Below are 72,089 nucleotides of genomic sequence, written 5' to 3' on the forward strand. Positions count from 1 at the left end.
CATCTTGGGACTGCTGCCACATCTGCTCCCCACAGTAGCTCACCCTGACTTCAAACTTACTACGTAGCTGAGGACAACCTGCACCCTTACCTTCCTGCCTCCCCTGTCTAGCAGTCATAGGTGTGAGCCAGAAAGCCTGGCTCTTTTGCAGGTTTTTTTGTTTTGTTTTTTTTGTTGTTGTTGTTTTGTTTTTTGAGACAGGGTTTCTCTGTATAGCCCTGGCTCTCCTGAAACTCACTTTGTAGACCAGACTAGTCTCAAACTCAGAAATCAACCTGACTCTGCCTCCCTAGTGCTGTGATTAAACGTCATTTGCAGTTTTAAGATGTCAAAATGTGTACATGTGTTCTTTTCCTTTTTTCTCTTTCAAAGCTTTAAGAATATTTATTTATGTAGTATGTTACAAATGTTTTTCTTGTTATATAATACATTCTGAGGTTGCCTGTCTGCTAGCAGAGGCCTGAGTAGTATGCCGGATCCCTGGAACTGGAGTACAGAAATTTTAAGCCACCATGTGGGTGTAGGGAACTGGACTGAACTGGGGTCCTGTACAAGAACAGCAAGAGCCCTCTCTCCAGGATCTCAGTCCCCTTAGATTTCATTTTCTACTCAAAGAAGAAGAATTCCCAAATCATAGTCGCCCAGCCTCTTACTCTTGACTGGTGGCATGTCTAAGAACTTCTGAGTTGATAGAACACTATAAGCTAAGGCCTGTCTGGGAGGGGCTTCAGGAACAAGAAATAGAGACAGAGACTTGGCGCTGGTACACAGCTCTAATCCCAGCAATAAGAAAGCAGAGGCAGCCAGATAACTTTGAGCTCCATGCCAGCCTGGATTACAGAGAGAGGACCCTGTCTCGAAAACAAAAAACAACTGAAACGCAGAACTAGGGTCCTGGAGGACCTGCATAAAGGGCTGCAGGCTCTTTTGAGTCCCCTGGTGATGGCATACTACCAGATACTCTCTTTTCTTGCTACATGCACTTCCCATCTCACAGCCTTGCTTCTACCACGAGTCAGCCAACCTCTCCCTTGCTCACTGGACATTGAGCATGACAGGGTGGCCAGTGCTAGCTGGAAGTAACCCCAGAAGCTAACTACATTCAGCTCTGAACAGGAGCACACAATATCAACTTCTCCAGCCACAGAGACTCTGCCCTAAGAGGACAAATGTGACTGCTGGTGGCTGAGAGGTCACCACAGGCCTAGGATGAGCATACAGATGAGCTGCTCTCTATGGAGTCCACTACCCAGGGCTCTAATCCACACCCCAAAATAGAGTAACACCATATCATGACTCTTTGGGAAGTGATAGAAATGCCCTAGTTTTATTGTAGGTGATTCATTTTGGAAACTCAATTAACAAAACACATATAAAGTTGAAGCCACCCTGGGAACATGGAGGTGTAGGTAAGAATAGGGCAGCCAACAGTGGGAGGGTTGCATACCTAGTGATGTTTGGTCCAAAGAATCCCTTAGTGAGCAGGACAAGAGGTGCAAAAAGAGATGTCTGGGGAAATCCAGGAATATGGATGGAGAAGGAAGGGAGGAAGGACAGGAGGAGGAAGGAAGGAAAGAAGGAGGGAAGGAAGGAATAAATGAGGGAGAGCGAAAAGGAGGGCATGGGAGGGAGAAGGGAACTGGAGTACCTAGAGGAAGGGACAATGAGCTGAGCTCAGGAGGTGGCTACTAGGATGTTACTGTCAGAGGCAGGCCCTCAGGAGGCCCTCAGGCAGGAGACAAAACTGTGAACAAGATGAGCAGGAAACCCCAGGAAAGAGGGCAGAGTTTGGTGTGGTAGCAGGTAAAAGGTAGAGAAGCCAGGTTGGACGAAGATGGGAGGTGTGGGGTCCCCTGCTCAAATACTAGTATTGGAGAGAAAAGACCTAGACCCGGTGAATCCATGTAGCTCCAAGTTCCTCACCACTGAACCATTCACACAGGGAAACTTACACTGTGTCACTGGCCTGGAGTTCACTTAGAAATGTCACCATCAGATACATCTTGCTATCCAGAGAACTGATCATCAGAGAGCTGCAGAACCTCTCCTAAGTGAGCCAGGACCTGACTCCAGGATAACCGGGTATGGGATTGTGTTAGTATGATAGTCCCAGAGAGGGCAATGTGGAAACAGCTGCATTGCCCCCCATACCTAGCCCTGTACTTGTGGCTCCTCTTCATGATCAACAGCCCTGCACCCCACAGCCTTGCCATAGACCCTTGGTTTCCAGCTCATGCATGCAGCATCCACTCACCATATTGAACACACATCACTGCTGTGTCTGTGATTTATCATCTAACAGATGCTGCTAGAATGCCAAACTCCTGGTACCTGCTGTGCAGATATCTGCCGGGAGGAGGCTGCAGTGCACACAGCCTTGGAGGTGTTGGAGGAGAGGTTTAATTTCCCTTATTTCTCATTCCCTTCCCAATGGCTTGAAGATCTGCTCCTTACCAAATATTTCAGAGGTGGGAGCTCCAGAACACAGGGCTGTGCCTCTGCCCAGCCTTTGCCTCCTCCATGGTATCAGGCTGCTAATTAGAATTCATGCTTTGCATTGGTTTTGGACATTCTTGTTGTTGTGGTTATAGTATACACACACACACACACACACACACACACACACACACACACACACACACACACACACAGATGGTCTTGTTCCCACGATGTACTAATACTAATTTGGAGGCAGCAAGAACTTTGACATAACTCACATTCAAGCAGATCCCAAGTGACCCATTTTGGATGCAAAGAACAAGGCATAAGCATCAGGAGGATGGAGACCACCCGGGAGCCTTCAATCCATGTTTCAGGGCTACCTCTGAGCTGTTGAGGGTCCATGGGATGTAGAAAAGGGAAAAGGAAGAGTTTGATCCTCAGGACCTTGTTCTGAGGAGCAATGGCTTGAAGACATGCTCCTGCATGCAATGTCATTCAAATAAAGGGTTGTGACAATGGGAATGTGTCTGGTGATCTTAAGCACCTGAGACCAATGGCATAAGCAGTATGAGATAAGGAGGAAGAGAGGGTAAGATTGACCCTTTTACAAAACTCTAGTAAAGAAGGGCTCTATGTAAAGAAGCCTCAGTCCTGGAGGGACTCCGTGGAGCATAGTCCTCCCGCCCAGCAATGATCCAATACACCCAGATGGGAAAACACACCTTTACAATGCTAAGAGCTGCTTAGACTCTTCAATATCCAGCAGCTAGCCCTGAGCCACAGGAACTCTCAGCCACTGCAGTCAGTGACAGTGACCCCTATTCCCATCCAAAGGGGACAAGGATTCAGTACAGATGCTTCAGACAGAGGACCAACAGTCATAGAGCAAGCTAGCCAAATAACTCTCCAAAAAGGACAAGAAAACAGGCTCCCAGCAGCAGAAAGCCCCCCACCCCCACCTTAGCCTCTTTCTTGACAGATACACCCCATCACCTGGGAGAGTGCATCACCAGAGAAACCCATACTTGAGCAGGCAGTCAGGACCTTTTTCCAGTGTTTTCCAGTCTCTTGGGTTCTTGAAGTATAGATGCTTGAGTCATGCTGGATTGTGGTCCCTACTTTCAAGTGCCCAGTGCTACAAATGCACATTCCTAGGCAGGAGAACTAGGTGCTCTAGCCAAAAAGATGGAATTTAGAGTCAAAACTGAAGGCCCAGAGGGGATTTTGGAAGATGACAAAGCCTCCAGTGAGTGGTAAGCTGTCTCACATGGCTCAGCTAGTGAAGGAAAATGAGATTTTGTAACTTGTGATTCATGTAAAAGAGTTGTCTAGGAGCCCAGATGCCAGGGTAGGGCTCTCCTGTAAAGATGAAAAAGAATGCAAGGACGCAGGCAAGGATATCTTGTCTGAGTCAATACTATCTGGCCAGAACCTCCCCTCTGTCTACTGCCCCTTGGTGCCAGAGTAAAGTCATACATCAACTGGTTGCTATGTGAACAAAGATAAGCCCCCAGCCCACAGGAACAAGGTCCTGATGCCCTTTGGCTGACATGTAATCTTACTGTTAATGTTTGAATGAGCCAATCCCATACCTTTGTTGAAATTCCTCACACCCCTATCCCTTTTTCTTTCATAAAAACCCCTAGTTCTGGAGACTCGGAGTCGACTTCCCTGCCTCCTGTTTGAGTTATGTGTCGGCCCAGAGCTCTGCCAATAAAGCCTCGTATGTATTGCAACAAGAAGGATTCTTGCGTGTTCGTGGGTGCACACTATCCCTGGATTAGAGTGGAGGTCCCCATATGGGGGGGTTCCTACATCTGGGGGCTCGTCTGGGATTTGGGAGCACAAAGAACCCCAAGAATACCCCTTGGAGGTGCGTCTGTGTGAGTTTGGTGTGTCTGAGTGCGGTGCCGCTGAATCTGTGTCTCGGTTTTCAAGTTTTAGTATTCTGGCAGCTGCCACGGAGGTCCGTGTGGGTCCAGTGGCTGTGGAAGGAGATGTCTTGAGTCCACAAGCTGCAACCCTGGGAAGACGTTCCAAGGGTGACCCTGGAGGAAGTGCTCAGGGTCAGAGACAGCCGGGACGACCCAGCTGTCCTCTGGCAGAGCCAGGGAGATCAGGTGCTCTTTCTGCCAGAGCAGGAGTGGACGCTGAATCCCAGCCCGTCAGAGGTAGCGTTTCGCTTGTTGTATGGGTCCAGGCAGGGATGAGTATGCTTGGACGTTCTGGTATCCCTTGTCTCTGTCTACATTTTGTCTCTGTTTCTGGTTTTTGTCATGGGACAGACTGTCTCAACCCCAATGTGGTCCTTGACTAAGGACCATTGGACGGACGTTAGGGCAAGAGGACAAAATCTATCAGTAATAGTTAAGAAGAAACCTTGGCACGCTTACTGTACCTCGGAATGGCACACTTTTGGGGTGGGTTGGCCTCTCGAAGGAACGTTTGATCTCCCCACCATTAGGGCCGTAAAGGCCGTTGTTTTTCAGGAAGGACCAGGATCGCACCCAGTCCAGCAACCATACATCACAGTGTGGGAAGATTTAGCGTGATTTCCCCCAGCGTGGGTTTGTCCATTTCTCCCACCCCTACGTCCAGGTCCCAAGGTTTTGATAGTCCGAGAAAATGCTGAGAAGGGGAAATCGAAACTACTCCCTGGAGAAGCCAGCAAAAAATCTACTCTGCTGCAGCCAGCAGCCATTACTAAAATCTACCCAGAAATAGAGTGGCCCCCTGAATGGCCCGACTCTCTACCACCACCTTATCTCCCGGTTCTCCAACCTGTACCCCAACCCTCAGCTCCATGGCTCCAACTTTGGTTCTAGGGATCGGGGAGGGAGGTCCCTCAGCAGGAACAAGAAGCCAGCGGGGAGCCCCCAGTGACAGGCCAGTCGTTTCTAAGATGGCACTTCCCCTTAGGGCTGTTGGAGCTCCCCCTGCCAGCCAGAACGATCTACAGCTTCTGCAATACTGGCCTTTTTCTTCCTCTGATTTCTATGAGTGGAAAGTAAACCACCCCCCTTTCTCAGAAAATCCTACAGGGCTTAAAGGGTTGATAGAGTCTCTGATGTACTCACACCAGCCCACCTGGGATGGTTGCCAACAGCTCCTACAAACCCTGTTCACCACCTAGGAGAGAGAAAGAATTCTCCTCGAGGCATGGAAGAACATCCGAGATGGGGCCGGTCGGCCAGTCCAGACACCAGTCGAGATAGACGAAGGATTTCCTTTGACTCGTCCTCAGTGGGATTATAACACAGCACAAGGTAGGGAACGGCTGTCCAATTACGATGGGCACTAGTTGCGGGTCTCAGAGGGGCCGCTCGTAGACCCACTAATTTGCCTAAGGTAAAAGAAGTTATCCAGGGGCCAACTGAGCCCCCTTCAGTTTTTTTAGAGAGACTCATGGAGGCTTATAGGAGGTATACCCCATTTGATACTATGTCAGAGGGACAGTGGGCTTCAGTGATTATGGCCTACATAGGGCAATCAGCTCCTGATATTAGAAGGAACCTGCAGCGAATTGAAAGATTGCAAGATTATACTATAAGGGATGTGGTTAGAGAGGCTGAAAAGGTGTATTACAAGAGAGAAACAGAGGAGGAAAAGTTAGAAAGAGAAAAGAAAGAGCGGAGAAAAGACGAAGATAATAGAGAAAGGAGGCAGGAGAAGGCTCTGACTTGAATTCTGGCCACAGTGGTAGATAAAGGGGTAGGACTATACAGACAGGGGATCTGAGAGATGAAAAACAGCAGGGGCCATGGAGACCCAGAAGAGACCGACCACGCCTAGAAAAAGATCAGTGTGCATACTGCAAGGAGAAAGGCCACTGGGCCAGCAAGTGTCCTAAAAAGAAGCAAGAGACACAAGTATTGTCTCTTGGAGAAGGTGAAGACTAGGTGAAGACGAGCCTAGGGTAACCCTAGAAGTGGAGGGGAACCCTATAAATTTTCTGGTTGATACAGATGCAGAATTTTCAATTCTTCAGACCCTGTTAGGCAAATTAAGAAAAAATGAGAGAACCTTTGTAATTGGGGCCACAGGGCAAAAGTCATACCCATGGACTATGACCAGGACGGAATTAGGTGACTCACTCATTCCTGTTCATTCCAGAGTGCCCTATGCCTCTGCTAGGAAGAGACTTATTAACAAAATTAAAGGCACAAATAACCTTTGCCCTTCCTGGGCCGATAGTATCGTGGAGAATAGAACAGCCTCAGACTTTAGCACTGTCTCTGCAATTGGGAGAAGAATACTGGATTTATCAAAATGAGTCAAACCCCCCTGAGGGGCTACAGGACTGGATTGATCAATTTCCTCAGGCATGGGCCCAGACTGGAGGAATGGGTGTGGCAAGACAAGTTACCCCGGTTGTGATCGAGCTCAAGTCGGGAGCCACTCCCATTGGTGTTCGGCAGTACCCTATGAGCAAAGAAGCACGAGAGGGTATACGTCCTCCTATCACCAGATTACTTCAGCAGGGAATCCTAGTTCCCTGCAAATCCCCTTGGAATACCCCTCTGCTCCCAGTAAAGAAGCCAGGAACAAACGACTACCGCCCAGTCCAAGACCTTAGAGAAGTAAACAAATGAGTACAAGACATCCACCCCACGGTGCCCAACCCTTATAGCCTGCTTAGCACATTGTCGCCTGAGCGAAAGTGGTACACTGTTTTAGATCTTAAAGATGCTTTCTTCTGTCTAAGATTGCATTCCAATAGCCAACCACTATTCACCTTTGAGTGGAGAGATCCAGAGAGTGGAAGGACAGGACAGCTCACCTGGACGAGGCTGCCTCAAGGGTTCAAAAATTCGCCCACCCTGTTTGATGAAGCCTTACACCAGGACTTGGCCTCTTTTTGAGTTAATAATCCACAAGTGACTCTGGTGCAATATATTGAAGACCTTTTGCTAGCTGTAGGGACACACAAAGAGTGCGAACTGGGAACTCGGAATCTCCTGGTTGAGTTAGGTGAGTTGGGATATCGAGCCTCAGCTAAGAAGGCGCAGTTATGCAGGACCCAGGTGACCTATCTGGGATACATCCTGAAAGATGGACAACGATGGCTGACTGATGCCAGAAAACAAACAGTGATGCAGATTCCAACTCCAACCACTCCCTGTCAGGTAAGAGAGTTCCTGGGAACAGCAGGATTCTGCAGACTGTTGGTACCAGGATTTGCCACCCTAGCAGCCCCTTTGTACCCCCTAACTAAAGAAAAAGGGGAATTTACTTGGACCCAAGACCATCAATCGGCTTTTGAAACTCTGAAAAAGGCTTTGCTTCAGGCCCAGGCCCTAACAATGCCAGATTTAAATAAGCCGTTCACCCTATACATCGAGGAGGGGAACGGAATAGCCCGAGGGGTCCTCACTCAGACTCTGGGACCGTGGAAGCGTCCTGTCGCTTATCTATCAAAGAAACTGGACCCTGTGGCTAGCGGATGGACTTCTTGCCTGCATGCGATAGCAGCTACAGTGGTGATGGTAAAGGATGCTGATAAATTAACCATGGGCCAAAATATCACTGTGGTGGCTCCGCACTCCCTTGAGAGCATGATCAGGAAGCCGCCGGACTGCTGGATTCATGTAAAAGAGTTGTCTAGGAGCCCAGATGCCAGGGCAGGGCTCTTCTAAAGATGAAAAAGAATGCAAGGATGCAGGCAAGGCTATCTTGTCTGAGTAGACACCATCTGGCCAGAACCTCCCCTCTGTCTACTGCCCCTTGGTGCCAGAGTAAAGTCATACATCAACTGGTTGCTATGTGAACAAAGATAAGCCCCCAGCCCACAGGAACAAGGTCCTGATGCCCTTTGGCTGACATGTAATCTTACTGTTAATGTTTGAATGAGCCAATCCCATACCTTTGTTGAAATTCCTCACACCCCTATCCCTTTTTCTTTCATAAAAACCCCTAGCTCTGGAGACTCGGAGTCAACTCCCCTGCCTTCTGTGTGAGGTATTTGTCGGCCCAGAGCTCTGCCAATAAAGCCTCATGTGTATTGCAACAAGATTCTTGCATGTTCGTGGGTGCACCCTATCCCTGGATTAGAGTGGGGGGTCCCTATATCGGGGGTCCTACACTAGGAGTTAGCAGAAAGAGTCCCATTGAGAAAGAAAAGACCTAGGTTAGAAGCTGGGCTCTGTCCTTTGGGTTTGGATCTATCCTGGCCCCCTTCCCAGCTACCATCCTGAGAGGCAATGAGTTTCCAAGATGCATTTAGGTGGTACCCAAAGAAGATCCTGGCCAATAAAGTGGCTGTCAAAGCCATGATCTCTTAATGCTCACATTCATGAACCTGCTAAGTGGAGCCCACAAATGTTGGCGCCCTCACAGATGCTTCCTGGGGCTCGCCCGTAGATGCCTAACAGAGACCTGGATAAAACATTTAATATGAGAGAACTCATTTTACCTCTCCTGGAGGCACTGAGACAGCAGCAAAGATGTGTGACGGGCTCAGTGGTACACACCCCGTTACCCCTCTGTCATTCATTAAGCAACCGAGCCAGCCTTAGTGATGTTTAGCTGTCTGGGAAAACACCTGGCAAAAAAAGAATGCTTATGCAGGGACAGAAAAATCACTGTGCCTACTCAACTGAAGAAAAATACCTACCTAGCTCCAGCCATCAGACAAACCCAGGCTTCATTGATCAGACAACCCTACTTTCATCCTTTTAGGAGGGAGGAATGAGGGTCTCTTGGTTTCACATGGCCACCTCTCACTTCAGATTCTAGCAGGGCTTAGATCTGACAGACAACAGCCTTGGAGCATCAAGGACATGTGACTTCACTGTAATGGGAATTGGGGGAGGGAGCTAACAGCCCCTACCCATTCTCCCAGGGTCTGTTATGATCTTATTGTCCTTAACACACTGAATTGTAAATTAAAGAAAGACAAAACAAGTAGCTGGTGAGCTCTGTGAAAATATTTAACGGAGCTTGGTACTGCGAGTAAAAAGCTTTGCTAACAGCACAGTTGTGCTGTCGCTGGGAAAGGCCCTTGGGAGCTCCAATGTCCCATTAACCACAGCTCAGTGCTGGCTAGGAACACGCATGGTACAGTTCATCCCACCACGCAGCAATCTCATCAGTCAGACTGCCAAACCTCAAGGACTGCTAGACATAGACCCTGGAGGGAAGGTGGTGGGAGACGTGGGTACCAAATCCCTATGAAGTCCTGGACTCAGGAGAGACTGGGTGCATCCTCTGTGAATTTGAACTTCAACAGACCATCTGGGCTTGGCTGATGGAGAGCCTGTTCCATGTCAGGTGGAACAGAAGGTGGCAGGGGGAAATCAGCCTCAACTGTGCTCTTCCTTAGGGTGACCGGCAGAATATTGTTCCTCGTCCTCTTCCTCGTCCTCCCCCTTGTCCTGCTCCATCCTGCTGTAGTTGACACTCAAACAACCTTAGCCTCCACTTCAGTGTAGCCACTTCAGAATGGCCATCAGCTACAGGAGATGCACCTGGAGCCACACAAGCTGCACTGAGGCTGAACGGACAAATGAGGGCCCAGGCTGGCAGATTCCCTAGCTTTCTGCAGACACCCCTTTCAATTTCTAAACTAGGCAAGAAAGCATAGTAGGTCTAAACGAGTGCTTCTCAATGGGTGGGTCCCAATCCCTTGGGGATTGCAGGACTCTTCATAGGTGTTGCCTAAAACTCTCAGAAAGCACATATCTATATTATGATTTGTAACGATAACAAAAATTACAGTTATGAAGTAGCAATAAAAACAATTTCTTGGTTGGGGTGACCATGACATGAGGAACTGTATTAAAGGGTCACAGCATTAGAAGTTTGAGAACCACTATTCCAAACTAAGTAAGTCCTTAGTGTAAAATACACAGTTATTGGGCCCGCTTGATATAAAAAGCGTTAAATCCAACAGACTGTGGACATTGTTCACCCCGTTTTTCTTTTCTCTTTCAATGTGGTTGTAGAAAACTCTCATATTATATATGAATGTCATCCTATTTCTTGTACAGTGCTGTGCAGTACCAAGGACTCTGGAGCTGATGCCACTACACTGGGATCCTATTCACAGCAATTAGCATCCTATGGCATCCAGTGATCGATCACTTTACTCAGGGATATCATGAGTGAGAGATAATGTGTTCCCATCCCACAGTCCTCCTCAGGTCCACAGACATAGGTTGGAGGGCTACTCTGGACCTCTCTGGAGAAGCCAGCCTGACCCCAGCCAGGGAGGTCGAAGGCTACAGTGAGAGATGTACCCACCTCCTCTGAGTGGGACAACACACAGCTAACCAGTGAGATCTATGGGAGGGAGGATATGGTATTTCTGGGTACCAGCATGCAACCTCAGCCTGACATCTGAGCCACAGTCCCATGTCAAGGCACTAGTCACTGCAAAACCTTCCTGACTCCCAAGCCATATGACAAGAGCTCAAACTCCCAACTCCCCAGAGCATCAATGACTTTTTTTGGAGGGGGGGGTCTGTTTTTTTTGTTTGTTTTTTAAAATAATAATAAAAAAAAGGCATCAGAGCCATCTAAATAACTCCCTGGGAAAAGGCACCAGGCACCAAGCCTGATGACTTGAGTTTAAGCCTGAGAACTCACGTGGTAGGAGGAGAGAACTGAATCCCAGAGGCTGTGTCCTCTGACCTACATGAGCTGTATCACTTGCCCACCACACACAAATTAATCCATATGCATAAAACTTGAGCAACTAGGTAAAAGTGCAATGTAAAAGGAGAAAGAAGGGCAGCTGGCATGGCTGCACGGAAAGCCCCACCCTGCACTGCCAGACCTCTCTCCCTCTGCTCTTTCCCAAGCCCAAGAGGCCCCACAAGAGTTGGGGATCCAGAGGAGGTGGAGAAAAGAACAGGAAATCCCCAAGAACTTTTTCATAACAGAAACTGCTACTGTAACAGGAAGGGAGCCATGTGGGTGACTCTCCTCACTAAGCTAGGCTCATCTGGGTCAACCCACTCCAGTCACCCAGGAAGCTCCTACTCACACCCTGCAGCCTGTTCAGACACAAACATCCCACCACTCCTTGGGGGCAGATTTCCCAGACTCCATGGTCACTCTCCCCAACATCCCGAATGGCATTTCTGACCTTCTGTTAAGACTTACACTTTGGGGACATCACTACTGTGTTTTTCGCCCCTTTGGACCCTGGTAAGTCTGTTTCAGGCCCAGTGTTTCTGCACCTGCAGATCCTCCACCCCTCTGCCCTTCTTGCTGTCTGTTTCAGACAGGGTCAGTCCTTGGGTGTATGTGCTTTCTCTTGGAAAAGGCCTCTAGGATTAGCATCAATTCTCATCTAACTTCAGACTCTGGTCCTGCTTTGTTCAGAGCACTTCCTCAAATCAGACACTGAACTCCCTTTTCCTGTCTGTGTGTGTGTGTGTGTGTGTGTGTGTGTGTGTGTGTGTGTGTATGTGTGCTACACATTATATTAGTTAGAGTTTTGCTGCTGTGAACAGATACCATGACCAGCCATGGCAACTCTTACAAAGGACAGCATTTCATTGGGGCTGGCTTACAAGTTCAAAGGTTCAGTCCATTATCACCAAGGAGGGAACATGGCATCATCCAGGCAGGCATGGCGCAGGAGGAACTGAGAGTTCTACATCTTCATCTGAAAGCTGCTAGCAGAATACTGACTTCCAGGCAGCTAGGATGAGGGTTTCAAAGCCCACACCCACAGTGACATGCCTACTCGTACAAGGCCACACTTACTCCAAAAGTACCACACCTTTTAATAGTGCCAATCCCTGGGCCGAGCATATACAAAAAAACCATCATACACACACTCATGCACACACACATGCACCCTTATACACATACACACAGGCATGCTTTCCCATGCAGGATACAGAGGTCGACATGAGAATGTTTTTTCCTTCTTTTTGCTTTTCTTTATTCTGCACTTCTCCCAAGACAGGGTCTCTCTGTGTAGCCCTGGCTATCCTGGAACACACTCTGTAGACCAGGCTGGCCTCAAACTCACAGAGACCCAACTGCCTCTGCTTCATGAATGGTGTGATTGAAGTTCTGTGCTGCCACTGCCATATTCCATTGTGTTTATTTTCGATTGAGGGGACCCAAAGACCCTCTTTCCAAAGACAAGGGCCTCTTTCTGGGTATCTCCTTCAGACTCACTGACAACCTGGACAGAGTGTCTATGGAATGTGGGGGAGTGAAGAAAAAGGCAGCAGGAGATATCCTCTCCCTCCAGAAGATGAAGGCCAGAAAAGAACTCCACCCACAGGAAGTCCTGAGGACACCTGTGCCATGAAATTCCCTCTATGAATGCTATAGGAGCTTGGATGTCTGGGGCTGGGGGTAGGGGTGAGGGAGACCCAGCCACTCCCAGGTCTGCTGGGAACTGCTGGTCTAAGTCTCTAGGGAACTAGCTGCCTTTACTAGAGCCAGGGCCAGACGTACCACTTGACATTTGCCTCTGCATCTTGCAGACCTCTTGAGGTAGCAGCCATTGGGATTAGAAAGAACCATGAAACATGGACAAACTCTGAAACAATGGTGGTGATGCTGGCCTCATGGTTAAGTATGCCTGGCTCATCCTTGTACTTACAGGGTTCTTCTTACCTCTCAGCCTCAATTTCCTGACCTGTCCTCTGAGATCACTGAAGAGACTGTCCCCACAGTCTCTGCAAATGGCACCCCTTTCATCCATAGCTCTAATGCTCTGCAGGCCTGTTGGCCTCGGGGTGACTTATCTAGGGCCAAGTGGAGGCCAAGGCAGAGCAGGGATCAGAACCACTGGGGGATGATGCACAGGCTCGACAAGCTGCTAGACATGCCCGTGGAAAAGAAGACCACAGGTCACATAGTGCACTGGCACCTGGGTGAGCTCACAACATCCCTTCACTTACCCCAAGTACCCAAGTAAAGCTGATTGTGTGTGTGTTTACATGAGTATGCACGTGTGTACTATGTGTGCATTTGTGTATAAATATTCTCTCTCTCTCTCTCTCTCTCTCTCTCTCTCTCTCTCTCTCTCTCTCTCTCTCTGTGTGTGTGTGTGTGTGTGTGTTTAATTCCTATGATCCCCCATTAACAGAAGCCTGGTGAGATACTGGTGACCCTCAGCTGGAATAACATTGTCACAAAGCCAATGTGGGTGATGGTCATGGCCATTGCTCTATGGATTCAGGTAACTGGGCTATCCAGATGCAGCTGTGTGTGGCTCCTAGACCTTTTTCTTTTCTGGTCATTAGGATGCTTGATAGAGTATCCTGGCTGGTCTTGGGAAGGCTCAAAGAGCACCCAAGGTCCTGCTCTGGATTTTATTGGGAGTGACCTGAACCAGGCCTTTTCCTCAAAGCCCATACTGCCCAGACGTGCTTCGCTGGCTCAGAAAATGGCACAAAGAAAATGTACACATGGAGTAAAAATATATCCCAACTCAGACAGCACACTACCATCACCAATCTGGTCAAAGATACACACAGTCAGCATGATGAATATAACTTAGCCACCCTTGTAGAGCCAGCTCAGAAGGCCATCTCTTTCCTACTTCTGTTCCCAACATGGGGACTGGAGGCCTCTTCTCAGTGAACAGTATTATGGGACTGTTCCTAAATAGTCTTGTACCTCACTGAAAGCTGTCATTGTCCCCTGAGATCCTCAGGACAGACCAAGGAGGGAGGCCCAGTGTTACCTCCATTTCCTCGAGATGGAAGATGGGGCTCACAGGGAGGCTAGTAATTGACTCAAGAGCTAAGTGGCAGTCAGAATGGGACAGGAAAGTCCTGTCACCCGAGCACAACTTCTCTTCCTAGGCTACAGCACTGTCTCTGTTTCCCCTTATGGTGCAGTCTCTCCATTCACAGCAATGATCATACTTGCAATGTTCTTACTGAACAAAGCACTGGTTTGCCCCAGAGTCTGTTCTAAAGAGCAGGAGGACCTAGGACTTCCCTTGCTCTGCAGACTAGGGATAGTGGTGGAGACTGGGTGTCTGCCCTCTTCCCACCCAGCCAGGTTGACTGGACACCATGAAGTCAAGAGGGCATCACTTCATTCATTACCTTGCATCAGTGCCTAACCAGTAGCTATAAACAAAGCAGGCACTCAATACTCAGTGCTTTACAAAGGACTACCCCTGAATTTAGACTCAGACCAAAAATCCAAGATCTGGACTAGAAAAGCCATGTACTTCCCTAACAGATATGGGCACGTTAGGTTGGGAATATGCACGCTAGTGCAGGTGCCCATGGAGGCCAGAAGAGGGCATCCGATCCCCCAGAGCTGGAATTATCAGTGATTGTGAGCCTCTCAAAAAGGGAGGAAATGAACTAGAGTCTGCTCAAAGAACAGTAAGAACTCTTAAGCATGGAGCCACACCACCAGTCCACATATGTATATTTTATTAGATATTTTCATTATTTTACATTTCAAACATCCCCTTTCCTGTTTCTCCTTTGAAAATCACCTATAACTCGCCCCCCTTCCTATGCTCCCCAACCCACACACTCCTGATTCCTGGCCCAGGCATTCCCCTATACTAGGGCATAGCACCATCACAAGACCAACGGCCTTTCTTCCCATTGATGACTGACTAGGCCATCGTCTGCTACATATGCAGCTGGAGCCATGGGATTCTTTTTTGTTGGTGGTTTAGTCCCAGGGAGCTCTGGGGGTACTTGTTGGTTCATATTGTTTCTCCTATGGGGTGGCAAACCCCTTTAGCTCCTTGGGTCCCATATGTATTTTTAACTGACTTTATTTTAGGGCAGTTTTAGACTCATAGAAACATTGAGAGACAGGCACAGAGACATTCCCTGGGCCATCTGGTCAACACCCTCCACCAGAATGGGGCATCTGTAGCATGGACATCATTGCCCTCACTCAGGCTACAGCCTACACAGCATTCATGCTTTGAGCTGCATGTTCTGGGTTCACAGATGCATGTCTTCTACAATGTATACAGACCAGCTTCACTGACCTCGGATACCCCGTGCTCCACCTTGTCCATATTTTCTCAAAGTGTTTCAAAGTCCCCAGATTCAATAGCTTCCAGGAGTTCTGATTTGACAGCCATGGGGTCAAAGTGCAGGCAGATGGTGGAACCTGTGGAAGGTCATCAGACACACAACCTGGTGGTTGCAGCAGAAATCACCAGGCAAGTAGGTATACAAACAATGTCAGCTACTGATTTCCTCATCCTGCCTTCCCCACAACCTTGGTCAAGAGCCATGCTCCAAGGGGCTCACTGAGGGAGAAGAGACTCTGGGACATGCCTTGTCACTCTTGGCTATGTGGAACACCAATGCAAATTCCTCAGCCCAGGCCTGCTTTATGCATTCATTCTTGTTAACCAAATTGATCACAGGGTGTACACATGACATGATTTCATGCAGTCGGGAAGAAAAGTGAAATCATGATACTTGCACAGAAACAGAAGGAACTGGAAATCATTATTAAGCAAAATGAACCAGAATCAAAAAGGGAGGTGTGTTTGTGGTGTGTTTGTATGTATGCGTGTGAATATCTGTATATGTTATGTGTGTGCATGTGCTGTGGTGTATGTGTGTGTGCATGTGTGTGAATGTCTGGTGTATGTGTATATGTGTGAATGAATGTATGTGGTATGTATGTGACTGTTTGTGTGGGGGTATGTGTGGTGTGTTTATGTGTGTGGCTGTACGTTGTGTGTGTACATGTGTATGTGTGGTATATGTGTGTGAATATAAGTATGTGGTGTGTGTGCATGTGTATGTGTGAATGTATGTAAGTGGCATATATGTGTATGGGTGTTTTTGTGGGAGCATATTTATGTGTGTGTTTGGTGTATGTGTGGTGCATGTATGTTTATGTGTGGTGTGTGTGTGTATATGTGTGAATGTATGTATGTAGTATGTGTGTGTGTGCATGTTTGTGTGTATGTATGTGTGTGTGTGTGTGTGTGTATGTGTGTGTGTGTGTGAGACCTTATTAGCAGAGATCCCAGAGAACTTTCTTCCTCTGAAGAAAATAACTGTTTCTTATCGCAAGAAAGTAACTGTTGGCCATGTTTCTGTTTTGTCTGTTGGGTTCTGAGGTTACAAGTGTGCAAAATCACACCTTACTTTCAATTGCATTTCAGTCATTGGGCACAAGCTGTTTTTACAGCCAAGTTGTTGTGGTAAATATTACTTGTGGATTTCTTACCACCACATAAATTATAGAGGCATTAAATAATAATAATAATAATAATGATAATCGAAGAAGAGAGTAATAAACTAATAATAAGAATTAGTAATAATAAATAATATGAAATAATAAATAATATGAAATAATAAAATAAGAAATAATATTAATATGATGTAATAATATATTAAACAATAATAATGTGAAATAATATCAAATAATAAAATAAGAAATAATAATTATGACTAATAATAATTATAAGCATTAAAGCACCATCATGGGGCATATAACATTCCTCTATGCTAATTTCTCTACTTCTTTAGTAAGAACCTTGAGATATCACTCGCCATATTCTTTTTTTTTTTTTTTTTTTTTGAGACAGGGTTTCTCTGTATAGCCCTGGCTGTCCTGGAACTCACATTGTAGACAAAGCTGGCCTAGAACTCAGAAATCCGCCTGCCTCTGCTTCTCAAGTGTTGGGATTAAAGGCGAGTGCCACCACGCCCGGCTCACTTGCCATATTCTGCCCAGGCTGCTCATACTCTCAGGCTAGCCCTCCTGGCCATGCTCTCCCAATCCATCCACCCATGGGACCCTTTTCCTGCTTCTTCTTCCCTCTCCTTCATGGTCTCTTCCAAAGACACCAAGCCTGGGAACTGAAATGCCATCAACCTTTCTTCTTGCCAGCTGCAGGCATTAGATGTGTTTACTGATTGATCACAGGAGGTAGGAATGATGTAATCATAATCCCCAAAATTATCGTAAAATATGGGTCCAGAGTCGAGGATCTGGTATTAGATTAACTGTTACTCATACTGTTTCCTCTCAGGCTGAACATCTAAGACCTAGAACATAACAGTCCTTTTAGACAAGGCTACATCAAGTGAAACATATATGTTGTGTCTGGCCAGCAGATCACAGCCTGGGTTCTAACCTGGAAAGGCATTTTGGAAACCTGGAAGAGAAGAGGGGCTAGGCGGAGAGAGAAAGAAATGCAGCTAAGACAGGCATTCTGATCAAAGCGCAGTTATGAAGCAGGGGAAGGGGCTCGATTCCCACCAATTAATCTTTGGGTCTAATAGCAGGGTGATCACGTGCACAGCTCTGAACAGCAAAGCGGCAGGTTCCAGCAGTGGGCGTGGCAGAACGATTGAGTGGGAAGCTCCACCCCTGAGCAAGCAGGTTTCAGGAAGGGGAGACTACATCTCCTCCCTGCTGTTAATAAAAATAAAAAAGGAAAAGGCTGGCCTGAGGCAAAAAAAAATTATCTATGCTTAATAGTTCTGCCTGAATTCTTAGGGCTAAAGAAAAAACCTGTCTCCATGGGATTCCCTAACTTTTCTTATGGTAAACCGTATCTGGATAGGACTGTCCTTTCTATCCTAGTAAACAACTAACAGAAAAGCCCTAAGCAGTAGGCTCTGACTTTATAATGCTAATTAGTGCTGAATAGGTAACTTCCTAGTTGAATTTTAAGTAGGGTGTTGGAACCCTGGCTAAGTTTGACTGAACAAATTAAAAATACACTTTATTAAGAATAACTCTGAGTTGATATTCCTCCACATTTTTGGATGACAGGCGGGAAACAGGGAGAAGGGGGTGACGACTGGCTCCATAGTACAAGGCCAATTGGCTTTTTTAGGGTGGGAGGCTGTGAAGGGCTTGCCCTTCCAACAGTACGGTCTCCAAACTCTCTCCCCCCTATTAATTAAGTTTAAAAAGGCAACGCTTAACTGAGGTGATCAAATGAATTTTTTCATCCGTAGATGAGTGGGCTATTAACCTTGGCTTGGGTAGACATTGACCCGATTCCTCTCGTGGGTGTTGACACGACCCATACCTGTGGCTCTTGGTATCTTTTGGGGAGGGGAGGCAGAGCCTTAGATATTTTTGTATTTTAGCTGGAATTAGATACCAACCTCCTTTAAACCGGGTATAACGCACAGGGGACTCAGAACTGGTCAAGCTGGACCTCCTCCTGCAGTAATTTTCTGTACCAAGCGGTAGCAATACTGTATTCGTATGATCACAAACCAGTATGCACAGTTCTGAGTACTGTGCAGCTCCTAAAGGAGAATTGTCAACCTCAGATTTAGCAAGGCCTAGGCAAGAATTATGTCATTAGTAACACCATGATTTGTGGCTGAAATAGGAGCTGGAAGTCATCCTCCTCAGTCCTGTTATTCCCACAGCCTGAGGAACTAAGGGGACCTTGCAGTAACAGCAAGGGTGGAAAACCAGAGGCCAGCTAAGGGACTAAGCTTGTTTATCAAAATAAAAACCAATCTCTTTTAATATTTGAAATTTCTACTTTTCTAGCCCTCTTGGTAAACCTAAATTTCAATTCAGACTGAAAGCAACGTGCTGGAATGTCCTTGGAATGAAGATAGCAGTTGCCACCTGTGTGTTCTTGGGGGCGGGGATGCATGCCCGCTGGTCTGGCTGGAGAATGTTGATTAACCTGCTTGAAAAACACAAGATCTAGACAATGAGAAAATAGGAAAGTAGATCTTCTTTTGGGGAAGTCTAGGTACTTTATTCAGTTGCAAATTGTAAAGCTAAGGCTAGTCTCCAGCCTCCAGTGGGGGAGCTGGCTCAGAGAGTAGCAGGAAAACAGCTTCCTTTGAGAAGCATTAGTTAATAAAATACTTTCCACTTAGGAAACAATATACACTGAAAGATTAAAACTCTTGGCTTCTTGTATAGAAGCAGAAACAATAAAAAATTTTCTTATATAATGTAAAGTTATATTAGCCATACCTAGAGGCAAAATTTTCTAGTGATTACAGTTCACTAGAAGCAAAACTCTTTGAATTTAAGCATTATTAAACATCTGAATAGATCTGTAACACTGTTAAAAAGAAATTTTCTTGAACACAGGGAAAAACTTTCTCAGGCACTGTTTGCAAAACAAAGAAAGGCCACAAGCTGCTCTGGGGCTGCCCAGAACCCTGCATTGACTCAAACATAAAATATTTTTTAATCTGAGCATCTTGGCCCTCCTGTAATAGGACTGATTCTGGAGGAACAATATAACTGTCTATGCCTCTAACTTTTGATATTCTATCTTAAGACGACTTACAGTTAAAACGTTCTTTACAACTTCAGTGTTGTGAAAAAATTGCCCGTACCTCAGTTTCCTGCCAGGCAGCGACTATAGCCAAACTGATTGTTTGAGGGTCTAATCTATTCACAAAGACAAACATAACTAGATAACTTTGTCACAGTTTTGTATGAAGTGAGCTGTATTAGCGCTTTCAAAAGATGATTACTCTTATAATTATCTTAATTAACAATATATGGGTGAGTAGAAAATCTTAAATTTGCAATCAAACTGCAAGCTGCAGTCAATGGAACAATGGCAGTTTTAACCATAATTTTTAAGTTTCTTGTGCAAGGTTAGGATAATACCTAAAACCTTGGGAAAGCAAAACCCAAGTTTAAAACAATTTATCATCTTTAAAATTAATATTAGAAGCATTACTATCATATTATGAAGTTTGGATGCCAATTAATACCTATGAATACCTATTAAAGCAAGTTTTAACGCTTTAATAAAGAGGCATTGCTTTAAATCTTATCTTAAATTTTACTATTTAGGATAGGAACCACATTAATTATTATCTAAACTAGAAATATCTTTAGAGACCCAGCCTCTTGGCCTGCCTTATGCCACGTGTTGGAAGGACTCTAAACTTGAGTTATTAAATTTAACACTAAACATCTGTAGCAATGTAACAATTATTAATCTTTACCAACAACTTATGAGCTGAATGTGAAAACATACAGAGCACATTATCAATAAAAAAAGAACCAAATGAAGCAGTTACATTTAGACCAATCAGAGAATATTAATTTTTGTAGCTACAATCATAGAATAAAAGGAACTTTACCATTTGTCAAACACATTAGTCACAAACCATTTATCAGCTTTTTTACTCCGAAACTAAGAGACTATACACTCGCCCTTTTCTCCTAAAACGGAACAGTTTTTCCAGCAGGGGCCCTCCTGCCATGTGTCTGATTCCTGGCTGAAGCACTTGGCAGCTCTCGGCTTTGTAGATAAAGTTTTTTATACCATCTTTATTATCCAACATAAAACATAGAACATTCATTCATACAGACTGGACACAAACATACATGAATTGAACACGAGAACAGATTGGTGCACCAGACATTAGACAAGACACAAAAGGGAACTGAGTACTGCTTTTGCTATAAGGCCCAGAGAGAACAAAGCATGGCACTCCTGAAATTACTCTCTGCTTTTTGGGACAATTTCCTCCCTCATGATGCAATCCACCTGATTATTAATTTCCTTTTAATAAACCCTTTCTTTTCTCACGCCTAAAAATGTAGCTTCGGAGAGCCACAGCGCACCGCCTGTTATAGTTCCCAGCTCCTCTTAAGCTTCACTGCTGAACCTAAGTGAACCAGCGTTCGGGTTTAACGCTGTTTCAGCTTAGCCCATACCTTCTCCTGTATGAATTTCCTTTATCCTTTAATTATTCCATGGAGCTCCAAACCAGCAGTGCCTCTTCCAAAATTCCTTTGCCATTTCTCAGTCCCCCACTGGTTCGCCAAATGTTGTGTCTGGCCAGCAGATCACAGCCTGGGTTCTAACCTAGAAAGGCATTTTGGAAACCTGGAAGAGAAGAGGGGCTAGGCGGAGAGAGAAGGAAATGCAGCTAAGACAGGCATTCTGATCAAAGCTCAATTTTACTGTTCCTTACGCAGTTATGAAGCAGGGGAAGGGGCCCGATTCCCGCCAATTAATCTTTGGTTCCAATAGCAGGGTGACCACGTGCACGGCTCTGAACAGCAAAGCGGCAGGTTCCAGCAGTGGGCGTGGCAGAACGATTGAGTGGGAAGCTTCACCCCTGAGCAAGCAGGTTTCAGGCTGGGGGAGGGGAGACTACACATATAGACAGACTTATAGATGGATAGATAGATTAATATATATATAAATTTAAAGATAGACTTTTATATATAGATTTATATCTATATGAATATATAGATGATATATGTATAGATTTAGTGATATATGTATATATATATGTATAGTGTATAGTGTATACATAGGTGTATAGATAGATATATACATATAGATGTATAGATATGTAGATATATAGATTTATAGGTGATATATAGATATGGAGATGAATAGATATAGAAATATATAGATCCATATATATCTATATATTGATATATTGTTGTAGGGGGAAATGTCACATAAGGACAGGTCAGTGTACTGACTTCAGGGGGTGAAGAGGATGGCAACCAGATAGGAAGAACAAAACTGTGAGCTAACCTGGACACGTCAGAACTCCCAGCCAAAAACCAAGGAGCATCCAGGGGTGGCTCATTACCCCAGGCACATGTGTAGCAGAGGACTGCCTTGTCTCTCTGTCCACAATGGGACAGGAACAGGATGTACTTAAATAAATAAGAAAATTAATTAAAAAAGGAAAAATTGAAACATAATTGAATATATATATATATATATATATATATATATACATATATATATATATACATATACATACATATACATATATATGTGTGTGTGTGTGTGTGTGTTATCCGGCAGAAAAAAATGGCATTAATTCAATACTCTTTGACCTGGCTCCTGTGTGCAATATCAGTTACTGTGATCTGTCACATGACACACAACTACAGCCAATGGCCTGTGTCATAATTATCTGAGCTGACTAAACCCTGAAGGTACATTGGACATATCTCCAAAATCAGAAATTCAATGTTGCTTGGGTCAAGCTAAAGTCCCCAGTTTGCATATCTATCAATCTGGTCTGTCTTCATTCACCTGATATGAATAAATACACGCTGGAAAATTAAACATAAAAAACATAAAGTTGCTCAACCTGTCACCATCAGCTCTTTCTTTTTAATGATGACTCCAAGGATACTGATAAAAACAGGTGTCTCACAAAAAGTAACTCTTTCAAAAAGTGCCTCACTTGGCTACCTGTCCAGTATAAGGAGAAAGAAAAAACTCGGAATTAATCACACATCTGATTAAATCTAAGCTGAATACTTAGCTTAGATAGCGCCATTCCATTCCATGACATTGGTACTTGATAATGTAATAAGGACCAGCATTTATCACTCTCTGACTAATGACTCTGAGCTCATTTATATTGTCAAAGAAGGTCTTAAATATTGCAACAAAGCTAAATTACAAGAAAAACACTATAACCCCAAGTGTATGGAGATGACATAGTTCCTTAAAGAGGAAATGACCAAATCACTTAGAGAAATCCAGGAAAACAGAAAAAAATTGGAGGAAATTGATAAATTCCACAAAGAAGGCCAGGAAAACACAAACCAAAAAGTAGAGGAAGCCAAAATTCCTATAAATAAAGCCAAGAAAGAACACACCAAAGGGTGAAGTAAACAAAACTATTCAATACATAAAAGTGGAAATATAAACAAAAAAGAAAACTAAATCTTAGGAAATAGTGGAAATAAAAATTTAGGACTGCAAAAAGGAACTACAGAGGCAAGGTTCACCCACAGAACACAGACATGGAGGAAAAATCTCAATCATAGAATAAGCAATAGAAGGAATGGGTAAATCAGACAATGAAAACGGTAAGTCTAAATCTTCCTGATATAAAATATCATGGAAATCCAGGACACTGTAAAAGGACTAAACATAAGAATACTTAGGAAGAGAGGAAGGAGAATCCTCGCTCAAAGTCTCAGAAAGTATTGAAAACCGAATTCTAGAAGAAAAACTTCCTAACATAAAGAAAACACAAGAATCATCAAAACACCAAACAGAAGGGACTATAAAATAAAGTCTCTTCCTTGTGTAATAATCAAAACACACAGTTCAAGGAAAGAATACTAAAAGCTGCAAAGGTACAAAGCCAGGAAAAACATAAAGGAAGATCTATTAAGATCACAGATGTCTTCTGCTTGGAGTCTGTAGACGCCAGAAGGGTTTCCACACATGTGCCACAGAAACAACAGATGCCTGGATTTTAATATGTAAAAAAATGACTACACCGTGAATGGAAAAAATTAAGATAGTCCACGATAAACTCAAATTTAAACAACCTCTCTCTAAATATACTGACCAACACAAAGAGATAGAGATAGAATCTAACCGAGAAAGTTAAGGATACACATGAAAACAGAGGTAGTAAATAATCTCTTACTGTCTACAAAAGAAGGGAAAGCACAGACACAGCCCGACACCAACACCACCCGCAGCTGCAACAACAACAACAAAATACAAGGAGTTCGCAATCACCATTTATTGACTCATTCAATAAAAATAAGTTTTGATTTTGGAGAAAATGTAGTTGTAAGTTGGCCCAGGACTTTGAGATTTTTGTGTTTGAAAGCTATACAACTTTCTGTTTCAGGTTTGGTGTGGGCGGTGGGGTTTTGAAGATAAACTTCTGAGTATACTTTTGTGTCTCTCACTGATCAGTAGTGACTTAATTCCAATAAATTCTTTTTTTTTTTCTCCTTTTTTTGCTTTCCCAAACAGGGTTTCACTGTGTAGCCCTGGCTGTCCTGGAATGCACTCTAGACTAGTCGGGCTTCGAACTCAGCAATCTGCCTGCATCCGCCTCCCGAGTGCTAGGATTATAGGAGTGCACCACCACCACCCAGCCCAATAAATTCTTATCCTTTGCACTGTCGTGGAGTGTGAGTTGTGATGAACCTGACTGGACCCAACAATGTAAAGGCTTTACCACACTGCTGACATTCATAGCATCTGTCACCAATACGAATAGTCTTATATAAAGAAGAATGTACATAAAAAGAAGCTCAATGAAAAAGCTTCACCATACTAAATAGATTCACAATGTTTCTACCCAGTTCAAATTCTTCCATGATGAACATGACTACAAAATTGTGCAAACACTTTACTAAATATTCTCAGGTTTCTCCCTCAGCCTTTCAATGGCTAGGAACAGATCTCATGACCAAACCAACTCTCAGAAAAGCAAACATTTAAATTGGGGTTTCTCTGCAATGTGGTTTGTCTTGTGTATGCCTAAAGAACTATGGCATGCAAAGGCTTTACTACATTCATAACATTGACATGGATTCTCACTTGTATGTGATCTTTTATGTCATCGTAGATGACCGTGACATCAAATGCTTTACAACACCGATTACCTTCCTAAGGTTTCTGTTTTCTATGTGTTCTTTAAAAATAATGGAGACTATAAAGTAGTAAAAAGTCTTTACCACATTGATTATAGAGACAATAACTTTGAGAAAAGGCTTTATCATATTGATTACATTTCTAAGGTTTCTCGACATTATGGGTTCTTTTATGATACTGGAGACAACTGTGACCTGCAAAGGCTTTACCACATTGATTACATTCATAGAGTTTCTCTCCAGTATGGTTTTTTTTTTTTTTTTTACATTTCAATCTTTTATTAGATATTTTCTTCATTTACATTTAAAAAGCTGTCCTGAAAGTCCCCCATACACTCCCCCAACACTGCTCCCCTACCCACCCATTCCCACTTCTGGGCCCTGGCATTCCCCTGTACTGGGGCTTAAAAAATTTGCAAGACCAGGGGGCCTCTCTTCCCAATGATGGCAGACTAGGCCATCTTCTGCTATATATGCAGCTAGAGACATGAGCTCTGGGGGTACTGGTTAGTTTCTATTGTTGTTCTACCTACAGGGATGTAGACCCCTTCAGCTCCTTGGGGACTTTCTCTAGCTCCTCCAATGATGGCCCTGTGTTCCATCCAATAGATGACTGTGAGCATCCACTTCTGTGTTTGCCAGGTATTGGAATAGCCTCACAAGAGACAGCTATATCAGGAAAGTATGTGTTCTTTTATGATATTGGAAATGACTGTGACCTGCAAAGGCTTTACCACATTGATAACATTCATAGGGCTTCTCTCCAGTACGTTTAGTTTTCTGATGTTGGAGATGACTGTGACGTGCAAAGGCTTTACCAATTACATTCTTAGGGTTTCTCTCCAGTATGTGTTCTTTTATGACAGTGGAGATGACTGCATTTTTTAAAGGCTTGACCACATTGATGACATTTATAAGGTTTCTCTCCAGTATGGGTTCTTTTATGATATTGGAGATAAATGTATTGTGAAAAGGCTTTACCACATTGATTACATTCATAGGGTTTCTCTCCAGTATGTGTTCTTTTATGATATTGGAGACCATTTTGACTTGTAAAGGCTTTACCACATTTATTACATTCATAGGGTTTCTCTCCAGTATGTGTTCTTTTATGACACTGGAGATATCTGTATTGTGCAAAGGCTTTACCACATTGATTACATTCATAGGGTTTCTCTCCAGTATGCGTTCTTTTATGACGATGGAGACTACTGAGTTGTGCAAAGGCTTTACCACATTGATTACATTCATAGGGTTTCTCTCCAGTATGTGTTCTTTTATGACATTGGAGATGACTGCATTTTTTAAAGGCTTGACCACATTGATGACATTCATAGGGTTTCTCTCCAGTATGGGTTCTTTTATGATATTGGAGACCATTTTGACTTGTAAAGGCTTTACCACATTGATTACATTCATAGGGTTTCTCTCCAGTATGTGTTCTTTTATGACGATGGAGACTACTGAGTTGTGCAAAGGCTTTACCACATTGATTACATTCATAGGGTTTCTCTCCAGTATGTGTTCTTTTATGACATTGGAGATGACTGCATTTTTTAAAGGCTTGACCACATTGATGACATTCATAGGGTTTCTCTCCAGTATGGGTTCTTTCATAGTATTGAAGATGACTGGGTGTTGGAAAGGCTTTACCACATTGGTTATGTTCATGTGTTTTCTCTCCAATTTGTCTTCTTATATTACTTTGGAGATGACTGGGACAGAAAAAGGCTTTAGAACGTTCATTACATTCATAGAGTTTTTTTCCACTATGATTACTTACATACCTGCAATGAAAATTGGCACATGTGATATGTTTACTACATTAATTTCCCTGTTCAATCATTTCATCAAGATGAATAAAGTTTACAAATTGGTCTACTGATAAAGATGTACCAGATCAACTGGTTTTATCACTTTATATGTTCATGGGGTTTTCCCTCATTATGGGTTGTTTTGCATCTTTCGAGATATCTGTGATGGTTATTACATGGCTGACATTCATAACATCCTTTTATACGGGATATTTATATGATGTATTTCATCTATATGAGGAAAATGGAACAACCCAGAGCTTTATAACACTAATTGCTTTCATAAATTTTCCTGTAGCGTGAATTGTCCCACATTTGAATGTGAACCAGGACAAACAAAAGAATTTCCAAATTCCTAGTACCCATAAAGATTTTCTACAGTGTGAGCTTGGGGAAGTTCCCAGTAAAATTAGAAAACCAATTGATTGCAACTTTTCTCATATTCAGAATGTCTACCAAAGGCAGAATCTGACAATTTTCTCACAGTTCTGGGATAGAAAGTGGTACATTGCTTGTTTCAATATCCCTATGCTCACATGGCTTTCATCAATTGTGACACATGATATATATATTAATAGAAGAGTAACAGATGAAAAGTTTCCACACTGCATTCACACTGTTTGACTTTTTGTTCCTCATAGACCTGTAATATATGAATTAAGGTTTCTCCTATGACAACACTCTTGACTCTCATAAACTGTACCCTAAACAAATGATCAATTTCACAATAAAGATATGAGTATCACCAACTTTCCCATGGATTATTTGCTTGTTCAAAGGTTTTGGATATATATTTATCACTATTCAATGTGTAATATCTAAGTCTTATAAGTCTATACACATTGTCAGATCAGTATAGCTCTAGTAGAGGTACAAATTGAATAAAGGTATCCCTTAAGGCAATGTTTCCTCGTCTTTTTTTTTTAAAAAGGAATGCTTTGATAGATAAATCAGATAACTATATCTAGGCAATACATTTTTTAAAGAACAGTATAATTAGGGCTGCCGTGATGGCTCAGTGGTAAAGAGCACAGACTGCTCTTCTGAAGGTCCTGAGTTCAAATTCCGGCAACCACATGGTGGCTCATAACAATCTGTAACAAAATTTGATGCCCTCTTCTGGAGTATCTGCGGACAGCTACAGTGTACTTATATACAATAAATTAATAAATATTAAAAATATTGTAATTATAGTTACACTTGAAGTATTAACATTTTACACTCCTGCTTTGATTTAGAGCTTCCATATCATAGTAAAATTTCCTTAGAGGCATAATTCCATAAGCTTTCACGTGAAAATTACCTTTCATTTCTTCTTGAACTTTGACAATGTCTTTTAATATGATGGTTTTCCCAAGTGTAGCCTAAAAGACAATACCGGAATAATGAATGATACAGTATTGGAAATAAGGCAAAATTAAAGGTACTGCGAATTTTCACATCACTGGACACTATTTATTCAGCTCAGTCTTCCTTGTTCTCAACTGTAATAACAGAGCAGAATCACTAACCAAGAGAAATGTCTTCCCACTATTTTGAAAAGCAAAAGAAAATTCAGTCATACCTATAACAGTGAGGTTCCAGTAGGTCTCCAGCATCATATCTTTGTAGAGACTCTTCTGAGAAGGATCCAGCAAATTCCACTCTTCCCCAGTGAAGTTCACATGCACATCATCATAAGTCACCGCATCCTAAAATGTCACATACATGTGTACATCACAAAGCATGGTACTGACATCACTGTGAAGCAAATGTATGCTTCCTTGACCATATATTCATGTAATTGTGGTGCTTCCTCCACTGACTTCTGGACACAGAAGTTATAATCTAACTACCATAACATTTTAAAGGAAATTGAGTTGAAGGTTCACCTGTGTTGCTTATGAACATTGTAAATAAATAGGGTAAAGACTTTCGAGAGGAATTCCAATTGAGAGGGAGATGTAGGGTGAAATAGATCAACAGTACTGAGGACACATCCTAGAAATTGTATGACGAATCACTAACTAGAAAAATCATGGACAAGCAGGGTGTATTTGTTCATGTCTTTAATCCCAGAGTCACGGGCAGGTATACGTCATTGAGCTGGATCCCTGTCTGTTCTATGTAACACATTCCAGGACAGCAAAGGTTACATATTAAGACCCTTACTCCACTGAAAAAATCAACCATGGAGACAAAAATGATAGAAAAGAACTCAGTTGTTTACTACAGTTCCTACAAAGAAGTATACATTCCCTGCACTTCTGTACCCATCTAGCAGAAACAGGAAGTGTACCGCTTTAAACAGCAACATTAGTAAAACTTTACTAGCAATCAAGGCACATTTAATGGACCAATGGACAGATGAAAATATTATTAATATAAGTGTAGAACATAAAAAGCAGCATAAGGCAGGAGAGAATGATAACTCAGCCATGGAAAGCTCTTGCTGGTCTTCCAGATAACAGTGGTCAATACTAGCATTCACGGGACACATGGCTTTATGAACAGGAGTTCTGAGTCCACCTTCAAACAACACTAACGATGAGGCACACATGATATTCATATTCACGCATACAAGCAAAACACTCCTATTTATTTAAAAATTTCAAAACAAACACAAGAGTTTGGGGAAACATCAACACCCAGAATCCAATGACTCTGAAGCCTCAGGCAGTATTGATGTCATGAGCATATGCCATCCTAAAAAATCTATGTACCCATGGAGCACATAGGGGGCCCCAACCCCACTCAAAGGAGAAACAGAGGAGATTGGGAGGAGGGAATCTGTGAGGACAGGGACCTAGAGTAGGGACAGTGATCAGGGTGATAATGAATATCTAAATTATAGGATAAACAAAAAAAAAAGGAAAGAAAGAAAGAAAAAGGAAAATTTTGAGTGTATATACACTTTCATCTTCCCCAAGATGAATCTAGAAAGGCTCCTGAACTGTTCAAATGTCTAAAGTCTCTGCTGACACTCAAGACAATATCTTGACAGCCACATCAGAAAGCAAAGTTGCAAAATCAAACAGCAAGTTATATCTTTCCAACATAAACTGGCACTGAATACCCCTTTCCATTCCAATCAATAGGAATGTGCACACAGGGAGAGAAGATTGGACAAAGGCAAGACAAACAGCAGGGCAAACACCAAATCCTATAGCTTTGTCTCAAACACATTGGACTTCAATTCCTAAAGGCATAGATGGTGCTCTTCCTGTAACCTCTCATACATCTCTCAGTTAGGGTACTTCATCTCCCTGTAAGCATCTCTCCATGGCAGATTTCTCAATGTGTTAATTTTCTCCACAACCTGTGGTCAGAAAATGCAACTCAAGCATCAACTTCACCACCTAAATTCAAGGAACTCAAACAGAGTATTCCCTGGGATCCTGACTCTGTTAAAAGATGGCTGGAGTGGTGCTAAACTGAAACCATAGAGAAAGAATCTATGACCATGCTATTTTCATCTTTCAGTTTCCAGAAGCGGCACAATGTGGATGAACCTGTGAAGCTTGGCTTCTAAATTAATGGACCCTGCCTCCCTTGGACCACATTTGCAGCAAGTTTTGTTTAAGGTTCCATCCTGGGATGAGGAAACACGTTGAATACTCCTCCCATTAATTTAAAACGTACAAGCAGGAGGAAGTACTACACTTAGGGTACCTTCATAGGCATATACACACCAGGGCATTTGCTCCACTAAGTTCATAGCCACTTTATTTATAAAAGTTAGAAACAGGAAAGAAGGCAGATGTTCCTCAACTGAAATGTGGACACAAAAAACAATGTTTCATTTACAAAATGGGATACTCTTCAGATATAAAAAACAAGGACATCATGAATTTTGTAGAGAAATGGGTACAATTAGAAACTAATATCTGGAATGCGGTAACTCAGGCCCAAAAGGACATGCATGTATGTACTCACTTACAAGTGAATAATAACCATAAGTACAGGATACCCACACTGCACTTCATAGACCTAAAGACAGTAAACAAGACAAGGCACAAATGAGCATGGTTGAATCTCACACAGAAGAGGGTATAAAAGAGACAGAAGAGGCAGGTAAAAGGGAGAAAAGTGGATGGGACTGTAGTCAAGAAAGAAGGGGAGTGTTAGGAACAGGTGTGGTAAGAGACAAGAGAATGCCAGAAAGCCAGGAAAATGAAATGAAATTAGCAGATGCTGGGAGGGAGCGGAGTTAGGGTGGAGGCATCTGTCGAATGTGCTTGAGACTATGAATAGGAGGGCACAAATGCGGATAGGGAGGTGATCTTAGCTGAGATATATAGCATTGAGTTATGGACCATGAAGAGGTGACATCTTGCAGTCAGGCAGAACCAGCAGTGAAGTTTTCAGTACACCAAGAAAACCAAATACCTTTCCTCCCAAAATTTGTTATGTCTGCAAGTAAGTCAGGCACAAAGATGAAACAGAGACTGAGGGAATGGCCAAACTATACCCTGCCAAACTGGTAACCCATCCCATGGGCAAGCACCAAGGCTGGCATTACTGAGAATAATTTGTTATACTTGCAGATAGTAGCTTAACATCATTGTCCTTTGAGAATCTCCATCCAGCATCTGACTGAAACATGCAGAGACCCACAACCTAACATTGGACAGGGCTCAGGGAATATTTTAAAAGAGTTCTCGAAAGAATTGATGGCCTCTGAAAGAATAGGAGGGCCATTAGGAGGCCCTCAGAGTCAACTAACCTGGAATCTAGGAGACTCTCAGAGATGGAGCCACCAACCAAAGAGCACACGCAGGCTGGGACGGAGGCCCCCACCATCCAGAGCGGGACATATCCCTTAAGCTGTTCCAGTCTGTGCAAACTGTTTCTCTTACTGGGCTGCCTTGTCTGACCTCAGTGGGAAAGGATGTGTCTAACCCTGCAGAGACTTAACCCTACAGAGACTTGACATGCCATAGTTGAGGGATACTCAAGTGGTTCCCACCCTCCATGGGGAGATAAAAGGGAGTCAGTGATGAGGGACTGTGGAAGGTGGAATGGGATGGGTGTACCGATATGAATGTAATTTGAATAAAGAAATAGGAAGATTGAACAAAAACTTATCAATAGAATAAAAATATACAAATCAGGCAATAATTTTTACTCAATACTCAATATCTCAGGGCATAAGCCAAGTACAAAAGATTTTTTTTTTTTGGCCAAAATATCACACAAATGACCTCTTCCTAAAGTTTTCAGGCTATTTTCCACTGAAAGAGTATGACCTCAACTTCGTGTGGCTGCATTACTGTCAACACTCCAATCTTCCAGACCCTATGGGAACAACTGATTAAGCTCCATGTACAGCTTTCTATGACTTTTGGGATCTCAATTTCTGATATTTTCCATATTCCTTTAAAAGAGGGCATAGATTCTGTCCAGCAGCAAAATTAGCTTTTGAAACAATTGCTATTGTTGTTGTTATTGTTGTTGCTCTACATTGCAACTCTGCTGATGTGATTGTTTTCCTCTGAGCAGAAGCAACTCGGGTAATAAATGTTTGTTTTTACATGGTTCTGTCAGATCACAGGCCACCATACTGGGAGCTCAGACTAGAAACTAAAGCTAGAAAATGAAGGGGAAAACATTTAACAAACACTACTTCCTGCTTTGCTTTCTTGCTTGGTCACTCTCTCATGCTCTGTAGCCTCCCTCAGCCTTGGAGCAGGCTGATCCAGACTTTGTCCTTGCTGCCACTAAGAAGGAGATTACCTAGTGTCTTATTCAGGGTTTCTATTCCTAAACAAACACCATGACCAAGAAGCAAGTTGGGGAGGAAAGGGTTCATTCGACTTACACTTCCATACTGCTGCTCATCACCAAGGAAGTCAGGACTGGAACTCAAGCAGGTCAGAAAGCAGGAGCAGATGCAGAGTCCAAGGAGGGATGTTACTTACTGGCTTGCCTCCCCTGGCTTGCTCAGCCTGCTCTCTTATAGAACCCAAGACTACCAGCCCAGAGATGGTCCCACCCACCAGGGGCCTTTCCCCCTTGATCATTAATGGAGAAAATGCCTTACAGTTGGATCTCATGGAGACATTTCCTCAACTGAAGCTTCTTTCTCTATGATAACTCCAGCTGTGTCAAGTTGACACATAAAACCAGCCAGTACACCTAGGGTAGAGCCTTCTGACCTTGATGGCTCTATTTGCTCTTCTCCAATACTCTGCTTCCTGCTGAAAGATCCTGGAGACTATCTGGAGACAAGCCCTGTAGATCGCCTATGGGCTGGCTCCAGGCACAAAGAATGGGCTGGCAGAGGATGGGCCTACCCTCTTTATAAGCAGGGACTCTTAGTAAACTTCAGAGGCTTTGAACAAAAAGGATTGTCTTGGCCTCATTCTCTTGTTGCCCTCTGATCTCTTTCAGCCCTGGGCTGCCTTTCTGGGGAACCCAGTTCACATGGCCACAGGCAGCTACAATTCTCACCTAGCTCTCTCATCCAACCCAAGACCACTTGCTTCCCAATATTGCCACCCTTCATGGAAGAGTCTTCCTATATCAATTATCAACACTATATCTCAGAGACATAGAAACCAGCCATTCTGATGAGGGCACACCAGCAACTGAGGCTCCTTCAGATGACTGTAGTCTGATATGTTGAGTTGAAACAACTATGTCACAGAGACAATAATAAATGAGAAAGTTGTAAAATTCCAAAACCAACGATCTAACCATATCAATTACAGGACCCCTGCCACCACATCAGGGAGTTGGAGTAGTGTCTGAGCCAGGATAAAATGGGAAGGGCTCCTTGATCAGAGCATGGGAAGATACAGGGAAATGGGGTGAAGAGAGGCTGCACTGCCCTGTGGTTAGGTGTTCTTAACCCTGGATTCCCAGTTCAGTGAGACCAAAGAGGTGGCCAAACAGCTGGAAGGTGAATAGAGGTGCAGATTGCCCCACAGACCCGGAAATAAGACTGCTGGTCTAAGGAAGATATGTTAACTTTGCTGGAAGGGATGAAAAACAACTTCCCATATACTGACAGCTCCAAGTTCAAAATACAGAGTCACATATAGACTGAGAACAGGGTTGTTTAGAAGGGGGAAAAATGATGTCTTTGTCCTTTCCACCGTTTTGCAGAGTCTGATTTTGCCCTGAATGAGGTCATAAAGAGCTCTCTGTCAGGGGCAATTTAATGGGTACAGGTCCTTTTGATAAGAAGGACTTAACCCAAGTTGGAAGGTGAGTAACTATATCAATTGGGATGGAAACAGTCTCACTTCCTCTCTCAGTAAGGGAATACTAAAGTGCCACACACATAATAGAGGGCCACGAGGGGGCAGTGAAGGCTACGCAGCAGATTCCACCACTTGTACAGAGGAGAAAATGGCAGCTGGGAGCCATGGAGCAGGGTTCCAAGACTGCTGTAACTACCCAGAAATTAAGACCAGGGGCACACAACCCCTGTTCCAGGCCCTGGAACATCTTCCTAGCCCTAGACAAAGGGGTTTGGACACGTGTGCTACAGACTCAAAGAAACCACCCTTGTTTTCACAAGCCAGCCTAAGGTCCAAACGATTTGGGCAATGATAGGGAAGTTATTCAGAGGTCACCCCCGATGGTGCAAGTGAGGAGCAATAGGAGAGACCTCACAGGTGCTCACATATGGCTTATACTTCCCATCCAGCCCCAGAGAGGACTCACCACCCCAGCTTCCACTGCTCAGCACCCTGCCCCTACCCTCTGTGGGCAGTAAACCTGTGCTCACCATGCCTCGAAATCAGAGCTTCCCTGAGGTCCTCTCACAGCACCCAACAGCAGAGCTCAGAGCAGGACACAGAGAACCATTCAAGCCTGCACAGCCACAGTGAACTTGGGGAAAGGCACCCAGAAGATCCCGCCTCCTTGATTGGCCAGTGGGTCTCACCCTTCCTCAAGGTTAAAGTGTGCTTCATGTCCAGGGCCAGAGCTTTTTCAGATCTCAGGTGTGGTTTGCACTACATTAGCATTTGAGCCTGTCCTCCAAGAGGACACTCACCCCTCCCAGCCCTGGGGGAGAACTCAACATTCATGTGGGGCACTGGGCTAAGCATAAACAGGTTGGTCTCCCTTTGAGCTAAGGTCTGAACACTGGGAGGGTGATAATTCCCTTACTTGATGAGGAAGGCATTAATTACCTCATGCTTCTGGAACTCAAGCTCCTGCCTAAATTACCTTCCCCAACCCCCACCCCAGCCACCACAAGAGAACAAGAGAAGCTTCGATAAAAGTCATGTAGGCAATGTCCCAAGCTTCTGACCTTCAGGCTAAACTCCTCCCCAGTTACCTAGCAACAGTAAAGCCCATAAAAAGGACTGTTCAGCCCCACCTATCTCTCTTGATCTCTCTCCTTTGTTCTCTTACCTCTCACTTCTCTCACTCCTCTCTCCTCTTTCCTTTCTCTTTGTCCTCTCCTCTCTTCTCCTCCTCTCTCCCTCTTACTTTCTTTCTATCTAGCCTTCCCCCTTCTAGCCTTCTAGGGGGGCCTCTCTTTCTCTTCTACCTTCTCTCTTTCTCCCTGACTTTCTATAATAAAGCTCTAAAACCATAGAATGTCTCTGCTCATCAAGGCCCACTGCGCTTCGAGGAAAGGATAGGCTTTCTCCTAATGAGCCCTTTCTAATCAACCCATGGAAGGCCTTCAAGTGCTCCAGTCAAGATCCACTGTGCTCACTCTCACCGGTGTGGGAACCTCTCATCCCTCATTCCTCTCTCCCATAACCCCAGGCCTTTAGAAAAGCAGCCCCGGGGCTCCCAGGCTGGGCTGCCCCTTGTTCAGACCCAAAGAGTGGGTCAAAGGCTTAGATGCACACCTGGGGCTGAGAGGGGAGTGTATGGCAGCTCTCCCACATCTCTGTCCAGAGCATAGGTGGAACTCTGGCAGGGTGTTGGTCTTCTCCCCTTTCCTTTCTTACCCAGGGCCCCGTTTTAGTTCCCAACACATTCCAGCTCAGGCTAGTCAGCTGCCTGCTCCTGTTCTCTGTGAGCAATGATCCTGCATTACCAGGACCTGACTTCAGACCTTGCCTGAGCTTGCCTCACATCACTTGCCTTCTTTTTTTTTTTCTTTTTTTTTTTCCATTTTTATTAGGTATTTAGCTCATTTACATTTCCAATGCTATACCAAAAGTCCCCCATACCCACCCACCCCCACTCCCCTACCCACCCACTCCCCCTTTTTGGCCCTGGCGTTCCCCTGTACTGGGGCATATAAAGTTTGCAAGTCCAATGGGCCTCTCTTTGCAGTGATGGCCGACTAGGCCATCTTTTGATACATATGCAGCTAGAGTCAAGAGCTCCGGGGTACTGGTTAGTTCATAATGTTGTTCCACCTATAGGGTTGCAGATCCCTTTAGCTCCTTGGCTACTTTCTCTAGCTCCTCCATTGGGAGCCCTGTGATCCATCCATTAGCTGATTGTGAGCATCCACTTCTGTGTTTGCTAGGCCCCGGCATAGTCTCACAAGAGACAGCTACATCTGGGTCCTTTCGATAAAATCTTGCTAGTATATGCAATGGTGTCAGCGTTTGGATACTGATTATGGGGTGGATGCCTGGATACGGCAGTCTCTACATGGTCCATCCTTTCATCTCATCTCTAAACTTTGTCTTTGAAACTCCTTCCATGGGTGTTTTGTTCCCAATTCTAAGGAGGGGCGTAGTGTCCACACTTCAGTCTTCATTCTTCTTGAGTTTCATGTGTTTAGCAAATTGTATTTTATATCTTGGGTATCCTAGGTTTGGGGCTAATATCCACTTATCAGTGAGTACATATTGTGTGAGTTCCTTTGTGAATGTGTTACCTCACTCAGGATGATGCCCTCCAGGTCCATCCATTTGGCTAGGAATTTCATAAATTCATTCTTTTTAATAGCTGAGTAGTACTCCATTGTGTAGATGTACCACATTTTCTGTATCCATTCCTCTGTTGAGGGGCATCTGGGTTCTTTCCAGCTTCTGGCTATTATAAATAAGGCTGCTATGAACATAGTGGAGCATGTGTCCTTCTTACCAGTTGGGGCATCTTCTGGATATATGCCCAGGAGAGGTATTGCTGGATCCTCTGGTAGTACTATGTCCAATTTTCTGAGGAACCGCCAGACTGATTTCCAGAGTGGTTGTACAAGCCTGCAATCCCACCAACAATGGAGGAGTGTTCCTCTTTCTCCACATCCACGCCAGAATCTGCTGTCACCTGAATTTTTGATCTTAGCCATTCTGACTGGTGTGAGGTGGAATCTCAGGGTTGTTTTGATTTGCATTTCCCTGATGATTAAGGATGTTGAACATTTTTTCAGGTGCTTCTCTGCCATTCGGTATTCCTCAGGTGAGAATTCTTTGTTCAGTTCTGAGCCCCATTTTTTAATGGGGTTATTTGATTTTCTAAAGTCCACCTTCTTGAGTTCTTTATATATGTTGGATATTAGTCCCCTATCTGATTTAGGATAGGTAAAGATCCTTTCCCAATCTGTTGGTGGTCTTTTTGTCTTATTGACGGTGTCTTTTGCCTTGCAGAAACTTTGGAGTTTCATTAGGTCCCATTTGTCAATTCTCGATCTTACAGCACAAGCCATTGCTGTTCTGTTCAGGAATTTTTCCCCTGTGCCCATATCTTCAAGGCTTTTCCCCACTTTCTCCTCTATAAGTTTCAGTGTCTCTGGTTTTATGTGAAGTTCCTTGATCCACTTAGATTTGACCTTAGTACAAGGAGATAAGTATGGATTGATTCGAATTCTTCTACACGATAACAACCAGTTGTGCCAGCACCAATTGTTGAAAATGCTGTCTTTCTTCCACTGGATGGTTTTAGCTCCCTTGTCGAAGATCAAGTGACCATAGGTGTGTGGGTTCATTTCTGGGTCTTCAATTCTATTCCATTGGTCTACTTGTCTGTCTCTATACCAGTACCATGCAGTTTTTATCACAATTGCTCTGTAGTAAAGCTTTAGGTCTGGCATGGTGATTCCACCAGAAGTTCTTTTATCCTTGAGAAGACTTTTTGCTATCCTAGGTTTTTTGTTATTCCAGACGAATTTGCAAATTGCTCCTTCCAATTCGTTGAAGAATTGAGTTGGAATTTTGATGGGGATTGCATTGAATCTGTAGATTGCTTTTGGCAAGATAGCCATTTTTACAATGTTGATCCTGCCAATCCATGAGCATGGGAGATCTTTCCATCTTCTGAGATCTTCTTTAATTTCTTTCTTCAGAGATTTGAAGTTTTTATCATACAGATCTTTCACTTCCTTAGTTAGAGTCACGCCAAGATATTTTATATTATTTGTGACTATTGAGAAGGGTGTTGTTTCCCTAATTTCTTTCTCAGCCTGTTTATTCTTTGTATAGAGAAAGGCCATTGACTTGTTTGAGTTTATTTTATATCCAGCTACTTCACCGAAGCTGTTTATCAGGTTTAGGAGTTCTCTGGTAGAATTTTTAGGGTCACTTATATATACTATCATATCATCTGCAAAAAGTGATATTTTGACTTCCTCTTTTCCAATTTGTATCCCCTTGATCTCCTTTTGTTGTCGAATTGCTCTGGCTAATACTTCAAGTACTATGTTGAAAAGGTAGGGAGAAAGTGGGCAGCCTTGTCTAGTCCCTGATTTTAGTGGGATTGCTTCCAGCTTCTCTCCATTTACTTTGATGTTGGCTACTGGTTTGCTGTAGATTGCTTTTATCATGTTTAGGTATGGGCCTTGAATTCCTGATCTTTCCAAAACTTTTATCATGAATGGGTGTTGGATCTTATCAAATGCTTTTTCTGCATCTAAGGAGATGATCATGTGGTTTTTGTCTTTGAGTTTGTTTATATAATGGGTTACATTGATGGATTTTCGTATATTAAACCATCCCTGCATCCCTGGAATAAAACCTACTTGGTCAGGATGGATGATTGCTTTAATGTGTTCTTGGATTCGGTTAGCGAGAATTTTATTGAGGATTTTTGCATCGATATTCATAAGAGAAATTGGTCTGAAGTTCTCTATCTTGGTTGGGTCTTTCTGTGGTTTAGGTATCAGAGTAATGGTGGCTTCATAAAATGAGTTGGGTAGAGTACCTTCTACTTCTATTTTGTGAAATAGTTTGTGCAGAACTGGAATTAGATCTTCTTTGAAGGTCTGATAGAACTCTGCACTAAACCCGTCTGGTCCTGGGCTTTTTTTAGTTGGGAGACTATTAATAACTGCTCCTATTTCTTTAGGTGATATGGGACTGTTTAGATGGTCAACTTGATCCTGATTCAACTTTGGTACCTGGTATCTGTCCAGAAATTTGTCCATTTCGTCCAGGTTTTCCAGTTTTGTTGAGTATAGCCTTTTGTAGAAGGATCTGATGGTGTTTTGGATTTCTTCAGGATCTGTTGTTATGTCTCCCTTTTCATTTCTGATTTTGTTAATTAGGATTTTGTCCCTGTGCCCTTTAGTGAGTCTAGCTAAGGGTTTATCTATCTTGTTGATTTTCTCAAAGAACCAACTCCTCGTTTGGTTAATTCTTTGAATAGTTCTTCTTGTTTCCACTTGGTTGATTTCACCCCTGAGTTTGATTATTTCCTGCCGTCTACTCCTCTTGGGTGAATTTGCTTCCTTTTTTTCTAGGGCTTTTAGATGTATTGTCAAGCTGCTAGTATGTGCTCTCTCCCGTTTCTTCTTGGAGGCACTCAGAGCTATGAGTTTCCCTCTTAGAAATGCTTTCATTGTGTCCCATAGGTTTGGGTACGTTGTGGCTTCATTTTCATTAAACTCTAAAAAGTCTTTAATTTCTTTCTTTATTCCTTCCTTGACCAAAGTACCATTGAGAAGAGTGTTATTCAGTTTCCACGTGAATGTTGGCTTTCCATTATTTATGTTGTTATTGAAGATCAGTCTTAGGCCATGGTGGTCTGATAGGATACATGGGACAATTTCAATATTTTTGTATCTGTTGAGGCCTGTTTTGTGACCAATTATATGGTCAATTTTGGAGAAGGTCCCGTGAGGTGCTGAGAAGAAGGTATATCCTTTTGTTTTAGGATAAAATGTTCTGTAGATATCTGTCAGGTCCATTTGTTTCATAACTTCTGTTAGTTTCACTGTGTCCCTGTTTAGTTTCTGTTTCCACGATCTGTCCATTGAAGAAAGTGGTGTGTTGAAGTCTCCCACTATTATTGTGTGAGGTGCAATGTATGCTTTGAGCTTTACTAAAGTGTCTTTAATGAATGTGGCTGCCCTTGCATTTGGTGCGTAGATATTCAGAATTGAGAGTTCCTCTTGGAGGATTTTACCTTTGATGAGTATGAAGTGTCCCTCCTTGTCTTTTTTGATAACTTTGGGTTGGAAGTCGATTTTATCCGATATTAAAATGGCTACTCCAGCTTGTTTCTTCAGTCCATTTGCTTGGAAAATTGTTTTCCAGCCTTTCACTCTGAGGTAGTGTCTGTCTTTTTCCCTGAGATGGGTTTCCTGTAAGCAGCAGAATGTTGGGTCCTGTTTGTGTAGCCAGTCTGTTAGTCTATGTCTTTTTATTGGGGAATTGAGTCCATTGATATTAAGAGATATTAAGGAAAAGTAATTGTTACTTCCTTTTATTTTTGTTGTTACAGTTGGCATTCTGTTCTTGTGGCTGTCTTCTTTTTGGTTTGTTGAGGGATTACTTGCTTGCTTGTTCTAGGGCGTGATTTCCGTCCTTGTATTGCTTCTTTTCTGTTATTATCCGTTGAAGGGCTGGATTTGTGGAAAGATACTGTGTGAATTTGGTTTTGTCGTGGAATACTTTGGTTTCTCCATCTATGGTAATTGAGAGTTTGGCCGGGTATAGTAGCCTGGGCTGGCATTTGTGTTCTCTTAGTGTCTGTATAACATCTGTCCAGGCTCTTCTGGCTTTCATAGTCTCTGGTGAAAAGTCTGGTGTAATTCTGATAGGCCTTCCTTTATATGTTACTTGACCTTTCTCCCTTACTGCTTTTAATATTCTATCTTTATTTAGTGCATTTGTTGTTCTGATTATTATGTGTCGGGAGGAATTTCTTTTCTGGTCCAGTCTATTTGGAGTTCTGTAGGCTTCTTGTATGATCATGGGCATCTCTTTCTTTATGTTTGGGAAGTTTTCTTCTATTATTTTGTTGAAGATATTAGCTGGCCCTTTAAGTTGAAAATCTTCATTTTCATCAATTCCTATTATCCGTAGGTTTGGTCTTCTCATTGTGTCCTGGATTACCTGGATGTTTTGAGTTAGGATCCTTTTGCATTTTGTATTTTCTTTGACTGTTGTGTCGATGTTCTCTATGGAATCTTCTGCACCTGAGATTCTCTTTTCCATTTCTTGTATTCTGTTGCTGATGCTCGCATCTATGGTTCCAGATCTCTTTCCTAGGGTTTCTATCTCCAGCGTTGCCTCGCTTTGGGTTTTCTTTATTGTGTCTACTTCCCTTTTTAGTTCTAGTATGGTTTTGTTCACTTCCATTACCTGTTTGGATGTGTTTTCCTGTTTTTCTTTAATGACTTCTACCTGTTTGGCTGTGTTTTCCTGCTTTTCTTTAAGGGCCTGTAACTCTTTAGCAGTGCTCTCCTGTAATTCTTTAAGTGACTTATGAAAGTCCTTCTTGATGTCCTCTATCATCATCATGAGAAATGTTTTTAAATCTGTGTCTAGATTTTCGGTTGTGTTGGGATGCCCAGGACTAGGTGGGGTGGGAGTGCTGCGTTCTGATGATGGTGAGTGGTCTTGATTTCTGTTAGTAGGATTCTTACGTTTGCCTTTCGCCATCTGGTAGTCACTGAAGCTAGCTATTTTAGTTGTCACTGTTAAGAGCTTGTTCTTCAGGTGACTCTGTTAGCCTCTATAAGCAGACCTGGAGGGTAGCACTCTCCTTAGTTTCAGTGGGCAGAGTATTCTCTGCAGGCAAGCTCTCTTCGTGCAGGGCAGGTACCCAGATATCTGGTGTTCGAACCAGACTCCTGGCAGAAGTTGTGTTCCACTCACTAGAGGTCTTAGGATCCCGTGTGGAATCCTGTGTGGGCCCTTGCGGGTGTCAGGCGACTCTGCTGGCAAGGTAGCCCGGGGCTTGAGTGGAGCGGAAGGGGCTTGTGCCCCAGATCAGGCCCGGGTAGCCTGCTTCCCTATGTACCGCAGTCTCAGGTTCCGCGCGATTGGATTGGGGCAGGCGCTGTGTTCCACTCACCAGAGGTCTTTGGATCCCGTGGGGAGTCCTGTGTGGGCCCTTGCGGGTGTTGGGCGAGACTCTGCTGGCAAGGTAGCCCCCACTTGCCTTCTTCTTCCTGAAATCCAGCGGAAGAGCATGCATAGCCCATTACCCAAGGTGCAGTGAGGTTATTAATCTGAGTGGAAGGGTGCCCAGGCAATGAACATTAAAGAGGGATTTTAGGAAACAAGAGTTCTGTTTGTGGCTCAGTGCTGGGCTCAGGGAGACTACAGCTCCCTTTCACCAGATGATAGGTACCAAGCAACCCTGGGAGGAAAGCCAGGAACGTAAGGGAAACACTGTTGAGCCCTCTTGGTAGCCAGCACATCGCCATCAGTGGCAAAGTAGAGAAAAGCCACAGTTGTATTAGGACAGGTTCTCTAGGTAAACATATCTCAACTCAGAATGAATTTCTCTATGGATATAGAAAGGAAATTTAATAGATTGTCCCTCTAATGTCTAATATAGAAAGGCTCTCAGCCAAGGGAACTTAGAAAAATCAAGGACGGGTTATCTCATGTTGCAGGATATTACAGCTGATATTTACTATGTACCAGAATTCTGAAGAAATAAGTACTTAGTACTTGCACTAAGGAAACCCACATCTGTATAGTGAAAGGACATAGAAGAACCAACCAGAGTGGTCAGAACTCCTGTTTTGTCAACTGCTGAAACCCAGATTCACATGACTCCATTGTGCCTATATGACCTATCTCAAAAAGGAATAATCTTAAATAAGCCCATTTAATGCTTTCTTACTTTACAATTACTTTTTTTTATTTTTGAAAGTGTAATATAATCTCATCGTTTCTATTTTCCAAACCAACCCATATATCCCTGCTTGCTCTCTTTCAAATTCATTACCTCCCTTTTCATTTGTTATTTTATACATCTATGTATATTACCTAAAAATATAAACACAGTCTGCACAATCTGTATACTATTATTTATATGTCTGGCTGGCAACCAACTGGCAAAAGCACATTTTCTTAACATAGAATTAAAGCACATAAAAATACTGGTTATAGCCAGGCGTGGTGGTACACGTCTTTAATCCCAGCACTCGGGAGGCAGAGGCAGGCAGATTTTCTGGGAACGAGGCCAGTCTGGTCTAAGTGAGTTCCAGGACACACAGGGCTATGCAGAGAAACCCTGTCTTGAAAATAAATAAATAAATAGATATAAAAAATCAAAAACAAAAAAAAAAAAACCAAAAAACAAAAAAGCAAAATAGGACTGCTTTCAATACAAGTCCTCCAGCCAGCCAATCTTCACAGTAGACCTGGTCTCTACCACTAAGGCATGCTGGACAGTGCCACTTTTACCTTGGAGATGACAGGAGACCCATGCTTCAAGTATGAGGGAATGACACCAAGTTCAAAGGACATTTCTACACTGCCACCACTGCAGACACAAATTGTTGGGAGCTATTAAGACAACTCTTGATCTCTGAATTGGGAGTCTCCCCCCCCAGAAGAAAAAGGGTCAAAAGCGGGCCACCGACACATGGATTCCGAGAACCACAGGATGTTCCAGCCCTAAGTCATCACCGATGTCCTGACCACACCCTGATACCACCAAGTTCCTGCTTCCCCGAGTAGCTGCCAAAAGAAAAAATTTCTATTGCCCACCCTCCCATAAGTACTTCTCCTTTTGCTTGTATTGCCCTACCCCTCCCACTGATAAGTGTCTGTAATTCCCCTTTTGCTTGTGCATTTAAGCCTTGGGCCTTTCTCAATACATTGGGACTTTGATGCATTCCAGAACGGTTTCCCTGTCGTTATTCGCACAAGGCCCTCTTCTCTCTCTACCCCCCACTTGGTTCCTAGGAGGAGGTCCCCTCGAGACCCTCGAATAACTGGACCTGCTGGACGAGTCAAGTAGCGCCCGACGTGGGGCACGAGGTACGACTGCCCTCCGGACAACGAATTAAGGATTAAAGAGGTACCACGCAGACAGAGAAACAGTGGGACAGTCCACCGACACTTCGCTCGAGTGTCGAGTACAGACGTCAGGAGGTAAGCCTAGGCATTCAGTTGTTGTCCCATTAACCATGGGGAATTTAGTTAAGAGATAAAGGGTTCTCTTAAGGAGAGAGGGATAAGAGTTTTAAAAAAGGGGAATTTAATAAAATATTTTTGTTTTGTGGACAAGAGATGTCCATGGCTGGTATTGAATGGTTCTAAAATACACCCTTTAACTTAAAATAAAGTTGGATCTATATTAGAAGGTTTAGCAGGAAAAGGCTACTTGATAGCCAATGAATGAAATAACGTTGTTCAGTCTGTCCTCACTAGAGGCCAATATTTAACTTAGAAGTCAGAATTTAGGGCTGCCCTGAGAAGTAAAACCAAGAGTTTAGATATAAATGGTATGATCAAGCTTTAAAATGAGGTAGATGTGTTTTCTCAACAAGTTTCTAAGTCTATTAACCTGGCCATTGGGACTGCTCTACAACTAAATATAGGAGAAAAAACTTGCTATAGATGCAACCAACCTGGACATTTTGCTAGAGAATGCCCTACACAAAGACAACACCCTAGTAACTGCGGTCCAGGGAAACGGCTAGAGGGACCCCCTGCGAGGCCCGTCTCCCCTAATAGCAAATGCAGACAACCCCTTAGCCCCCACGGGAGATTGTGTAGGGTTTCAGCATAGAGCACAGGGAGCTCGAAAGTGCGGGCCTTCTTCGCCCGGGTTCCCTCACAGCCTCGGCCTCGGTCCCTACCCTGCGGAGGCCAGGAGCCCTCGCCCTCGAGGCAGCCATCGGCTAGGCGTGAAGGCCAAGGCTGGGCCTTCGGGGCTCCTGCGGCCTAAGGCAGCGGGTCTGAGCAAGAACACTTTGCCATCACAGGCCCGCCCGTGGCCAAGCACGCAGACCTAGATGAACCGAGGCCTCGGTGGGCCTATACTAAGGTGGAGGGGCGCTCTTCCACTGATTTATTGTGGTCTATATTAAATGCTTCTGCTTTAGCCTTGTTGGATAAGGCACAAAGAGATAATGCCTCAGAATTTGACTAAGTGTGAACTGATAATGGCTTCAAAAAAGCTTTAGCATGGTAAACTTTTAGGCTATTTGAGACATTTAGTGTATAGAGATTGTGTGTTTTCTCAAAAATTTGCCCTCAGATTAAATAAATTAGAAGTTTTGGATACTTGCCAGAAGCTGTTAGAAAATTTTAGATTTTAATCTTGGTTTGACAAGCTACCTCTTACAAGCAGGAAAGGAAAGGAAGAAATAAAGGAAAATGGATTTTAGAACTCTCCCAGGGACAGAGAGAAATCGGGGGACGCCCTGTTTTATTCTCTCTGGCCCCTACAGGAAAAGCTCACTACCCTCTTTCTATTGTCTATGTTTGGTGCACCAATCACGTGTCAATTCATGTATGTTTTTGTCTCGTCTGAATGATTGTTTCGTTGTCTGAATGACTGACTGTTTTATGTTTTATGTTAAAAAGAAAAAATAAATGGTTAAAACTTTACCTGCTGAATCACTCTCAGTTTGCACAACTGAGGCTGAGAGGCCCCTCCCTTTAGCAAAAATCAAGCACAGCAGGAGAGGTCCTGCTGAAAAACTTAGAATCTACAACCTCTTAGTTCTAAGACAAATAAGCTGATAGTTGTTTTTTCCTAAAAAATTCTCTGCAATTTTGTGATTATTGTGTTTAGCAAATGACAAAGTGTGTTTTTATTTTATAAGTATAGCTATAAAAAGTAAAATTCTTTGATCTAAATTTATAAGATTAGTGTACCCACTTCATCTGGTTTTTGATTAATCTTAAAGGTATAAATATGATCTGCATATCCTGGTCATAGAGAATTGGCTTATAAGTTATTTGGGTATGATTAAAAAGTTATAACACTGGTTACAAAGTAGCTTAAGTAGTAACTCAGGGCTAGAGTCATTTTCAAACAAAAGCACCAGCCCAGAAAACTAGTCCTCTAAAGATACTTCTAAATTGAGATAAAATTTTATGTAATTCTTATCCTAAAAAGTAGACTTATAGAGATAAGATTTTAAAACAATGTCTCCTTAATGGAACATTAAAATTTGCACTGTCATGCATTCATGAATTGACAGCCAAACTTCGTAAAGTGATACTGATGTTTCTAGTATTAATTTTAAAGAAAATAAATTGTTTAAAATTAGGTCTTGCTTTCCAAAAGTTATAGATATATTCTAATATTGCAACAGAAACTTAAAAATTATGGTTAAAATTGCCAGTGTCCCATTGACTACAGTTTGCAATTTGATTAAAAGCTTAGGATTTTTAACTCACCCATATATTGTTAACTAAGATTATTACAAGAGTAATCATCTTATGATGCACTAATGCAGCTCATTTTGGCCATTCAGCCATACAAAGCAAGGCAGAGTTAACTAGATATATTCATCTTTGTGCAGAAATTAGACCCTCACACAATCAGTTTGGCTATGGTTGCGGTCTTACAGGACCATAAAAGGTTATAAGAGAAAATGTTTAAGGTATAAGTCATCTAAGAAAGATTGTCCAAAATCAGAGGCGTGGACAGACAGTTAAATTGTTCCTCTAAAATCGGTCCTTATTACAGGAAGGCCAAAATGCTCAGATTAAAAAATATTTTACGTTTGAGTTAATACAAGGCAGCCCCAGAAAAGCTTGTAACCTTCTTTTATTTTGCAAACAGTGCCTAAGAAAGTTTCCCCTGTATTCAAGAAAATTTCTTTTTAGCTTTGCTGCAAATCTATTCAGATGTTTAAAATAATGCTTACATTCAAAGAGTTTTGCTTTTAATGAACTGGTGATCACTAGATAATTTTGCCTGTAGGTATGGCTAACATAGCTTTACAATATGTAAAAAATTGTCATTGTCCAGGCTTCAATACAAGAAGCTAAGACTTTGAATCTTTCAGTGTATATTGTTTCCTGGGTAAAAAATATTTTAGCTAATGCCTCTAAAGGAAAGTTTAAAGTTCTAGGAAATAGTTGTTGCTCCATAAGATTCAGAGGCAATATTTTTAATATTTAGGGTTTTTAATTATACTAAAAAATTGTGGTACAAATTTGCTTCAAAATTTTATTTTCAAAAGCTTCCAAGAGATGTTAATTGGCTAAAGACCTCACCTTAAACTTACCACAAGAGAACCTAAGCCTTTGTTAGGTGCTATCAAGTGAGATTCAAATTAACTGGTGAGAACCAAAAAGGATTTAACAGAAAATATAGGAAACTTCTATAATCTATTGGTATCGATTATAATTGGTGGTAATCAAATATTAGCTACATATTCTAGTTATTGTTATTAAATGTGTCCACAGCTATTCTCTGGCAAGAAAAAACATTAATGTAAAATCATCCTTATTCACCTCAAAGTTTTAACATCCTATTATAAAGCTGCTGTGGTGCTAATTAAGAATTCCTTGTTCCAAACAGCAATTGGTTACTGCAAAATATTGATATTTGACCTATTACATACCATCATTTTAAATAAAATGGATACTCATCCTAAAAATAAGTTAAAAAATCCTTATATGCATGCTTTTGTATCTCCTATAAATTCATGCATGCATGCATCCCATTTACTGTAATTAAAAACAACCCTTCTATGAGAAAAAAGTATACGTGAATTGGATCACATGTTTATTCGTTTGAGTTTCTGCCTGCTTCAGCACAGATAATTAAATTAAGTGCTGTAGGTGGTGTTTTAAAATGTTAAAGATTGCCTAGAAAAGACCTCTTAAGGCAATGCCACGCTAGATTTATATCCCAGGTAGATTATGGATCTTATACAAAAATAATTGGCCATATAATCTCATTCTTTACATCATCAAATTAGTAACTTAAAATAATAATTTAGTACTTAAAATAAATAAATAAATAAATGTGCATGCCATATTGTAAAGATTTGCTCTCAGTGTCCTCAGTTTCTACCTGTTCCACACATTGGTGCTAATTCTCGGGGACTTATACTTAATCAATTATTACAAATGGATACTCATTTTTGATTTTAAAAAAATTAAAATAAGCACATATGATGTGATACCTCTTTAGTCTTTCTAATTACAACTACTTTAACAAGAAAAGCAACTAAAAGTATAGTTAGTCATTGCCTGTGTTGATTTATTTTTTGCTTGCTTGGTGTTCTAAATCAAATTAAAACTGGCTATAACAGCCAAAGATTTGGGATGTTTTGTCAACAATTTAATGTTACACATGTTACTGAGATATTTTATAATTCTCAAAGACAAGGTATTCTAAAACTTTAAAAATTATACCTTCTTTAAAAACAAAGAAGGGGAGAAATTATATCCCCATGCACATTATTTGGATCACATTTTTGTGAGAAATTATATCCCTGTGCACATTATTTGGATCACATCTTCATTTTTGGAAAAACTGGATATAATAGTGTCTAGGACAGATAAAAAGGATCCACTTGATCTTCGACAAGGGAGCTAAAACCATCCAGTGGAAGATGGACAGCATTTTCAACAATTGATGCTGGCACAACTGGTTGTTATCATGTAGAAGAATGCGAATCGATCCATACTTATCTCCTTGTACTAAGGTCAAATCTAAGTGGATCAAGGAACTTCACATAAAACCAGAGACACTGAAACTTATAGAGGAGAAAGTGGGGAAAAGCCTTGAAGATATGGGCACAGGGGAAAAATTCCTGAACAGAACAGCAATGGCTTGTGCTGTAAGATCAAGAATTGACAAATGGGACCTAATGAAACTCCAAAGTTTCTGCAAGGCAAAAGACACCGTCTTTTTAGACCACCAAAAGATTGGGAAAGGATCTTTACCTATCCTAAATCAGATAGGGGACTAATTTCCAACATATATAAAGAACTCAAGAAGGTGGACTTCAGAAAATCAAATAACCCCATTAAAAAATGGGGCTCAGAACTGAACAAAGAATTCTCACCTGAGGAATACCGAATGGCAGAGAAGCACCTGAAAAAATGTTCAACATCCTTAATCATCAGGGAAATGCAAATCAAAACAACCCTAAGATTCCACCTCACACCAGTCAGAATGGCTAAGATCAAAAATTCAGGTGACAGCAGATGCTGGCATGGATGTGGAGAAAGAGGAACACTCCTCCATTGTTGGTTGGATTGCAGGCTTGTACAACCACTCTGGAAATCAGTTTGGCGATTCCTCAGAAAATTGGACATAGTACTACCAGAGGATCCAGCAATACCTCTCCTGGGCATATATCCAGAAGATGCCCCAACTGGTAAGAAGGACACATGCTCCACTATGTTCATAGCAGCCTTATTTATAATAGTCAAAAGCTGGAAAGAACCCAGATGCCCCTCAACAGAGGAATGGATACAGAAAATGTGGTACATCTACACAATGGAGTACTACTCAGCTATTAAAAAGAATGAATTTATGAAATTCCTAGCCAAATGGATGGACCTGGAGGGCATCATCCTGAGTGAGGTATCACATTCACAAAGGAACTCACACAATATGTACTCACTGATAAGTGGATATTAGCCCAAAACCTAGAATACCCAAGATATAAGATACAATTTCCTAAACACATGAAACTCAAGAAAAATGAAGACTGAAGTGTGGACACTATGCCCCTCCTTAGAAGTGGGAACAAAACAACCATGGAAGGAGTTACAGAGACAAAGTTTGGAGCTGAGATGAAAGGATGGACCATGTAGAGACTGCCATATCCAGGGATCCACCCCATAATCAGTATCCAAACGCTGACACCATTGCATACACTAGCAAGATTTTATCGAAAGGACCCAGATGTAGCTGTCTCTTGTGAGACTATGCCGGGGCCTAGCAAACACAGAAGTGGATGCTCACAATCAGCTAATGGATGGATCACAGGGCTCCCAATGGAGGAGCTAGAGAAAGTACCCAAGGAGCTAAAGGGATCTGCAACCCTATAGGTGGAACAACATTATGAACTAACCAGTACCCTGGAGCTCTTGACTCTAGTTGCATATGTATCAAAAGATGGCCTAGTCGGCCATCACTGGAAAGAGAGGCCCATTGGACACGCAAACTTTATATGCCTCAGTACAGGGGAACGCCAGGGCCAAAAAGGGGGAGTGGGTGGGTAGGGGAGTGGGGGTGGGTGGGTATGGGGGACTTTTGGTATAGCATTGGAAATGTAAATGAGCTAAATACCTAATAAAAAATGGGAAAAAAATGTAAAAAAAAAAAAAAAAAAAAAGGATCCACTTATTGGCACATGCCATGATCCTGTTCAGATACTTAATATGGGGAAAGGGGGGAATGTTTCTGTTTGTTCCACAGAATGCTACAAGAGCATACTAGCTTCCAATGTGACCTGTAAGTGCCCTGACAGTGGTGACCAGAAAGCTGTGTTGAGTGCACAAAAGAGGAGAAATCGGAGAGCAGCCACTTACAAACAGATAAAGAAACTTCGTATCTCCACCATGGGCTGCAGCAAGGAGTACCAACCTGGTGCCAACTTAAAATACAAACAACTAAAAAAGCTGACTCGTGAGGCAAAAAGACTGGTACAGAGAATGTACAAGATGCTTTCGTCAGAGACACTGTTTTTGGCCATTCAGGCCAGCTCCTTATAGCTATGAAAGTTTGTGTACCTTACCTATATGCTTATTGTTAGATAATTTTAAGAGTTAAGATCACCAATCTTGGCAAGTCTCTTTATATTCATTATAATTCTTGTCAATCAATTTATTGTGTAGATCCTAATTTAGATAAGAAATCTACTGTTATGTTTTTGTAAGAGACCTGCTTATGTTTTGCTACCTATTAGAGTTAGAAAATCATCCTTGGTTTAATAATCTGAAAATGCAAACTTTAAAAAGGTATCTACCACAGCTTTAGATCAGCAGCTACATACTGCCATTTTGTTAATGATAAGCATAGGAATATTTCCATAGCTTTGTCAGAGCAACATATTATATAGATAAAAATTTGGAGGCAAAAGATAGCATCCTAGAAAGTCCTTGAGCTGACCATGGGCTTAGAATTCAGGAAGAAAGTTGCCTATTCAGTGACATTCAAAATTGTCTCTGGCTTTACACTATCACTTTGAATAAAAGCTAGGTCACTGCCTTACACAGGAATTTACCATCATCTAGGAAGAAGGAAGTTTAAGACCTAAAGAGGAACCAGATACGTAGAACTATAGATAGCTGAGTTACACCCATACTTACAATGGCCTAGGGGAAAGGTGGACTACTAAAACTGGTTTTTAACCTCCCCCTGGCTTTCGACCTCGTTGCCCTCCCTTTTAGGGCCCCTATGGGGACTCCTATTATTGATTTCCTTCGGTCCTTGGACATTTCAGAAATTGACCCAATTTGTTAAATCTCAAATTGATTCATCTCTTTCAAGTGCATTTGTTTCAGTTCATTACCATCGGCTGGACGTTGGCGATAACAAGCAGGTTACTAGAAAAGAGTCAGACTTAGATGCTGCTTCATCACCCTCGTCTCGGGGAGAAAGACTCAATCTCCATAAAATGCTTAAGTAAGATCATTCCCACCCCATAAATTCGGCCATCAGTCTCATGCCACAAATCATTTATAGATTGCCGTAGTCTGTGCTTCCGACATGGTAATATACATTCTCACCACATTAGAAACTAAACAGTCATCCCAGGCTAGACACATCAAAAAATTGGGACTTGAAGCCGTCGCCCGTGAGAGTTGTAAGACTAAGTACTGCACAGAGATTAGACTAGAAGCTGTTAGTCTCTGAGAGGCATGTCTGATTGCATGAAGGTTGAGTGTCCTAGGGTCCTTCCCCCCCAAAAAAAACGGCACAGGAGCAGGTCGGGGTTACTCTGAGTAAAGATCTGTGGGCTTGAGAGTCAATCCTGTACATGGCCCCTAACATTAAACACTGGGGATCAGACCTCTACCTCTACCCACGGAGCTTGCTTCGTTCCTAAATCCCTTGGCTAGCCCAAGTTATACCCAACAGGCTGGGACCATTAATTCAAGACTCATAGATGACTTGTCCTTGTGTCCTTCGTGGTTTTAGAGAATCACCCAGTGAGCAAACAGACGTTTAGGCGATCGATAAAAACGTGGCTACAAATTTATTATACAATATGCCTTTATAAAAATATTAATACAGGGGAGATGTTGGGAGCTATTAAGACAACTCTTGATCTCTGAATTGGGCCTCTCCCCCCGAGAAGAAAAAGGGGTCAAAAGCGGGCCACCAACACATGGATTCCGAGAACTACGGCATGTTCCAGCCCTAAGTCATCGCCTATGTCCTGACCACACCCTGATACCACCAAGTTCCTGCTTCCCCGAGTAGCTGCCAAAAGAAAAAATTTCTATTGCCCACTCTCCCATAAGTACTTCTCCTTTTGCTTGTATTGCCCTATCCCTCCCACTGATAAGTGTCTGTAATTCCCCTTTTGCTTGTGCATTTAAGCCTTGGGCCTTTCTCAATACATTGGGACTTTGATGCATTCCAGAACGGTTTCCCTGTCGTTATTCGCACAAGGCCCTTTCTCTCTCTACCCCCCACTTGGTTCTTAGGAGGAGGTCCCCTCCAGACCCTCAAATAACTGGACCTGCTGGACAGGTCAACAAATGAACCCCTACTCCTTTGCTGGTCTCCTCACTTTTCTCCAAGGCCTAGGAACAAGCACTGAAATGTCTTTAAACTGTGATGCAGTGACTGGAGAAATGGTTTGTTGTAAGAGAACTTCCTGCTCTTCTGGAGGTTCCAAGTTTCATTACCAGCACCCACAACCAAGCAATTCACAGCTGCCTACAATTCTGGATGCATAAGCTCTGAGGGCATCTGCACTCCGAGTGTCACACACAGATACAAATCAATAAAAAGTAAATCCTAAAGAGGAAATCACACTAAAGCAATCTGCTATCACTGAATTTGCTACAAAAGATTTACAAGCAGATCTTTGGGAAGACAGGAGAGAGGAAAGAAAGGGGACTAGGGTGAAGGAGAAGAATGGATACCCTAGCTCACTTCCAAGAGCAGGATGCTGAACCTAGTATTTTTCATTGAGTCTAGTCCTGACTGTGTAGGTCTACAAAGACAAATATTTTACACGAAAGAACAATAGTCTAGTCCCCCACCCCACCCCCTGCCCAGAAGAAGCCTAATAGCGAATGCTTTGTTCAAGCAAGGGGAAAGGATGTAATGACATAGCTTAATTTAAAAGCTCTGTGAACACCAGCCTCTGACACAAGTATTTTAAAATATGTACCTTGATGTTAAAATTCTGAACAAAGGAAATGTAGTCATCGGTTCACTACTGCTACACATGTGTGTCTCGTTCTCCAGCTACCTTTTGTGAGTCCTGCTGGACGCACAAAGCCTACAGAGCTGAAAACACGAAACTCTAAATTCTGTTGGGGAGGTAAAGAAAATGATGTAAGTGAGGCTTTCCCAAGCTGTGGACAGCCGTGGTCTCTGGACTCACTCAGCCTCTTCCAAGCCTGCTTCAATTTTCAACCCAAATTGCTTCCTTCTCGAAGTCCCTCTTCCCCAGGATCTGGAGAACTCGCTGCTTAGCCACTCAATACAATGACTATGCAGGCCCGTTCCAGGTTAAGGGCACAGGAGCTGATCATACTGTCAACAGGCACCACACAGGTAGCCCAGAAGCGGCCACCAAAGACCTTTTGGACCTCAAAGAGACCATTCTCCACATCCCTCTACAGCGCTGCTCTGTGGCAAGTAGTGGGAACTGCCAGGCCTCCCAAGATGGGATGGGCACCCGTGCCTAAGCAGCTTAGGGTCCCTGGCTCTGCTCTACATGTTGGCTCAGAAGCCACAGCTGCCCCTGCGGGGATTCTTCCGGAACAAGTTGGAGAGGTCCACGCAGGGAGAGCCATCACTCCAGGGCCGCAGAGCTCGCAGGGGTCCCCGGCTCCAAGCCGCCACAGACTCTGCGGCCTAAGTTGACCTCTCCGAGGATGGGAGCAAAGAACCTGAAACCCTGCGAGGGAAATGGAAACAGTCAGGAGTGTTCCCAAAAAATGCCCAAGGTGGCCAAGCAGCCTCTCCCTAGAGCAGGGAACAAAGGGCTTCTGTGTCGGGCACTGCTGGTCCGGCTGCGTCCGGCTTTGGGGTACCAGAAACTTTTCCCGGGTGTGGGCGCAGGCGGAGGGCACTGGGTATCCGGCACCAGGCGCGGAAGTGTACCGGGTGCCCAGGGCGCAGCGCGATCCCCGCGACCCTAGTCTCCCGCCCGGCTCGGGCTACTCTACCGCTCACCTCCTCGATGGCCGACATGGTGTCCCGGCACTGGGCCGTGCGCGTGGTGAAGCTATAGGCCGTGGGCGCCTTGTAGTCCTCAAGGGTCTCGGCTATGAATTCCGACACGGAGATCTGTTCTGGCATCGCCAGGGCGCCGGGGCGCGGACTGCGGCCGCCTCAGTCGCCCAGGGCACGGGCTCGGACCCCAACGCCGCTCCGGGACTTGAACAAAGGGAAGCGCGGGCGCGGAAGTCGCCGCGGGGCGCGGGAGCCACCCCTGGAGGCCCGGGGCAGCAGGGGCGCGCACAGCCCGCAGCTCTGCCCGCTGTGCTCTGGGAGCTGCAGCTTCCGAGTCCTTGGCAAACGAGCCCAGACGCGGGCGCGCACAGTCATTGGGAATTACGCGCCACCAAGCCGCTGTCCGGGACGCCTCCCGCGGAAAGGGGAGGGCCAGGCTGGAGAAGGCGCGGAGGCCCGCCCGGCGGGGCGGGGCGCAAACCTGGCCGCCAATTGGGTCGCCCGCCGCTACCGCGCCGCCAGGAAGCGGAGGCCTTGGCAAGGACGGCTATGTGCGATCAGGGCCTGTCAGTGGCTGTGGGCTGCTGAGTTGCTCTGCCTTCCAGACGTGCTGGGGTTCGAGGGCACGCCCTCTCATGAGCTGCGGTGCCCGGCTCCCACCCTGCACCCGCCATGACCTCTAGCAACATTGCCCACAGGGCATGGAGTGGAATTGGGGATACTGCTTCCCGGCTGGAAGGGAGCCCACCCTTTTGCTCCCCAATGCCACCATTAGCCTCAGAACCCCCTGAATTCCCCACCAGAGACTCAGGAAAGGGCCAGTGAGACAGTGTGGGTAGCTCGCCCCCTACAAGACAGTGAAATCCTCCAGGGCACTTTAGCGGGACAAGATGTAGGGACAGTTAGATGGGGATGCAATGATAGGGACCATGTTCTGTCTGTGCTCCTTCTCACAGCCTTAAGAAGCCAGGGATAAAGGGTAAAGGCAGGTGTTTTGCATAGGGAGTTGACCATGGTACAAGCCAAATGGGAATTCAAACCCATGACCTTCGACTTGGAAGAATACTCCAACCCCTATTAAGCATCCTGTCCCCTAAGCTTGTACAATTAGGGACACTCCCAGTTACCTGAAGACAGTTTTACAGTGCTAGGCCAGGCTTCACCCTGAGAAAATCATAGAATGCAGTGATGTGCTGTGGGAAGTGGGGGATACCCAAGAGAACCAGAGGTACAGATGGTCCTCAGAGAGTACTCCAACCCACAGCTGACTGATCACAGACACAATTAGGCCAATAAATCATCTGAATTAGGACATTTTCATCTATATCTCATTCAGAAATTCTCAGCTGTATTTTAAAAATCCAGAGATTCTGAAGACACTAGTCAAAAATCATACCCTCTAACTCCCTAGGCAAGAGGCATGGTTACTGCTGCTGCCAACAATACAGCCTAGAGAAACTTTACAAAAACCTTTTGTGGGTCTGAAAAGAAGGGAATGTGAGGGACATTATAAGCCCAACATGGGAAATAAAAGTGGTCTCTTGCTGCCATAGGACAGTAGACCACTCCATCTTTTTAAGGCTCCCATGTACAAATATGCTGTATGAGGTAGCAGCTGGGGTCAGACATTATGTATGGCTTCTGGTATTTTACCAGCACTGCCTGTGAATAAGTTCAGCCTTCAAAAATAGCTGTGCCAGTGGGTAGCTTTTATTCCGGCGCAAGGCAATAAACTGCAATCCTAAAACTCTGCAACTCTCTGCCACTTTCCACCATTGTGAACATCCTTCCATTTAGTGTCTCAGGGACACAACTATCTCAGCATGTATAACTTGAGGGTATTGTGTTATAGCACAGGATCTCCTTCACAAGGCAATTTTCTGATCCCTCTGCCTCTCTTCCCATCTATAAGTCCTTTTGTTCTTCTCTGAAATTGAAGAATATTCCCTGTGACTTTTCAAGGTTTTATTTTTGGATACATGGTCTCTGTGATGCCTTGGGAAGTTAAAAGAAAGAAGTGTTTTTCCTTGACATAATATAGTACCAGTCAAACTAATCAATGTGTCTAACACACACACACACAGACACATAGACACACAGACACACACACACAGAGACACACACAGAGACATACACACACAGACACACACACACAGACACACACACACAGACACGCACACACACACACACAGACATACACATAGACATATACACACACATACAAACACAGGGACACACACATACACACACAGACACAGAGAGACACACACATAGACACAGACACACATATACACAGAGACACACAGAGAGACAAACACAAAGGGATACACACACAAACAGACACACACACACACAGACATGAACATAATTTAAGGTTTAAATGTTGAACAGGAATCAAGAGAACACTACCCACTCTTTTGTATGTGGTACTGAGGATTGAATCCAAGGCCTTGAACCCATAGGTAAGTGCTCGAACACAGAGTTACTACCCCAGCCCTCATTTACATATTTTAATGCATCGAGAAAAGAAATGCTGATATTACCATTAGAGACACGGACACCACTAAGTTTATTTTTTAAAATACCTGAAATATCTATTTTTAAAAATAATACTTCTTGGGAATGGTGTCACATCCCTTTAACCCCAGCACTCAGCAGTCAGAGACAGGTGGATCTCTATGAGTTTAAGGACAGCCAAGTCTACAAAGTGAGCTCTAGGATAGCCAGGGTTCTATACAGAGAAATCCTGACTCAAAAAATATATAATAATTCTCAAGGATAAAATTGTCCTAAAACTGATTTGAGGCAATATACAAATTCACTTATCCCATACCATACAAACATTTATGTTTTGCTGTAAAATATAAATGTCTTTGATCATACAGTATTCTTGTAGACCTCACTAGGGGCTCGTTCAAAATACATACCATGTAAACCTATGTAACTTTTAAAGTCTGAGAAATTATGAATCCATATATATTTGAGACTATATTTTTCATATAGAAGACTATAGTCCTATTATTTTTCCCTTGGGTGTACTGGTCTGTTTTTGTTGCTATAATATACCTGAGGTTGAAATTTTTGAAGAAGAGGAGGTTGACTAGGATGTTGCCCAAATGCTACATTGTTAGTGCTTATCTGGAGTATATAGAGCCTGTGGATTCATCTCTACACCGGGAGATAATAAGAACAGCAAGGGGAGGGGAGAGGGGAGGAAGTTAGCTACTGGTTTTGTAAGCTGCCCTGGTTAGTTTTGTCAACTGGACACAAACCTAGATATAACTGGAAGGAGAATCTCAGTCATGGAATTTTTTCTATCAGATTGGGATTCAGACATGTCTGTATGACATTTTCATGATTATTAATTGATATAGATGGCCCAGTCCGCTGTGGGTGGCACAATTCCTAGGCAGGTGAGCCTGGCCTATGTAAGAAAGAGGCTAAGTAGATCAAGAAAGGCAAGCCAGTAAGCACCATTCCTCCACGGTCTCTGCTTCTGCCTCCAGTTCCTTCCTTGCCTTTCCTGAATGATGGTCTATAACCTGTAACCCAGTTAAACCCTTTCCTTCCTCAAGTTCATTTTAATCAGTGTTTTATCACAGCACAGAAAACAAACTAGGACAGAGGTGTACAGTCTAAGATCAAGCAGCCCCTTCCATTTAGCTTCATGTAGGTGGAAGCATAATGTTGACATTATTTACTTGTAAGATTGATCACAGGCTGGAAGCCAGAAAAACAGACATCAACTCCCTACTTTAGAAATCGCTTTAATGAGAACTAATGGAGGTTCCCATGAAAACTCCCTTAATTGCTTCCAAGGATAGTACCCTCAGTGCCCTAACTCCTCCTAGTCCCCACCTGAGCCCCACCATGACACCAAGGCCTAGGCTCCAATACAAGGACCATTAGGGGACAAACCACATCAGAGCAGTAGCAGAGAGAGAAAGGGTTTGTTATTGCAGAAGTTGGGATAAGCAAGAACTATGCATAAATTCAGTTCATTTCAGATCATTTTTTTGTTTTGTTTTTGTTTTTGTTTTTTTGGAGACAGGGTTTCTCTGTGTAGCCCTGGCTGTCCTGAAACTCACTTTGTAGACCAGGCTGGCCTCGAACTCAGAAATCTGCTTGCCCCTGCCTCCTGAGTGCTGGGATTAAAGGCATGTGCCACCACGCCCCGCACTTCAGATCAGTTTTACCACTGAGAGTTATTTTTAAAAACTAGGCCTTTGCCAAGTGTGGTGGCCATACCTTTAATCACAGCACTCTAACAAAAGAAACAGGCAGATCTCTCTTAGGCTGTGGCTAACCTGGGCTGCACAGTGAGACCCTCTCTCAAACAAGTGGATTCTTTTTGAGACTTTGAAGAGCTAAAAACATCTAGATAACGACTTGTAGACCTCTGATGACATCATCAGCATCCTCTCAACAGTGCTTCTGGGAGGTAATAGAAGCTAGCAGACAGGCCTTTGTTGGACAAGTGTTACTAGATCCTTTCAGGGAAGAGAATACTGGAAGTCTGGCTTCTATCCTCTCTCTGATTCCCCTCTGTCATGCTGTGAGCATCTCCCCTCCCCTGCATTCTTCCACCAAGATGTCTTGCCTCACCTACAGTCCCCAAACCAGCAAGACCAAAAGACAGAAATCTCTAATCCTGTAGGCAACATAAGCTTCATTCTTTACTCAATCCAGCTAAGGCAACCAAAGGAAGAAGGATAGAAAAGCCCATGCCTGGTGCACAGTAAGATTGGCTAACAGCCCATGTTCCAGAGGAATGTTCTGCCTCTAGTAATTCCCAAGAACCTGAGATTTCTCACTGTCCAGCCAAGGGAAAAGGTAATGTTCTCAGCTCCGGAATTTTCTGAAGGCTTGACTGGTTTAACAGACATTTCCAGTTTCCTTGCAGTTAACTTGTAAATGATTACTCTTGGAATGAACAGGTCTGAGTATTAAAGGAACTTTGTGGTAAACCATGCAATAAAATAGGGACACCCACAAGGACCCGTGATGTGAACAGGGAAATGTCACTGGGACTTTCTCCTCCACCTCATAGAGTACTTGCCCCCAGATAATGTTGTGAAAGCAACAAATTTACACCCCAAGGTGAGAGACAGCCACATGTATGGGTCACTCGCCTCAAGGTTTGTGCTTTGGGGACAGACGCAGGGAAGGATTTGGCAGCACACAATTATAACACAGATGGAAATTTAGATCTGGGGGTCAGTTTTTTTGCTGGTGTGCCCAAAGACCAGAGAGGGTGTCGGATCCCCTTGAACTGGGGTTACAGATAGTTGTTCTGTTTTGTTTTTTTCTGAGACATGGTTTCTCTGTATAGCCCTGGTTGTCCTGGAACTCACTCTATAGACCAGGCTGGTCTCGATCTCAGAAATGCATCTGCCCCTGCCTTCCAAGTGTCCCAGTGGTGGCATGTGCCAACACTGCCTGGCCAGATAGTTGTAAGCCACCATGTGAGTGCTAGGAGGAGCAACAAGTACTTTTAACTGCCAAGTTATCATTTTCCACCCTACCCCTATCTTTAAAACACACACACACACATGCACACACATGTACAAGTGCACACATACACGTGCACTCACACACATGCAAAAGTGCACACATATACATGCGCACATACACACACATTTTAAAGTTTTTGTCATTATTGTATGTGGCTGTTTTGCTTTCATGTATGTCTGTGCACCACATGCATGCAGTGCTCTCAGAGACCAGAGAGGGCATCACATTCCCTGGAACTGGTATGGCAGATGATTGTAAACTTCTGTGCTGGGAGTTGAACCTGCTCTCAACCTCTGAATCATCCCCACTTTCAAAGGTGTTCTTCCACTGAGGTATGCCCTAGATGTGCTCATGTCTACACCACAAGTCTCTGCTCTAGTGTTCACGATCCCATTATCCATGTTTTGTGTTTGTTTCTGAAAAGAAGAAAATACCTTAGGAAGCTCATCCTTGGGCCCAGACACTTGTGTTTGTTCTTATTTTTTGAGACAGGGTCTACTTTGTAGCCTGGATAGCCTGGAATTTACTTGTAGACCAGGCCGGCTTCAAACTCACAGAGATTTGCCTGTTTCTACATTCTTGAGTTCTGGGATTAAAAGTAAGTGCCACCATGCCCAGTTTAGGCCTCAACATTTGAAAATGTGTGTTTTCTGGGTCACCTTTAGGACTGACTTTAGAAAATGAATGACAAGCACATCTATCCTCAGCTTATTTTACAGAACAGCACACAAAGACTGTTCATTTTGTCATCTTAGTAAAGTCTGTAGACTCTCCCTGCTGAAATAAAGTAGACAGTCCTAGATAAAGGAGCCTTAAACTGGAGTCTGTGGGGGCTACTCAGGTGAGCTGTGCCACATAATCAGGAAAGCTGGGTTTGGGAACTTGTGTATGTGGTAGAAATACTACATGGTGGTGTGTCACTGTGCATCTCTTCCTAGTTCCATAGTCTGGCAGCTTGAAATTGCTTCGTAGGAGTATTTACACCAGAGAAATGGGCAGCCGCTGATCATGACTGGACTTCTTGCTTAACTGATTGTCTAAGCCAAACAAGGCAGCAGAGTGTTGTGACTTTGTTGAGGATTATATTCACAGGCAGGCACATCTGAGCCACCACATTGTGGGTAGCAAAGATGTTTGTGGAAAAACGCTGCCAATCCTCTCTGTTATAGCAAGGAGGCCACAGGTGTCATGGACAGATGAAGTTACACGAGACATCTTTACCAGCCTTGCTTGCTCATTAACATAAACAAATGCCAACTGACATTGATGTCAGAAAGAGACTCATCTGTCAATGACAGCAGCTACTTCTTTGCTGACTGAGCTGGATAATAAGCATTTCTTCTACGTCTTATTTTATCCAGGCATGGTTAAACTGCAGACTGGGTATTGATGTAAGCACTTGGCAAAAATCAATTAAGCATGTATGAGAATCAATTAGCTACATGGGCTTCACTGTCTGTGTCATCTTTCAGAATCAACCCCAAACCTGAGCCTGAGGGTCCAGCTCTTTTCAATTCTTTCTCAGCCTATCTGGGCAAAATTGGTGGTCTTGGCTACTCTCCTTCCTTGAAGCATTAGACAGAGAATCTGTAAGGCAGCAGAAAAGAAACAGAGCCGAGTACAGCACTAAGGTCTTGATGCATGGGGGTAGCGGGGAGGGACATCGTCTTGGAGACTGGGAAGAGGAAAGGGATGAGAAGCTGTCGGAGGTTAGACCAGGAGGGGGATAATGACTGGACTGTAGAAAAAAGAACTATGATTAATAAGAATAATACTAATAGATCTTGGTGCACAGTGAGACACCTACCACCCATTTCTCTGCCTGCCTCCATCCTCACTGATATGTGAAGTGATTGGTTTTTGGCCAAATATTGAGTCAGACAAGGTGAGAGCACTCATTTCACTGAACTTACAATACATCTCAACCCCAATCTGTTCTAGAAGCTTCCATTACAGAACAATTTGCACTTATCACTAAAGCTTCTGCTTCTTAATATTTATTTATTTAATTATTTATTATATGTAAGTACACTGTAGTTGTCTTCAGACACTCCAGAAGAGAGCATCAGATTTTTTTACCAATGGTTGTGAGCCACCATGTGGTTGCTGGGATTTGAACTCAGGACCTTTGGAAGAGCAGTCGGCACTCTTAACCACTGAGCCAGCTCACCAGCTCCAGAATCTGCTGCTTGATGCTCACCTCTTGCACTCAGCTTCTGGGAAGCTCTAAAATGGGGCAGACACAGAGTAGGACCTCCATAAATTTCATTCGTCTTTTTGAGACTGGGTCTTTCTATGGACTCCATAAACGTTACTAGAAAATTAATTGCATGGCACCACTTAGCTTTTGGAAGGCAGAATGAGAGGCGACATGAAATCCTTACTGAGAAAGCCATTGGTCTGCCATCTGCTAAGACAGAATGGGGTCTTCACCCATGATAGGTTAGGCAAGCTGCTCAAGTAGGCTGGGAAACTTATTTACAGAGGAATGAACATGCTGGTTGGGAGGGTGGTGATTGGACCACCTTGCACTTCCCGACACTGCCCCCAATCAGACACAGTAACTTTCAAGCTTCCTCCTCCTCCATGTTGGAAGCCTAAGGCTCAAGATGACAGCCATGAACACAGTTCCATATGAATAAAGGAACTCTTGCCTCAATCTGTGGTGTGCCAACTGTGGTCTGGAGAGCAGCAGCTGCCTGGGAGCCTGGTAGAAATGCAGAACTCACTCCTACCAAGACTTAGGCAGACCTCGAGCTAACTCGTTTGCACTTAACCTTTGAGAGATGTTTTTCTAGCTTACACAGGGATACACCAAAAACAAGGACTTTGTTTTCTCATCTTGTCAGAAGGGTACAATTTCAAAGCATGTGAACTCTATTGTACTATTGGGATTTAATCTAAGAAAAATCAGAGTTTTGGGTCTCTATCATATGAATGTGTCATTTTGAAGTTGTGTGTATGTGTGTGTTTAGGCTCACGTGTCTCCAAGGTTTTCCTCTAAATTGATACATAGCTAAGGATAACCTTGAACTCCTGAGCCTCCTGTCTCTACCTCTCATATGTGGGAATACACTCTATGCGCAGTTTATTTTCTTCTGGGGTCAGGGTGGGGGCGGGGGTGGGTGGAGTTACAACTCAAGAGTTTGGTGCATGCTGGAGAAGGACTCTATCACTGAGCTACATCTAGACCTCCTGTGAGTCCTTTTGAGAGAAACAAAATGAGGTGAGGTAATAGTAACTGGGGCAGGGGTAAAAGACAATAGAAGAGAGATGGATGACAGATACGATACTATCTATAGATGATAGGGAATAATAAGGTACATGACCGGCACATGAAGAGGTAAGAAAAGAGAAGACAGAGCTAGGTAGATAACAAAGACAATAGATAAATAAAGTAGCCGAGCATGGTAGCCTGATTCTTTAACCACAGTACTCAGGGGCCAGAGTCAATAGGATGTTTGTGAGTTCAAAGCCAGCCTGATCTAAATACTGAGTGCTAGGATAGTTAGGGCTATTCAGAGAAAGCTTGTCTTGAAAAACTAAAAATAAAACAAAACCAAAATGCAGATGAAATAGATGACAGGTCTAGATCATAGAAGAATATATCACAGAGATTGATTGTCATACAGGAGATCTGTAGTTAATAGAGACAGATACTAGAAGATAAGATTAGCTGGATAAGTAGATGAAGATAGAACAAATATAAGGGAAGGTCTGGTAAGGGAGCAAGGGAATTGTTAGACCACAGAATGAGAGGACAGCCTACTTGGAACTGGGCAAGCATTCCACATTTCTCCTTTCATAAGGACAGCAGTCATATTAGTTATTTCCTATTGCTGAGAACCCCCCCCCCCACACACACACACACACCATGACCAGGAGTTGAGAGCTCATGTCTATCTTTTTTCTTCATTTTTCCACAATAGTTTTCTTTTTTTTTAAAGAAAATAATCGTTTTCATTCTAGTGCAATAGTATTTCACCTGCATGAATGTCTGTGATAGGCTGTCTGATCTCCTCGATCTAGAGTTACAGACAGTTGTGAATTGCCATGTGGGTGCTCACTTCAGGATTCATTCCATCAACAGCAGACCCACGTTATTTCAGAAGTATTATCCAAGGATGGGCTATAAACTCCAACACACAGAATAGTCCAGTAAAACCTCCCCTCTCCACCTGTTCAGAATGCTGTGTCTTTTCTCATGGCCAGCCTAGGGCCCTCCACTTCTGGGTTGCCATAGGTACAGTCCTCAGCATCTTTACTCACCTACTTGGGCTATGGTTGCAATGACCATGGTCCAAGCCATGGTCATCTCTTTGGATGTGATCCCGTGCCAGAGCTGCCATGCTGCTGAATTAAAATTCCTCTCCACATGGGTGCTAGGCTTTGAACTCAAGTCATGCTTGCCCAGTAAGTACATTTGCCCTGACCTCATTTTCCAAATCTAGATTCTGGGAGGCCTTATTTAGACCTTTAAAATTAGTGTTCAGGAGAGGAGCTCAGGTAGCTTGTATGCTTAATAGGATTTCCAGGATTTTCCATCAAACAAAATTCTGAAGCTTTATGTGGCAGTTAGTGGAGAAGCTCAAAGCCAGAGTGTTGGGAATTTCTTTATGAGTGTAAGCAGGCATGGGGTCATTCATGGAGGTAAGTGAGCAGTGAGCCCATTCCAGAGCCCACAATCCAGAAAACCTCTGAAGATTCGTCTACAAAATCATGACTTGAGAATAAACATGGCCAAAAAGTAGGGAATAACACTTGCCACAAAGCCTAGTGACCTAAGTTCAGTTCTCAGAACCAAGGTGGTAGAAGAGAGAACCAAGTCCTGCAGAGTGCCCTCTGATTTCCACATTAGTGCATGCTCACACAAATATAATGAGAGATACTTTTAAGACCAAAAGCGTTCCCAGTGGAGCTGAAAGTGTCTAATATCCATGCTTGGATCACTCTTTTGCTCTCCTGGTATGTGTTTGAGGCAGGGGATTTGCTTGTAGGATTCTGAGCTACCTGTAAGTGGGAGCAATGCCCAAATCACAGAGGTGACCTAGTCCCTACAGACTATTTTCTCAGTACAGTGGAATTCCTAGTGTCTGATGCCCTGTGGGGGGCTTTCTTTGTGAAAAGCTTACACATTGTTTTCCTGAGGCTTTTTGATTTGCTTGGAAAACTAACTCTAGCAGCCTGAGGGTTGGGCATAATCCCCCCAGACAGCAGTGGGGAGCCAGGCACTTTGCCCCCAAACTTTCCCTTTTCTGTTAGTGCTTAAAAAACAGGGTTACATTCTGGTTCTGTTTGTTCCAGTACTCCTCTCCTCTCTCTCCTGACCTCTCCCACTCAGCTTGGGCTTCACAGCCAATGCTGATCTCACTGGCTGACTCTGCATTGCATTTTGGTGAGTCCCACTTACTAGTGCCAAGAAGTGAACGCAGAAGCAGCTAGCTCCTGTCCTGGTCAAAGTTTCCTAGGGGCTCCCAGCCTCCCCAGGTCCATGCCCTGAACCCTCCCCTGAGTAGAACCCCTGAGTGTGGCAAAGAAGGCCCCTGCATGGGCCAGACCTGTAGAAATGTCTGGTTAGGCAGGCTCTCTGGGTCCCTCTGAGTAATTAGCTGGAGATGGGAGCCCAGCAAGGCCAAGACCAAGGGATTTGACAGCAGAGTTGCCAACTGATCAATGTGGTCCTTGTCCCTTGTTCCAAAAAGATGACACAGTGATCCAGCCTGGAGCTTTTAGGAACAAGCAGCATCCCTGAAAGATGCTGCTCACTACTGTGAAGCAGGAAGAGCACTGATGTCAAGCCAGGAGTAACCTTCATCCTTCATGTCTCAGGGGACTCATAGCCCATATAAGCAGGCTTCTCCCTTGTCTAAAGTCTGATCATACAGATCCTGCCCTGGCTAGTTTTATGTCAACTTAACACAAGCTAGAGTCATCTGAGAGGAGAAATCTAGATTTAGAAAAATGCTTCCATAAGATCCAGCTGTAAGGCATTTTCTAAATGAAGAAATTCAGGCAATTTCATAATTAGATGTGGGAGGACCCAGCCAATTGTGGGTGCTGTCATATCTGGGCTGGCGGTCCTGGGTTCTATAAGAAAGCAGGCTGAGCAAGCCAGGAGGAGCAAACCAATAACTAGCACTCACTCCTTCATGACCTCTGCATCAGCTCCTGCCTCCAGGTTTCTGCCCTGCTCAAGTTCCTGTTCTGACTTCCTTTGATGATGAACTGTGAGGTGGAAGCCTAAGCCAAATAAGCCCTTTTCTCCCCCAAGATGCTTTGGTCATGCTGTTTCAGCACAGTAATGGTACCCCTGACTTCAATAGGTCCCTCGTCAGATGAACTACTTGGGGCAGTAAAACATGCTCACTTTCACGGAGGTCACAGTGGTTGCCAACCCACAGGGAGTGGACGCTTCTCTTGCCCAGGGTTCACTGTCTTTGTTCTTCTCCCTCTAATTATCTAAGCAGAAGCTTCACCACCACTTTCCAGGCTCTTCCACTTCAACTAATGACAATCAGTTGGCAACGAATCCACGTGTCATTGGATTGGATATTTTACTTTATTATCCACGGGCACTGTGGTCCTGAGCCCTCATTTCCCACTGTGCCCTTATCCATTTAGGTCTCTCCTCATCTGCAAGTGTTATTTTATAATAAATCTTCCCATCTCTGGGTTAATCAACTTTCCAATCACCCTCTTTACTGGGTGCCAGACTCTTTCCCATAGTGATCCTTCTAAAAAGCAAATGTAGTCTTAAGTGGCTCAATATCTTCCAGGGTCTCCCTACAGTCTACGAATAAACTCTAAATTCTTCAATATGCTCTAAGAGATCCTTCATGGCCCAGAATGCCTGACTGTGCTGCCTCACTTCTCCTCCAACCTTGCTTGTACCCAGAGATTGAACCATAGTCTATTGACTCAGGTATTTCCTCATTCAGTTCCTACTTTATTTTTTTAAGATGTATCTATTTATTGTATGTATATGAGTACAATATAGCTGTCTTCAGACACACTAGAAGAGAGCATCAGACCCCATTACAGATGGTTGTGAGCCACCATGTGGTTGCTGGAAATTGAACTCAGGACCCCTGGAAGAGCAGTCAGTGCTTTTAACCACTGAGCCATCTCTCCATCCCCAGTTCCTGCTTTATTTATCATTACACAATTAGTGTTTGGGAAGGGGGGGAAGGAGCATACATATAAGGGAGTGTGCATTTGCCCTAGCATGAGGTCAGAGGGCAACTTGCAGGAATTGGTTGCTCTATCTTCCCATGATTTAGGTCACAGGATCAAACTCCTGTTGTGTGCTCATGGAAAGTCACCAAACCACTTCAAAAAGGTTTGCATTTTCAAAGTATCTCCCTGATTGGAAATGAAAGAACATTTTGAAATCCAGGCATAGTGGTACATGTCTTGAATCCCAGCACATGAGAGGCAGAGGCAGGTAGATCTCTGTGAGTTTGAGGCCAGCCTGATCTCCATAGTGAGTTCCATGTCAGCCAGGACTACATAGTGAGACTCTGTCTGGAGACAACAAAAACCAAAACGAATGCCTTGAACCCACATTACCACATGGTCTTCTGCACTTAACAGAAGCCAACCAACCTTTTATCCACTAGGGCTAACTTCCACTTCAGTCTACCTGATGAATTCATTCCCACAGTCCAAAACTCAGCTTGCAAGGTTTAAAATTCAAGAGCACACCTTCCCTTCTTCCCATGCCTAGTTGAGCATATCTTCAACACTTCTCAAGGCACCTTGTTCTGTTATAGCATGTGGTAGTTTAGATGTGAAATGTCTGCCAAAGACCCAAGTTTTGAAGAATTTTTCCTCTAGGTGTTGCCTGAGGAAGAAAGTTAGATCATTGGGAGCATGCCTTTGAGGCACTGTTGGGAACTTGCTCCCCTTCCCCTCCCTGCTTCTCTGCCATGGTAAACCTGCTACATGCTGCTACCATGATGTACTAAGTTGCCAGATGCCCAAATCTACTGGTGCTGGGCCAAGCAACCATGGACTGAAACCAAGAGCCAAAAACTAACTCTTTCCTCCTAAATTGATTCTTTCATTTCGTCACAGTGATGTAAAAGTAAGTGACACACAACACTTTCCACTCACAGGTCTGTCTTTGTCACTAGATGAGTTTGCTGCAGATCAGGTATATAATCCTTTCAGCTTTATGTCCCTAAAAACCAGCACTTGATTTAATTGTATCCTTTGAATGGATACATTTATACTGGTGTGTGTGTGTGTGTTTGTGTGTGTGTTTGTGTGTGTGTGTGTTTGTGTGTGTGTGTGTGTGTGTGTGTGTGTGTGTGTGTGTGTGTGTGTGGTGAGAGTACAGAAAGGTCCCCCTTTGAATCATAGAAAATGCCTTTATTCACAGTCTTTCTCTACTGGAGGACCCTGTCCATCTAAGACCCAAAAATCTTGTAAGGGATAGGTGGACCCTGTGTGTTGCTCAATATTCCACAAACAGGCTTCTAGAGGAAAGGGAAAGAGGGTTTATTTTTATTGAGTTGGTTAAGTTTGGCTGTTGCTGTTGATGTCCTGGGGAGTCAAACCCAGGGTCTTAACATTGCCAGACAAGCACTCTGCCATTGAGCTGTTCCTTAGCCCAAGGAAGGGGGTTTTGAGCATTCTCCCAATATTGCATGATTTGGAATAGAAGTCTCTTGAACACAGACCTACATGGGAGGTGTAAACTCACAGTAGGCTTGAGTGAAGCAGGGTAAAAGGCCATGCAACTGTGTGACATGGAACTATGGGGAGGAAGGGTCCCCTTGTCCTTCACAATTGGCAAGATTGCCCTGCAGATTTCCTGGGCTCCATGGCCTATGGGTGACATTGGAAATAAGAGAAATAGGTAACTTCCCCATGATGAAAACAGCTCCCCACGGACTAGACATAGTAAAGTTTGTGAGGTTTGAAAACCAGAAGGGGTGTTTGGGTGAGAAGCTTGACTGAATTTGTGACTAAATCCTGTCAGTCTTTAGTTGACATTAATCAGTTTAGGAAGAAGCAGGTTGGGACTCGAACTCAGAATGCACCTAACAAATTTGGTGAAATGGTAAGCTCATTTCTATATAAGAATCCTTGAAAACTGAGATTCAGACATTCTTTCATTCATTTCTTCTTTCATCCACTCAACATGTTCATGAAGGACCGAGTTTCTAATAGTTTTATTTTATTTAATACTTTAAAAATTATTATTTTATCACTTTTATCATTATTAATCTGTTTGTATCACACACGTACCGCATTAGGCATGCAAAAGTCAGGGGATCATTTTCTTTTCTTTTTTCAAAAAAAAATTTATTTTTAAAGTTTTATCTATTTATTATTTATGTGTACACTGTTGCTGTCTTCAGACACACCAGAAGGGTGCATCAGATCCCATTACAGATTGTTGTGAGCCACCATGTGGTTGCTAGGAAGTAATCTCAGGACCTCTGGAAGAGTAGTCTCTGCTCTTAACCACTGAGCCATCTCTCCAGCCCCATCTGAGGACCATTTTCTTTCTTTTTTTTTTAAAGATTTATTTTATTAATATATGTAAGTACACTGTAGCTGTCCTGAGACACTCCAGAAGAGGGAGTCAGATCTTGTTGCGGATGGTTGTGAGCCACAATGTGGTTGCTGGGATTTGAACTTTGGACCTTTGGAAGAGCAGTCGGGTGCTCTTACCCACTGAGCCATCTCACCAGCCCCGAGGACCATTTTCAAGACTAAGTTTTCTCCTTCCTCTGTGGGTTCCAGGGATTGAACTCAAGATGTCAGACTTGCATTCGGGCACTGTTACCTACTGAGCCATGTTACTGGTCCAAGCATCACTTTTGTGCCTAGCAATGACTCTGCACAGTTTATTCTCACAAAGCCTTTTTAGTGCATCTATTATAATCGCCACTGTGCTACTTACAAAGCTAAATAAGTGTGCTTAATTTAGGACATAATGTAGGGTTTCAGTATGGGTCCTCTCCCTTTAAGAACTGAGGCATGCCAGAAAATACCAATGACCTGCAATAGAAAGTCCTATCCTGGAACTTACTATATAGACTAGGGTGGCCTCAAACTCACAGAACTCTGCCTACTTCTGCCTCCCAAAGTGTTGGAATTAAATTTTATGCCACTATGCACTTCGATTTTTTTTTAATTTTCTATTATGTGTGTGCGTGCATGTGTGAGTGCTCACCCGCAGATACTTTCATGAGTGCACTTTCCCATAGAAGCCAGAAGCCAGAGTGTGATCCCTTGGTTTTGATCCCCAGTTGGGAATGCTGGGAAATAAACCCAGATGTTCTGAAGGGGCAGTAGATCTTAATTGCTGAGTCATCTCTCATTGATCATTGAGTCATCTCCCTGGCTCCAGGAAGAACCTTCCAGACTGGCAACATGTGAGGCAGCTTCTTGGCACTGACAGAATTTGGAGATGCAGAGAAGAGGATGAGATCACAGAGCAAGTGATTGCATGCAGCTCTGGTTCTCAAGCTCTATCATCCTGGAAGGATGCAAACATCAGGAGGTGTTGAAAACAGAAGGGTGGAAGGACTGAGTTATGCAAGCACCCCCCCCCCCGCCCTCCTGGCACTAACTTTGAAAATTCATAGCCTCTGCTTCAGTGATCTAAAATTCAGGAGGCTAAGAAGGGGCCCTATGCCATCCAAGCACACATAAGGTAGAAGGGCTTCAAATTAGCAGAACAACCTGCAGATCAGACTCAGTGTTCGATTTTATCTTCCTAGGCAATAAAACATGAAGCACATTCTTTGGCAGCGAGGAGAAAGGCAGACTGTGGCCTTTTCCTAATTCTTTGGAGTTTTATAACATGTCACTTAGTATAGCTCTGATTACCACAGAGCCTGTGTCTCAGGAGCTGGAGCAAGGTGTGGATGTAAAAGGAAGTGTGGTCAGAACAGTAAAGCTCATGGTGGAGGGAGCACTTGGTATCCAGGCTCTTAACTCTTTCAAGATCTGTTCAGCGAACAAATGCATGTCTGACTGACTGGGGTTAGAGCTCAGTTGGTAGAGTGCTCACTCAGTCCTGGCTTCAAGTCCCAGCACTGCACAATGTGGGTGTGGGGATGGTACAGGCCTGTCATGCCAGTCCTTGGAGGTTGGAGGCAAGGTCAGAGTTCAAGGCCATTTTCCTCCTTGCAGCAAGTTGTAGGTCAGTCATAGTTATATTGAGATCCTATTATTATAAACAAACAAATATAGAATACAGTTTGTATCTACATTACATACCAGGACTCCCCTGGGAAACACTCCCTAGTCATTAGGGATCCATTTTACATGAAACCTGTTACCCTAAGCTCTCTACTGTTATGGATGCTTTAGTGTGGTCTATGGTGTTCATGTCTAAGGGATTTGCTACCATTCAAATTTATTATGCTTTCAAAAGTACTTGGTAAATGGGATTGCTTTCAATCTTATAATTTCATAGCTATCTTTTGAATAGAGTTTAGCATATATAAAATAATTATACTATGCAGCCTGATGATTATTCCTTCATGATAAACATCTGCTTACAAGGATCAGTTCTTGTATAGAGTAATGCTAAGTTTTCCATGTCTGAAACACATGTTCTCAGAAAGAAAAAAAGATGGGAATACTGGATGAGAAAATTTTTTGGTGCTAAAACACTGGTGTCCAAGCCTCTGTCTCCAGGCTTACCAAAGTGCTGGACTCAGAGATGAAGAACAGTTGGCATGAGAAGTAGAAAGGAGCCTTCAAAAGATAGACCTGGGTCCTTCAGTCCTACACCTGTTGCTGCTACTGTGAATGGAGCTGATCTCTGACCCTAACCCAGAGGGCTGGATCCAAAGTACTAAGCTGAATAGCAGGAATCATGGTACTGGAATGCTGGCCAGAGGGCCTTTAGCAGGTGAACATTGTTGTAGAACACAGCCCTCTGACCAAAACAGACATCATCTTTATCATGCATTCTCCCTCATCAACCATGCATTCTCTCAAGAGACCATCAGAAGCAACCTGTGGAATGCTGACCTTCCTCAGAAAAGGAGTCCCTGGATCCTTAGGTGAGACTCCAGCTTCTCCTTGCAGCCATTTTCAATTCGGCCCAATTGTACTTAGTCTGGGGCTTAGGGATTATTAAACCACAATGGCTGTGGAGGGGATGTAGTTAGATGGGATGTATCAGATGTGCTGTGTGAAGAGTTTCCAGTGTGCCTTCTTAGGGTTCACCCGTGTACCTGCTTGTAACTCTTCACCCCCACACTGTAAGGAAATAGTTTGCTTAGTTTGTTTTCTATTGGTTGGATAGATTGCCATTAAAGGAAGTGACTTGGGGTAGAAAGGGTCTATTTCATCTTGCAGCTTGTAGTCCATCATGACAGGAAGTTGGGGCGGAGCTAAAAGCAGGGACCTGGAAGCAGAAACTGAAAAAGAAGCCATGGAAGTATGCTGCTTACCTGCTTGCTCCCATGGATTGCTCAACCTCTTTTCTATGCAGTTCAAGAGCATGTGCTTAGGGGAACACCATCCATGGTGGGCTGGGTCGTCCTCTCTCAATTATCAGTCAAGAAAACCCTGCAGATTTGTGTATAGTAAATCTGGAGGCATTTTCTCAATTGTGGTTCTTTCTGTTTGACTCCAGCTTGTGTCAATTGAGAAAAAAATAACCAGGATGTAACC

At 43.4% G+C, this 72,089-nt stretch overlaps 1 pseudogene across 1 annotated transcript; it reads right to left on the reverse strand.

Annotated features, from left to right (window-relative positions):
- Positions 1 to 13,448: 13,448 nt before the first annotated feature.
- Gm4425 (predicted gene 4425) lies at positions 13,449 to 54,339 on the reverse strand (annotated as a pseudogene). The gene is made up of 5 exons (NR_136920.1): positions 53,925 to 54,339; positions 28,099 to 28,225; positions 27,838 to 27,898; positions 21,046 to 21,234; positions 13,449 to 15,513 (listed from the first exon to the last, which is right to left on the reverse strand). The product of NR_136920.1 is annotated as a predicted gene 4425 (transcript).
- Between the last annotated feature and the right edge of the window lie 17,750 nt (positions 54,340 to 72,089).

The sequence above is a fragment of the Mus musculus genome, chromosome 12 (assembly GCF_000001635.26).
Source record: "Mus musculus strain C57BL/6J chromosome 12, GRCm38.p6 C57BL/6J".
Classification (NCBI taxonomy): Eukaryota; Metazoa; Chordata; class Mammalia; order Rodentia; family Muridae; genus Mus; species Mus musculus.